The sequence below is a fragment of the Eurosta solidaginis genome, chromosome 4 (genome assembly GCF_040869045.1).
Source record: "Eurosta solidaginis isolate ZX-2024a chromosome 4, ASM4086904v1, whole genome shotgun sequence".
In the NCBI taxonomy this organism is placed as follows: Eukaryota; Metazoa; Arthropoda; class Insecta; order Diptera; family Tephritidae; genus Eurosta; species Eurosta solidaginis.
Window position 1 is genome coordinate 257418875 of NC_090322.1, and position 72089 is coordinate 257490963.

Here is a 72089-nt window from a genome sequence, read left to right on the forward strand (position 1 = left end):
TGCACGAATAATGACATCCAGCCCCGAGGTCTGGTAGAGCTTGAACGAATTAATAGCGCATACAAGTTGGCTTTACCGCGGAGATGACAGGCATTCGCCGGCAATTTAGATGGAGCTACTCACGTAGTCAGGGCATCAGGAAAATTATTGCCCAATAGCAACTTCAAGGACTTCTCGCTACATATGCCCAGTCGCCATGCGTTCCCCTCAAGTATTTCAACTGCGCAGGATTCATTCAGTTTTTTGCATGATGCAGAATCTTCACCACAAATCTGGATTGGCTGCCTTTGACTCAGACTTGTTGATCCCCGCAACATCCTCATAGAGCTCCTAGTACAAAATCAGTTTAGTCCTTCTGGCTGCAACAGCATACTTGCATCTCTGAGAGCATCAAGAGTTTCCATTCATTATGATGGCTTGCCCTTCCATTATGCTCGACTGTTAAAAGGTGCTATTGCATGTCGCGGTAAATTTTTCTTTCTGAGCGTCGATCATAGTTTTAGACAAGCCGAACTCAGAGCAGGTGCTTTCAGGGTTTCTAAAAGCTATTTTAACAGAACTGACTTCATTTACCGAGTACTGATTATATGGGTGATCAGAGAATTTGTTCACGTCAAAAAAATTTCGAATACGATGTCAGATCATAGGTCAAAGACCTCCTCCTAAGCCTAAGCAAAAGTCGGGTAAGCCCCCCCCCCTACTACATAAACAGAGCTGCTGATTCATCCATAATGCAAGTAAGAATTCCAGGATTTGCGGTATTTCAAATGGCAGTGCCTAGATCTAGATCCTAGTATTAGAATGATTTGCAAAACCCTGCATCTGTAGCATGTACCTATGTATGTGCGCCTACACTCAAAAAAAATTTATCACTATCAGTTTAATACCGGTTGTGTTAAAATGACATTTTTAGCTCTATCATTTTTTTTAGTATCAATGTAAAGATGAATTATATAAAAATGATAGTGAAAAGTATTAAATCTATATCTTGGTCATTGAATTGCTGTTGAAAAATATTAATTTTACACCTCAAAAACGTCAAATTGAGACCAGTGTAATATCTTCAGTATTAATATAGCAGCATAAATCATCAAATTGATCCCCAAAGATATTAGATTACAACTTAGCTTATTATTTTGATAACTACTTAATTCGATTTTATCCTCAACAATGTCAAATTGATATTCACCTAATTATTTTAATAAGCAATAGTAGCAGATTGAAACTGTAAGCGCATCACAGACTGTTCGAAAAGTCGAACTTCGCTGTGTACGTGACTCGATAGTTGTTCGGGGGTAATTATTTGTCGTTTGTTGCCGTGAATAGTGTTGTCGTGATCGGTTGGTGCAAAAATTAAAAATTAAAAATTGCCTGCAGGAATTGCAACAAAACAGAAAAGGTGAGTAATATTAAGTTTTGTTGCAAATAAATGATATACAAGTGCATAGATATGTATGTATGTATATATCTTTGTAGTGAACTAAATTCATATGCATGTACGCTGCAACAATTGTTAAGCAATTTATATTCAGGCATAAGAAAATAATTTATGACTTGTTTTTCGTGTAAACTAGTGTAAATGGTGTTTGTGATAATTTCATTTTTGTTAAAAATTAGTATCAACACAATACTGACTCACATATGTAGATATTTTTTCAGATTGAAGAAGATTTTAAAGAACTTTACCCTGAAAAACAATTCATATTAACGTCGAAATGGTCTGAAGCATTACCAAAGCTTACTGCTTACTTTGAGCACAACGTTAAGGACAAATACTGCAGGAATCTATTGACATCTGCAAAAGGCTAGATCGACATAAGTAAGTCCCATAATCTCCTATTTATAATGAAATACTCGTCTAAATTAATCTTTACTTTAGATTCAAGAGACTCTATTTATTTTATGCTACTTCACACTATTTTAAAACCAACACACCGGTATATAGTAAAAGACGGAGATTTGAAAGTGCATCGTAAAGCAACCATACAAAACTCCGTGAATAGTTCCATTTAACATATAGCAACGATAAATGATGGTGTTGTAACCAAATATAATTGCGTACTAAAAATTCCACTGAGTCGAAATCGCCAATACAGCCATTTATAATTGTAGTGGGTCTAGATCTTTTGAATTTAACAGATTTTTACGTGAGAATTGGATATCACAAATTTAAGTTTAACTCGTCTGTAGTTTCATTGGACATTGGCTTTAAAAATATTTTCCTTGAAATACCCAGATGAATCCCATCAAGTATGGAGTTTTTTACAAAATTTTTTTACGATATTTCTACTTCTTATGATGTAAAAAAACCATGTGTAACTAATCTTATTCGTAATTTAAGCCATTGTATGTATGTAAATGCAGTAACATTGTTCAGTTTATTTGGGCAAAAATGTTTTGTTTTAAATGCCATAAAGGTTTTGTTAACTTGAGAGATTTATACTCACATTTCAATTTACATCATGGGTTAAATGAAGTAGATATTTACAAATGTACTCACAATAATTGTAATCAAGAATATACAAGTTTAAAAAGATTTAAAGTACACATACAAAGGCATATGAATTTAAAAGTATTCAAAAATACTAAAATCGTAAGCAATACTGAGCTATTGAAAACTAATATTGACACCAGTGTAACACGTAACTATTCCAATAATAATTTTGAAAGAAAAATATACTCCTGTAATGAGTCAGTAATCTGTTTCCAGACCACAACTAATAGTAGTGAAGATGGTAATGATATCACTATATATAAAGATGAAGTATTTTCAAAGTTTGAAAGTCTCATCACACAAGCTTGTCAAGATATTTTAATTAAATGTTAAGCAAAAGATAATTTTTGTAGAAAAGATGTCTTGTTTATACAAGAAAATGTAAAAGGAATTTGCTTTATAAGAATAAAAAAAATTTTAAACTGAAAAAAGAATTTTCTCTTTGGGAAATGGTGAAACTTATGGAAGTATCAAAATGGTACCAAAACTGGTATCAGTTTTATAAAAAGTAATTATCATATTAGAGCGCAAAATCTATCAATTTAATAAAAAAATAATTTCAAAGTGATACGTAAAAGGTATCAATTGGATAAAAAAAATTATCAAATAGATACTATGTTATGGCAGAAATAATAGGAGAGAGTATCAAGTTGATCACACATACAAAATATCAAACTGATACTTGTTAGTATCAAATCATAAAGTTCAAAAATATCAAATTGCCAATTTCGAAAATATCAATTGTATAACACGGTTGATGAAGAATAATTGATACTCGAAAGTTGCATATTGATGACTATTTAGCATCGCCCTGATACCAACTTTTTTTTTGAGTGTAATAACGACTTTGGAGATGCTAATACGCAAGCTGAAAAAAAGCCAACACTATAAACACGACATGCATTGAGGGCTTCAAAAAACACGATATGTGACAACTGAAAAATAGCAAAAATAGAAAAAATTATGCAAAATTGAGCCTCCCACATTCGTCGCTAATCAACTATGCTGTGATAATATTAATGTACATGAGTACATTGCCTGCGGGATTTATATGACTTTTTTGTTTGCCTTCATTTTGGTAGGCCAATTTGTTGTTGTTGTTACTTTACTACCTGTGTCTATTAACTTGACGTAGACTTATACAGATGGTGTAGTCTGTGCCTCTGGTATTGAATTATCAAGATTAACCTAAATCATGTGTGAATATACTTAAGAAGATTGTTGCTGAAGCACAAAAACAAATGACACGATGTGATAAGTAAAATACCAGAAATACGACACTTCATTTAAGTCAAAGCGATTTCGTTGTATGGTAAAAACTTTAATTAATTAAATAAATGGGTCTTTGACAAAAGTGAATGTTTTCATGCAAGATATTTAAGCAAGTCTTGCCTAGTCAGTTGTGGCCTCAATCGAATTGTATGGGTGTCCGATACTCCAGAAAACCACTCTTCGATAAGTTTTACTTATAAATACACCTTAGATTTGACTTTAAGTTGCTTTAAGGTGTTTATCCTGCTTCTAGAGATGCCTGTCCAAACTTTCAACCCTTCCTGGAAAGTTTGCTGCAGTGTATAAGCTCGGTCATCCAAATCGTCTGCAGATTGGATGTGTGTCTTGTTAATTCCTACATAGCCTATCACTGACAAAGTTATTCGTTTGGGTTTTTTGGCGATGGATTTATCTTTCCAAGTCTCTATCAAAAAGCCTATATTAATGGATGATACGATTGCTACTGAAAGATTCCGCTGGTTTGTTGTTATTGTAAAATCAAGGACCTCTTCCCATCTTGTAATGTTTCCTAAACTCGATCAAGTTCGGAACATTGCCATTGTTGCATATACAGAGGCTGTTGAATAATTTAGATACAAAACCAGACGGCCGCGAACAGTCAATGACTCGCTGAATATTTATTCGATGAGTAGGTGCACCTAATGTGAGGGTGCAGCCGATTAATGTTGTTGTTGCATTAACCATAAAGACACTCCCCGATGGTTTTTGGGTAGTGTTATCGATGTTGATGGTCCTTTGCTGGATATAGATCAGTAACAAGCACTATTAAGCTACACGCCCCACCATCTCGGTAACGATTAATATGACCACATTAAACCTTCTTCTGTATGATTTATATTTGTAACAGGATTACCCTCACGTAGGTGAGGTTGAAAATTGGTTTGCGAAAGCTCTGAGGCTATAAAGCTTTTTATCACAGCTTGAATCCCGATTAATCTTTGAACGATTCGTAAGTCTACCCTGTAACCATTACATAGTTATAAACGTAATTAGCTGAAAAATAAGCGTTATAATTAATCCCAGCAAGCAAACCTGGTAACCCTAGGTAACCCTAGTTCCCCATGATTGAAATACTTTGCTGATATAGGCAGATGTATATGTCTTCCTTTTTAAGAAGAATGCTATGGTTGTATCAGGCTATTTCAAAATGATAAAAATTAATTTGTGCAACCTTCATCACCATGAGAGCTGACCCCGATGCTGACGATGCCACCATCCCTTTTTTTCAAGTACCGAGTAAAGTATCGATATTTTACTTCGATACTTTTACCCGATAATTTACCAAGTTCCGATAGTCTACATGTTTCAGATCAACAAAGTTCAGTCCATTATCACCATAACTCGAGCATAAATAAACTAAGATCATCGACGAAGCGGCAAAAGCTCCGCATTTATCTTAAGCGAACTTTTTAATAATGGTAGAAGAGGAGACGATTTCTGCATATGGTGGTGAAAGAAAAGAAAGAATCACTATCTCCAACAAAATTATGAAAAGTTGCTAACTTCATAAAATTACAAAACATTTTAACTTGTAACGCAATAGAGCTTTTTCGTTCTACTCAGACGTTTCTGTGGATGAAGTTAGCAACTTTTACAGCCTCGTCGACGATATATTGGTATTGAAAATAATCGAAATCAAATACAATATAAATTTATTAACATTTTGTAAGATGGGCGTGGCGCCGCCCACATTAAACAGAAGAAAATCAGCCCAATTCTAAACGAAAATTCCGTGCGAGTTTTTTCCCTTCTCCCTTTCGTCCTATTCTGAACAATGTTCGAAAAAGAGGAAACCGGTTATGGGAGAAAAGTAGGTATTATGAATGTGAGGGAGAGGGAGATTTCTTTGCCATATCATAGGAGTTTTTTCACTAGTTAAATTAAAGGGAATGCATCGAAATAGTTAAAGGAAATTCGTTCTTTTAAGAAAGAACACTTATTTGTACAAATTTGTGCTAAAATATGTATTTAAATTCTACCACAATATTCTCACTGTTAATACAACAACAACAACCACACTATTCTTTATTTTAAGTCGAAAAGTATATCATAAGAAACGGAAGAGCTCTTTGTATATTTGATGCAGCCATCCAGAAATTGCGCAAGGATTTTTTAAGAAGGCTTAAGTAGATTTTGGCATATGGCGAAAGGCGAACTCAACTCGACGTGGCCGCCAGAAAATTGCTTTGCAGAATGAAAGCAGGCAACTCCGACGGATTTGTGTTATCCCGCCGTCTTCTTCTTATGCTCCTCTGTTGATGTTGCTGTGGCACCAATTCATTACTCATTTCAGTAAATACCACATGAAATGCAATAATGTGCATTGTTTATACCTTATTTCTTAATTTCAAACAAATTCGCAACAATAATTAAACTTTTCAATTTTTTAAACAAAATAAGAAATGCGCAACGAAATTTCAATTGACAAAACAGCTGACTTCGAAAATTCGAAATTCCTGTTCCCCAATTTTTCTTCTCCCTAGGAGAAAAGAATTGGAGGAATTTTTCCGCTGGAATAAAAAAATCCGCGAGAACAAAATTCCGTGAGAATATTTAGAATTGGTCTGAATTTAAAAGTTTTGCAAGCTATAAATCAAAAGCCGTTGACATCACATTGCAATTGGCGCATCGGTATGACATATAGATCCGATCAATAGCGGATAAGGACCACGCCTACATAAAAAAAAGGCGATTACAGTTTCAATCTTAACAAACTTTTCAATATATATATGGTTCGTAATAATACTACCAGTAGTGATATCTCAGTGCAAGGTACAAAAGTTTAAGAGAATGAAAATCGTTCTGATACCCTTCTATTTAGTTAATCTCCTCACAATAGTTTAATGCCATAAAACATGCTTGACGCGATTTACCTCCGAGGATATTTAGACCGAGCCTATTTTCCAATTTGCGTCGAGCGATTTTTAATTTTCCTTACAAATTAAGGGGATGAGACCTACGTACTTTATACCGATTCCGAACGGCATCTGCAAGGCAGATGAATTTTTACAGGGACGCTTTTTTCTAACTGCAAACACTTTTTTTTAACTAAATGCCATAAGTCGATCAAAAATCTTTTAAATCATTTAATCTTCGTGACGTTTCTTTTAATAAGTATCCTTCAAATATATGCAAAAGTACACAAATGCGTATATAATGTTCGGTTTCGTCTAAACTTATACTTCCTTACTTGTTTTTTACTAAATTCAAAACATACAATCTCATTAAAAAAAGGCTTCTTCACTTTGTTGGTAAAAAGTCTGAAGTACTCACTTGGATCGAGTTTACTCGATACCTTTTACAGAGTATGAGTACTAGCATCGATACTTTGATCCACGTATTTTATATGAGTATTGGTATCATACTTTTTCTAAAAGTTCTATGACTACTCATATCTTTAACGAATAGAGCTCAACAATGTGTTGAAATTTAAAAAATTCATAAACCCTGAACAATCGGTTTTATGGGATATACATTATACATATGACCGATTTTAACGAATTTTTGAGGCAACAATATAGGCCTTATGTATAAACATCCTGTGGGATTTCAATCTTCTAACTGTTGAAATGAGGAATAATTGACAAAAACCCACTTTTTCGAAAAAACAGTTGTATGGGTGATATATGATGTGGTGGTCGGATCCGGTCGGTTTGGACAAACGATTAGTCGGTCACCCAAATACACCCGCTCACCAAAGTTCATCAAGATCACTAGTTTGCGTTCAAACAGACAGACAGTCGGACAGATAGACAGACGGACATGGCTAAATAAACTCAGCTCGTCATCCTGATAATTTCGGTGTACTTATGGTTTTTACAATTTTGATATTCGTGCCAAACTCATGAAATGTATAAAAATGCCAAGCTTTTACTACAATATCCTTGGTTTTCCATTCCAAGTTGATATTATTCCTCCCACAAAACTGAGTGCGCATAGTTATTATATTTGACAAACCTTTATATTTTTCTGTAGGTATTGTGAATAGGAAAATACTGCTGTTGGATATGCAATTACTAAACTTTTCTTTATCATTATCTATCCCAAGTCTCCTCTAATCTTGCTTAGCCTTTGCGCTGATTTTTTTTTGTTGTGCTGTGTGGTTTTTTTAGAAAAGCTTACCACTTGAGCTCATACACTTTTTAATACACTTTGCAATTTATCTGCTGTAAATTTATTTGTTTTTGTATTTGCGCCCCAAAGCATATAATTTACGAAACAGATGTGAAAGCAATAAAGCATAGGGAAATCACAATAAGTGTACTACAAACACTCAAACAACAAACAAAAAGTATGGCGGGGGCGAAGTAGAGGGAGAGGTGTTATGTGATGATGAAAAGCAGAAGAACAAAAAAAGGAAAGAAAAAAACATATAAAAGCCACGTGAGAGCAGGGAGGTTAAATGCATCTTTTGAACTAAAATTTTATTTGGTTTTATATTGTCTCATTTAGTTGCAATCTCTGCGCTAAAGTGTCCTCTTTCATTGGGCGCTTTCAGCGAACAATATTTTTATTGATACCTTGCAAACATGTTTCCGTCAGCTGAGTGTTACCAAATTTGTTCTCTTACCCTTTCGCGCCGGAGTTTTATTTCTATTCCTAGGATATTTTTTTTTTGCCTTTTATTTTCAAAATGTGAAAACAACGTTAAAAAATCATGTTCTGCAACTTAAAAAATCGCTATGTCCTTTCGATATCCTGGGATATATTATCCCAATAAGGTTTTATATATAATATTTGCAAATAAAAAATACATCAAGTTGAGAAACCATTAATTTTGAAATATTGTATATTTAGTTGAAAAATATTGAAGCTTTATATTTTATTGATGATAGGGAGTAAAGCAGTTAAAACATAGTGCATTATTACATCCGGAGCAAATGTAATTTGTTCCTGTTTCCTTTTGTAGCGAAGTGCACCGCAGCGACGTCGAGAAAGACCCTTGATTGGTAAATGATCGCCTATATTCAATAACTCAGTGCATGTACATTTAGCTGGTCTTCCGCCAGTTCGACGTGTTTTTATTTTTTGTGTTTTGTTCCATCCGAAATCAATGACTCAGCTAACGGTACCATGAACTGTATCAACGATGTTTTTTTGTGATTTAGGTCGTTGTGAACAATCCAAGCATTTACAGTGGAAAGCATCAGAACTTTGAAAAATACTTTCTTCCACCACCTCTGAGATATTCGATTTAGATCGTATACATCTGATTTTTGATCGGCCAGGTCTACGCCGCCCATTATACGGTTATAGTCGACAATAGCTAAGGGACAATCATCTTTCTTTTTACCATCCTTTTGTTTCCTGTTTACGGTGGATATTATTGGTTTGTGGCAGTTCGAAACTACTAGTACTTGCTTGGAATCCATCAAACGTGCAGCCAATATTCCATCACGGCTTATTTGGAACTGACTTTGACCACGTACAAGTCGCGACTCGAACTCCGGAGTTTCTTTTCGATTACGCATATATGTTCCAACGACGAATAGATTTCATTAATGAAATTGATGTGAAAAATCGGTCGAATGCAATAGCTACTTCCTTATCACGGATAGTGCCAGCTAATTTTGTAATAACCCTTTCCCCAAGTGAGCCAGGAAGATTTGGAGTGATCTCTTTACCGGTGTATACATTCAAATCGTACGTATATCCGGTCTTTGCATCGCATCGTAACCAAATTTTTACACCACGCTTTATTGGTTTCATAGTCATCTATTGTTTTAGACTAGACCGACCTTTGAATTTTGCCATACATTCGTCGATGGATTGAAATGAACTGTCACTTCTGTTACGCATGAAGCTGTTTTTCATGTATGCAATGACTTCAGCAATGTAGTAATCTTTTGCAGCATTGTTTGGTTTGTCGCAATCATTCAAATATAATTTCGAAGAAAGAAATGTGAAGCGATCACGAGAAATACTATTTCTTATCATTTCATTTTCCATGGAGGCATGTTTGCTCCAATAATCATGTAAAGACGGCACATGATTATAGTGCATTACTATAATTACACCTAGGAATACCAATATTTCATATTCATCCGTTAGGGCCCTATTAGCGTTTTTCTCTCTATTCAGTTTTCTTATTCGCTGGTTTGTACACTACGCGATAAAAATGCACAAACTTTTTGGAAAAAACTTTCTGAATACATTGAATTCGGTAGAACCTCGGGGTAAAGTTACCAGAACTTGCGAATCTCAAATTTCGGTTCAAAGTTTACCTCTTCTGTTATTTTGGTACAGGTAGCAACGGCAACTGCTTCATTTGCGTCTTTTTCACATAGTTCTTATTCCTCTTGAGACACTGCACCTAAGTTATCTTCCGGCTGTTCTTCGTCGTCCGATTCAGAATAGGGAGCATCGCTGCCATCTTCTTCTTCTGCTTCTGTCACATTTTCATAGTCAGACGAAGGCATATAGCTGCTCTCAGAAGGGCTAAAATTTTCATCGTCGGAGCTTTTGCGCAATATGTCTGCCACCTCTTTTTCTGTGTACTTCCTTTTCGACATCTATTAAAAACAATATTGGGATAAATAAATCCCACATTAAACACATATTGGGACAATATATCCCACGAATTGAAGGTTTGTATAAAACTAACCATTCTGAATATTTTTTAAATATTTTAGACAAAATTCCAGCAAAAATTGGCAAAATATACACACTATTTTGTTTTACACAACGTGGCTAACGGTAGATACGTACTTTTGACAACTTTTGTCCTGCCAGATTAGCGAAATGTCCAACTATGCTGTGGCAGACTTGATCAGTACTGCCAAACGCCATATATTTATTATACAGTGAGGGATTTTTATTATAAACAAAACCCAAATCTTGTATTGGGACATTTCGGATACAAGTTTTCATTCATTCGAATGCAGCTGGGACGTATTGTCCCAGTAGGCGCGAAAGGGCTAAGCGGTAAGTTGAGCCAAGGGCAAATGAAATAATAATTCTTAATTTTAAGGAAAAGGAGGCTATACATTTTCTTTTTCACACTTCATTATCATATTACGAAAACACAATTTATCCATAACAAACATCTTGAAATGCCAAATTGAGCAAATGTAGCGAAAAAGCTGTATACTCAGTACTTTGAAGTAAAATCCCAACCGTTGAGTGGATAAAAATACCCAACGGTGCGTGCAGAAAATTATCTCTCAACGGTTGAACAACACTTGTGTTTGCTGAATGCGCCCATTTAAATGATGTAGCACGTATATTAGGGTGGCCCGAAAAACAATAGGAACTTTTTTTTTTGTCTCACGCCTTTATATAGCCGTGACTAATTTGAATCGGCGATAAAAGTGGCAGGCATGAGGAATTATATTATTCTACAAATTAGGTATGATTAGTAATCAATCGACAAGTAATTTTGAAGTTTTTATTGCAATTTTTATCGACATAATTATCGAATATTTCTAATTTCAGGGTTGCTAGTTCTACCCACCATGCCCACGCTTTTCTTCGGCCCTGAACGCTACTACACATAAAGTATCGTTCCGAATGCGGATGTCCGGGTTTTGCCTGAATGGGGTAGAGACTTTTTCTAATCTGGACCAAAGCTTATGTATTATAAGCTTTTACCCGAACGCGTAGGAAATCCGTTATAGCAGGCGATGTCTATGAATTATTCATTTTTACATATGTAGCAAAGTGGGTGATATACGGTCAATGCATTTAAAGTCAATTGATCTTATGACCGGTCAAAATAGTCATAACGCCAATTGGCCTTATGGCCACTTTAAAGGCCATAAAATCAGTTGATATTATGACCATTTAAAATGGTCAATTGGGCTTATGTCCACTTTAAATGTTCATAATACTTTATTTGACTTGATGGCCATTTCGGATGGAAATTCCGGTTTAACCATAAGATCATTTCAGGAAAAAGTCCATCCAGTTTTTTCTGATATGAAACCGATCTTCGGAGCCAAATTCTTAGATCTGAAAATTTTAACACTTAAATGATTCGCTCAACTTTTACGTGCCTGCACAAATTTAACTCTTCATTCGACTGAACAAAAAATTACTGAAAATCATAAAAAGTAACTGTAAATTCAACACCCCTTAAAATGTTAATACGTGCAATTAAATGAGTTGCTTGCATAGCACCAATATCGTTGACATTGTAACCATTTGAATTTTGACGTTTTCAACATTCCATTTGGTCATAAATTGAATTGGGGTTGTTGCTATTTGAAGTGGTAGTAAGGTCAATTGATGTTATGGCCGTTGACCTTACGTGCCCCTTCCATTTTCAATTCATTCATTTTCCGTCTAATTCCATTGTTGCGATTTATATAAAAAACAATAAAATTTGTGTTATGACAGACATCTGACAACACCACTAACACATTTTTCTCAAACCTGCTATACTAAGAATAAAACAGAAAAGAACTGTTAATTTTCGACCAAAATAAAAAATTTGCAAAAATAACTGTTTTATTTTGAGTGAAATAAAAACCTACAAAAATAAAGAAAATAACTTTTAATTTCCCAGCGAAATAAGAAATTAAAAATAAGTAGGTACTGCAACCAGGCTCGGTGTCTCGGGGCAGCTTGAGCGCCGACCATATGGCCATAGTAGTATAGCGTCATCAAACACAAGACGAACAGACTACCTGATTCCCTATCTGCGCTTCGAGGGAGATCTGAAGGCCCCAATAGAGGTGGACCGTTGGCGCAAGGGTGCGCAAATGGCGCACGAGGCGATACATGTGTACACAGATGGTTCTAAAGTAGTGGAAGGAGTAGGGTCTGCGGTATACTGTGCTGATCTGGAAATAAACAGATCCTACAGGCTGCCGAACTACTGTAGCGTTTTCCAAGCGGAAATATTTGCCGGAACCAAAGCAGTAGAAACACTGGAAGAAAATAGCTTAAGCTGCAACCGTGTTGACTTTTATATTGACAGTCAAGCAGCAATTAAGGTAATAATCTCGCATACCACAGCACCTAAATGAGTGTTAGAGTGTAAGCAGTCCCTGGAGAGAATCAGGACAGGGAGAAGCATACATCTATATTGGGTCCAATGGCATATGGGAATAGATGGGAATGAAAAAGCGGATGAACTAGCTAAAAAGGGCGCATCCCTTGAAGCTTTCTCCGTAGACGTCCCAATTAGACTGGGCGAAATTAAGCGAAGGCGAGAGGTGCACATGATCGACCAAGCAGGAAAGGATTGGGTTCAAGCGCGGGGCTGTAAAGTGTCGAAGATTATGTGCAGGTCTTACAACCTTAGACTAACAAAGTTGCTTCTATCATTAAAAATAGAGGACTGTAGACTCATGACGGGTATTTTGACTGGACACCGCCATCTGGCGTCACATGCCTTTAAATTAGGCTTGGTCAGTGATAGCAGATGTAGGAAGTGCGGGCTGGAGGAGGAAATGATCGAGCGCGTTCTGTGCTCTTGCCCTGCGCTTGCTAGGCTAAGACTCCAGCTATTAGGAGTGATACAGCTGTCAGATCTAGAAGCAGCAAGTGGCTTAAGTTCTAGGAAGCTTCTAGTATTTGCCAAGAGGACGGAGTTATTTTATAACATAGGTGGTGGTTTTGGTCATTAAAACAAACTTCTGGTAACACTACGGACTTATTCAGGCTATGTGAGGTCCTCATGTACCGGCCAGTTCAACCTAACCTAACCTTCCGAGAAATATAAATAACTAAAAAAATAATTGCTATTTTCCGAGCGAAATAAAAACTCGAACGATATGAGAAAATCCAAAAATAATTGCTATTTTATAAGAGAAGTAAAAAACTAAAAAAATAATTGTTTTTCTTTCGAGGCTTAAAAAAACTCAAAAACTAACTAGTAATTTGCACAGCGAAATAAAATTAAAAAAAAATTTAACTTATACGATTGCAGGGATAAAAATATCGTAGACCTTGATTTAACGTCTGAAACGCTAAGACCACCCTAATGTATACAAGTGTATATTTGTGTATGTGTGTATTATACATCAGCAGACTATTGAAGATGGTGCCCAATATCGTGTTTATATTGTTTGTGTATATTTACTTTTGACTTTTGTTTCTTCCTATTTCCTTTTGTAATTTGTTTTAACCTTTGTTGTCACTTGAGTTGACTTTTTACTGCATGGGCAGCAAGTACACACATACATACCCAGACAAATATAAATGCATTTATGCACTAGAATGTCATACGGAATAGTTGATGTTACACTGGACTGTAGTTGTTGTTGTAAAGACATTGGCACGCTTACGTGTGGCCATTATGACCACCAAACTGACACCTGATACCACTTTAGTGAACTACAAAAAACAATAACAAAACCGACACAACCTCAAGTCACAACTTAGCTTGGGAAATGGTAGCGTGTGTCAGAAGGCATATTATTTGGAATGGCATAAAAAAGTGAAAGTGCAAACAGATGTGTAATTGTAAGTGCAAGTGGTTGTTGTCATCGTCGGACGTCCAAGTGCATCTCGGTTAAGTACAAGTTTAATTTTAATGTTACCCTTTGTTGTATCCAAGGCATTTGTAATAATTTACACAGACACACTCATAGAAACCTACATTCGATAAACACATTCAGTACGCGTACTATCTATGATGCCTGCACTGATTTTCTGGGAGGAAATCCTTGTCCTTACTCTATACATGGAAAGTGGTTCAGAACTGGTACACAACTAAAGAATTTTCGAGAGGGCCTTCTGATCAGGCCACTGCTAAGTTTTTTTCTACATGGAATGCAGTTCGGGTGGATCTATTTTCAAAAGGAACAAGAAAACAAACTGATAAATTTTCGATAATATACCTATAGCGTTTTGATCACAAATGCTAAAACCCCGAAAACAAATAGACAGCTTTTCGTTAACAAATGGATGATTTACTTATAAACATCCAACCTTAACCAGATGGACCGGCTGCATGTTAAATTGCAGGAAGATTACATCACAATGGGGATTGTATGAGGCCACGAAATCAGTGGGCAGGGGCACGCCGCAGGGAGGGGTGCTATCACCTCTGCTGCGGACGCTGGTCATCAACCAACTGCTCAGGCGATTTGATGAGGGACCCGTAAAACTTACGGCTTACGCGGATGACGTTGCAATTGTCATAAGTGGAAAGTGCCTTCCAACGATTAGCTCTTTGATGGATCGGTCGCTTCGGGATATTTATACCTGGGCATCAAATGTCGGGTTGAAAGTCAACGCGGATAAGACGGATATGGTCTTGTTTACAAAGAGGTACAAGGTCCCAAACTGGATCAGGCCTAAGTTAGGAGGGTGGCCCTACAGGAGGAACCTTGCATAAAGTATCTAGGAATCATCCTAAACAGTAAACTGTCATGGAAACTCAACGTGGAGGAGAGGGTGAAGAAGGCTTCAACGGCACTTTATGCATGTAAAATAATACTGGGATGTACGTGGGGCTTATCGCCCTCTCTTTCTCATTGGGTTTTTACAGCGATTGTAAGCCCTATCCTATACTATGGAGTTCTTGTTTGGTGGAAAGCCACACAAAAAAGCAACCTACCTCAAAAAATTAGAGGGGTTATGCAGACTATCGATGCTTAGCATTACGGGAGCCCTGAAAACAACCTCGACAGCTGGACTATACGCCATTCTGCACATTCCACCTGTAGACCTGGTAGCAAAGAACATAGCGTTAACAACTGCAACCAGGCTCGGTGTTTGGGGCAGCTTGAGCGCCGACCATACGCCTATTGTAGTATAGCGTCATCAATCACAAGACGAACAGAACACCTATCTGCGCTTCGAGTGCGATCTTAAGGCCACAATAGAGGTGGACAGTTGGCGCAAGGGTGCTCAAATGGCGGACGAGGTGATACATGTGTACACAGATGGTTCCAAAGTAGTGGAAGGAGTAGGGTCTGCGGTATACTGTGCTGATCCGGAATGGGAATAGATGGGAATGAAAAAGCGGATGAACTAGCTAAAAAGGCGCATCCCTTGAAGCTTGCTCCGTAGACGTCACAATTAGACTGGGCGAAATTAAGCGAAGGCGAGAGGTGCACATGATTGACCAAGCAGTAAAGGAGTGGGTTCAAGCGCGGGGCTGTAAAGTGTTGAAGATTATATGCAGGTCTTACAACCTTAGTCTAAAAAAGTTCCTTCTATCATTAAAAATAGAGGACTGTAGACTTCTGACGGGTATTTTGACTGGACACTGCCTTCTGGCGTCAGATGCCTTAATTTAGGCTTTGTCAGTGATAGCAGATGTAGGAAGTGCGGGCTGGAGGAAGAAACGGTCGAACACGTTCTGTGCTCGTGCCCTGCGCTTGCCAGGCTAAAACTCCAGCTATTAGGAGTGATACAGCTGTCAGATATAGAAGCAGCAAGTGGCTTAAGTCCTAGGAAGCTTCTAGTTTTTGCCAAGAGGACGGAGATATTTTATAACATAGGTACAGGTTTTTGATAGGGTTTTGCAGTTTGGTCATTAAAACAAATTTCTGGTAACACTACAGACTTATTCAGTCTATGTGAGGTCCTCATGGACCGGCCAGTTCAACCTAACCTTTACTTATGAAAAATCGACAGCTTTTCGAAAAAAAACTGATATATTTTCGATAATAACCCGATATCTTTTCGATTACAACCCGAAAAGTTTTTGAAAACAAATTGATAATACGATGTTGGCAAAATGATAACAACTCGATGACAATTTGTTAAATTTCGATAACAAAAGTGATACATTTTTGATTAGATACCGAACACTTTTCGATAACTAACTGCAACTTTTGCAAACAAATGGACTACTTCTCGATAGCGACCGCACATATTTTTAAACAAATCGAGAAGAAACCGATAATACTTTTCGATAGAAACCCGATAACTTTTTGATAAAAATTCGATAGTTTTTGATAACATAGCGATGCATTTTAATAGATAACCAATGCCTCTTTGATAAAAAATGGATAACTTTGGTTATTGATAACATAAAATCTAACAATTCAATAAGAAATCGATAACTTGTCCCTACGTCGTCGGCAATACATTTATAGTAAACCTTCCTTTCCTTTCCTTTCCTTTCCTTCCCTTTTCTTTCCTTTCCTTTCCTTTCCTTTTCTTTCCTTTCCTTTCATTTCTCTCGTTTCCTTTCCTTTCCCTCCCCTTCGTTTCCATTCCTTTCCTTTCTTTTCCATTCCTTTCCTTTCCTTTCCTTTCCTTTCCTTTCCTTTCTTCCTTTCCTTTCCTTTCCTTTCCTTTCCTTTCCTTTCCTTTCCTTTCCTTTCCTTTCCTTTCCTTTCCTTTCCTATCCTTTCCTTTCCTTTTCTTTCCTTTCCTTTCCTTTCATTTCCTTTCCTTTCCTTTCCTATCCTTTCCTTTCCTTTACTTTAATTTCCTATACTTTCCTTTCCTTTCCTTCCCTTACCTTTCCTTTCGTCTCCTTTCCTTTCCTTTCCTTTCTTTTCTCTATTTCCTTTCTTTTCATTTACCTTCATTCCTTGCCTTGTCTTGACTTGTGTTGCCTGTAAGCATTCTCCCATATAGCAATACCTCCTCCATAGACTACCCCTATGCTTACCCTATGACAGTGCACAGTATATTGCAGTAGATGAAGCGATTATTCACATGTGTTCTGGCCAGGAAGGAAAGACAAGTGCCAAATACAATCTATCTCCCTCTCGCTCCACATATGTCTTGCTCCGACGGATATCACTCGTTGGATTTCCGTACATTGATCGTGTACTTCCATTAGACAGTGGCCAATTAATATACAACCAATAGACTCAAGGTAAGATTATTTGGATACATTTTTTGGTTCTCAACGATTAGTGCAAAAAGCTTGCCTAGACACCTCACATGTGTGCTTCAGTGCCTTCTTGACATTAGCTTCACAGGTGAAGACCGACAAACAGCGGTGTTTGCAAGCAGTAAGATGAAGAGCCATGTCTCTCTTCAGTAGTCTTCCTTGCTATCCCGTCTACTGCACAGTTTTTAAGAAATTCACGAACCTCGGGCTTATATCACTGCTGTATTTCTACCTTCAAAGAAGTATTGCGGCCCTGCAGAGCAATGCTGAGTGCTTCATTCAACGAGGCCTTCTTTATATGATTTAGTTCCGCTGAAACACGCCACCTTATACCTAATATGTTTAGTAGTTTATAAAATCCTATCTAACAACCTTCTTAATAATTCAATTATATAGCACAAGCTGCTTAAATAGTTCATATATTTTTCTTAGAACAATTATTTTTATCACTATCAACATAAACGCGTCATCTCCTGTGACACACACATATTCAGTCTTTTCGCTTCAATAAATGCCTTGTGTGTGTGCCATTGCTACGAGTAATGCAGCTCAACGCACATTATTTTAATGGCTTACGGGTAAAAGTGCGCACAAAATATGTAAAATATGCTTGGCAAAGTAATTTGCTAAATTTCCTTCATTTTATTTTCCGCTCGGTATAATTCGTATGCGTAAACATGCGCCTCTATGACAATTTACATATGAATTAGAGATGTTGCGAATATTTGCATTCGAATACGTATGGGCTAAGTTATAAAATTTTCTAACGTATTCACCTTTTCAACACATACGGAATACTTAACCTATCTGCGGACTAGTAGTAAGATGGTAGATGCTTTTTTAATATTTTCGATGCTTTCTCCGCTTAAAAAAATCAAGAGGATTTTTAATGTTATATCTGAAGATTCACACATTCATTTTCTTAAAACTCGCATTCGATTTCCAGAATATAAAAATAATGACATTCGTAATATACCTCATATCTCATATGAAAGTTGCACATTGAACAGCCGCCATGTCGTATACGTAGCATTAACGCATCACAAAAACTCGGATATTCCCTTTTGTGTGTTTGTTTTTGCAGCACATGTCTGCTTCTTTTGCGTACATTCTTCAAACAAAAATCAATAATAGTTTAAAAAAAAAAACTAAAAAAATACGCTTTTATAGCTAACCGAACTAAAAAATAGAAAATAATTTTCAATTAAAAAGAGTTTATATAACAGTTAAACAATCATTTATAGTTCATCACCTCAAAATAAAATTATAATAAAATTTAAGTTATTAACAGAATAATTAAATTCAGAATAAAATGCTTGGGGTGCATTTGACTACATTTCATATCTTTCCTCTGAGATAGTTGCCAATAGAATGATTGTAACATTCAATATCAAGCACCCCACGCTTTTTACTGTGAATTAAATTATTCTGTTAATGAGGTAGGTTCTGAAATTCGAGTGAAAGTGAATATGAAAATGAAACCTAAAACGAGGGAATTAAAATTTGGTGTTCTGCAAACCGAGTTTTTCATTCATTTTCTTGCTCGTTTTAAATTCACCCTTAAAATGAACTTAGCATTTGACAGCTTTCATTTGATAAAGAAAAAATAATACATTTTAGGGAAAAATAAAACTTAAAATAAAAAATGAGTGCTATAACAACGCTTTCGTTTATTATTTTAGAAAATGAGAGAAATGGAGAAGAAGCTCTTCATAGAAAGATACTCCGTGACCACTCAAATCCATTAGATGTGCCGGAATCTGCGTAAGTTTGTAGGGCATGCGGTGTATTCTGCTTTTTACATAGTGATTCTCATTATAGTTTCGTGTCCAGCTATCGTGTTAGCAAAAAAGCATTCATTATGCTCTTAAATATTGCTGCGCCACATATAAAGCACACTTCGCTTCCAACGACACTGCAAATGGCTGCAACATTGCGATTTTTAGCCGAAGGTGGCTTCCAAAAAGCTGTGGGTAAGGATAGCTACATCGCTATGGGGCGAAGCACGGTATCAAAGGTGTTAAAAGAAGTGCTGCGTATTTTTGAAAAATACTTGTGTCCCCGGTGGATTAAGTTGCGAATGACAGAAAGCGAACTGACTCAATCGAAGCAACATTTTCAGCAACACTTTGGGATTCCTGGAGTAATTGGCTGCATAGACGGGACTCACATACAAATAACTAAACCTAATAAAGATCACAGCATATTTTATAACCGTAAGGGTTATTTTAGCATGAATGCAATGATTGTGAGTATACAAATATAATATCTAAAAATATAAAATAATTTAAATAAGTAAATTATTACAGATATGTGATTACAATATGGTTATTAGAAGTGTTGATGGTCGTCACCCTGGGTCAAGTCACGATGCTTTGATATGGAGTGTAAGTAAAGCAAATGACTCCTTCCAACGCCGTTATGAGAATGGAGAACGTGGTTCTTGGCTTTTGGGTGATGCCGGATATCCACTTCAGCCATTTCTGCTAACACCGTTCAGAAATCCACTAGCTAACAGAGCAGAGCATACGTTTAACCAAAAACATTGTTCAGGACGCAATATAGTTGAAAGAACTATAGGGGTGTTAAAAAGCCGATTTAGATGTTTAGCTCGTACTCTTCAATACCAACCGGAAAAGGTTGTACAAATAATTAATGTTTGTTATGCTTTACACAACATTTGTATACACTACAAAGTCCAGGAAATCGTAGATGTTGACATAGAAAATCAGGAAGATGCTCTTGCCGAAGAAATATTTAACGATTCTATACTTTATGACGAAGCTGCATTAATTAGAGAAAACATAGCCAGTCACCTTCATAGAAATTCGTGAAAGTAGAAAACACAAAGCAAATACTTTAATTATTATATTAAAATCACATTTCAGGTACACAAAATCAATCACATTTCAGGTGTCAGTTAATAAATTAAAATTTGATACTTCATTATAAATTACAAACTAAGAATCTAATTATTGTTTCCGCTTTTGTTATATTTTAAATGTATTTTGAGTTCAGTCAGTTCATTTTCCTTTTGTTTTAGCTCATTTTCCGTTTGCCGCTGTCTTTCCATTTCAAGATGGTGTCTCTTTCTTTCGGCATTGCCTTCACGTATAGCAGTCGTCGTTGCCTTTATTGCTTCACAGAGAGTTTCAACTGCTCCGCTCACATACACAGTTGCCTCAATACATCCTTTTAAACCATCTACAATGTTTTTCATATCTTTTGTTTGCTCGTCAATGTTGGCCTTAAGGCAATCAGTTGCAGAAGGCTCAGACCTTCGCGAGCGAGATAATGCAGCAGCTCTACTTGTAGATGGCTGGCCATCATCACTTGATGAATCTGAAGGTGTCTCGCTTTCTGCAGCCCCGTAGTCTTTTGTGTTTGGAACACCTTTCACAGAAGTAATCAAGTTACATAAACGGGCAATTGCATCTCCTGTTGGGGTTAGTACATATTTGTTGTATGGTCCACCTCCAGTTGCCCTAGCTTCTTTGCTGTTATGAACGAGTTTCCAAACCTGCCAATTGTACAAATTTAAATAAGTATAAGAAAATACACAAATTATACAGAAAAAATTTAATTTTGCACCTTTTTCCAGCCAGAAATATCCTTATGAGGTGGGCCATGCTCGTTCAATTCCACTACCACCTCCGCCCATAGTGCATCCACTTTCAAATTGTCATCTTTAATGAAACCCTTTGCAATATGTGGGTGCTTCTCCATAAATTGCAGTAAAACTGTTTCTTGGCGTATATTTTTATGCTTACCCCTAAAGTATTCAACGTTAATTTATTAAATTGGCGTGTGTTTATTGCGATTTAGTTAACTTACATATTTTCTCTTGCCAAATTCACCAATTCAAATTGAATCGAATGCTAACCGAATGTTATCTTGTGAATTCGTTTTCTAGAACATGCCAAATAACAGGGCGTTTATTTTGAAAAAAATGTGAAAATAAAACAGTGGAAGTGAAACACAGAACACCTTTAGTCGAATTCAAAATGATTTTGCTTGATATTCACTCGAAAGTGAATTACAGAACCTGCCTGAATAACTTAAATTTTACAATAATTTTTTTTTGAGGTGATTAACTATAAATGATTGTTTGACCTCCTACTACTGTTATATAAACTCTTTTTAATTGAAAATTATTTTCTATTTTTTAGTTCGGTTAGCTATAAAAGCATGTTTTTTTAGTTTTTTAAACTATTATTTATTTTTAATTTTTTAGTTTAAGTAATTTTAAAAGTTTTAGTCGAGAGTGATGAAACCTCGAAAAGCCAGCGGTCCATGGATAAATCCAACCCCACGGCACCGAAAAGGGCCAAGACGCAGGGAGGCTGGACGCGGTCTTTCGCCGAAATTGCCAAGGGTCGGCAGATCATTGGCATTATAGACGAGAGCAGCGAAGATGGCAGGATCCCGAAACAACAGTGGAAGTAAATCGAGACAGCGCTCGCTAGACAACCCTGGTCCACCGCCGTCTTACACCGATGCAGGGTGCTTCCAAGGCAATGTCAAGCTAATTGCCTGTGACGACGCCAGGGTGGTAAACCTCAAAAGGGCCGCCGTCACGCTGATAGGGGTGGTATATCCGTGCGCGCGCCTCAAGGTAGTGTATGCGCGTGATATCCCCTCACGACCAAGGGCTAGAGTCTGGGTTCCAGTGACGCCAACGGACCCAGCTGACATCCTGGAGCTGCTCCAGGAGTAAAACCCGCCACAGATTTGGAAGTCAACCCGGGTAAAACCGAGCTTGTCCTGTTCATGAGGAGGTACAAAGTACCAAATCTTACACCGCCAAGAATTGGGGGTACGTTCTTAGCGTTTAGCGATCAAGTCAAGTATTTGGGAGTCATTCTGGATAGGAAGCTATTATGGAGTGACCATATAGTGGAGCGATCCAAGAAGGCAACAGCGGAGTTGTTCACCTGCAAGAGGGCAATTAGCACCTCCTGGGGATTCTCCCCTAAGGTGACCGGAGTTTGGAGCTCTGCATTACCGGGGCTCTCGGCTCCACTCCAGATTCCGTTACATACGTACATGGATACATAGATACATAGATAGGTACAGGCTAAGCTAATAAAAGCGTGTAAAAAAGGGCTCCAGTATGCTCTTTCGTAGATGTGCCATGCATCCACTTCTATCATTAATAAAGGAGTGCGTTTTTCGCATTATGTGCAAGGTTTCAAATCTATGGCCATTTGGGGTGGTCATAAGTTCAATTGACCTTATGTCCATTAACCTTATGTCACCCCACCATCACATTATTGCATTGTCATCGAGCCTTGATACGTGCGCAAAGTTTCAATACAACTAATGGCCATTCGAGGTGGTAATAAGGCCAATTGACCTTATGGCCAATGACATTATGTCACCACACCATCACACTGATGCATTGTCATCGAGCCTTGATACGTGTGCAAAGTTTCAATCAAACTTATGGCCATTCAAAGTGGTAACAAGGCCAATTGACCTTATGTCCGTTGACCTTATGTCACCACACCATCACACTGATGCATTGTCATCGAGCCTTGATACGTGCGCAAAGTTTCAATCAAACTAATGGACATTCGAGGTGGTAATAAGGCCAATTGACCTTATGGCCGTTGACCTTATGTCACCACACCATCACACTGATGCATTGTCATCGAGCCTTGATACGTGTGCAAAGTTTCAATCAAACTTATGGCCATTCAAAGTGGTAATAAGGCCAATTGACCTTATGGCCGTTGACCTTATGTCACCACACCATCACACTAATGCATTGTCATCGAGCCCTGATACGTGTGCAAAGTTTCAATCAAACTTATGGCCATTCAAAGTGGTAACAAGACCAATTGACCTTATGGCCGTTGACCTTATGTCACCGCACCATCACATTAATGCATTGTCATCGGTGCTTGATACATATGCAAAGTTTCAAATTAATCAGACTTCTAGAAGACGGGAAAATTAAGCTCAAAAATTCCGTTACATACAGGCCAAGCTAATAAAAGCGTGTTAATAAAATAAAATGGATTTCTACGTTGCTATATATATGTACATATATGCGCGTGTGTGTGTGTACATAAGTAAGGAAATGTTTATGTAGGCATAGTGCATATGTGCTGAGTTTATGTCTGCGTCTGTTTACTAAACCGTTATGTGCTTTGTTGTTGATGTGTACAGAAAATGTCATTGTAAATAAAATAAACAAATGCCAAATGGAGTGCATACTTAGATAATCGTGTAAAAGTTTTATTATTGTGAAATTTAATTTGCTGCCGCTTAAATGAGTGAACGCATTAAAGTTGTTTTTGTTATTGATCTATATGCTTCCACTAGCAACTTCCGCTTGACATTTTGTAAAGGCGCTTTTATTGTCACAATTTTAAGTTTGCAAATGACCTTCAACTATTTGGAGCATATAAACATTTTGCTTTTATGTGAGCTACTTAATTTCACTTACCTCTATTGCAGCTGTAAAATGTTGATACGTAGATATGCACATACATATGCTCGCGATTTCACTCGACTAAAATCATAAATTTTAATATTAGCTTAATATGCGCACTTATTTTCAGGGATCGATTTTAATAATTATTTATGTTTTCGTGTTGAATAAGTCCTGTTCTAAAAATTGTCCTAGTTAAAAATATTTGAAGGCCCAGTGGTTCCCCATAAAAAACTAAACGATCCAAATAGAAAAATAGGTCCCCTAAAAGCAACTGAATTCACCAGCACAACCAAAAGTAACCAGAGAAAATAAGGCGTGAGGCAAAGTACTCGCGAAGCTCGCTGTGTAAATATAGAGGCTTCATATCGGTTGAAAACTATACCAACAAGTTATTGTTTAATTATCGACTTTTTCTATTATCGTCGAGTTATCGGTTTTATCAGTTGGTTATCGCTGAGTCAACGGCTTCCTATTGGTTTCTGATCGGCTTATTATCGAGACGGCTTACAGATGTGTCATCGATTTTATATTGAAGTTTAATCTGAATTTGTTTCATAACAAACCGATGAGTCATCTATAACAAATCGATAACACAATAATAACGAATTGGTAACATTCCTATAAAAAATCGATAACTTCTCGATAACAGTTTGTTAACAAATCGGTACCTTCTCGATTAAAAAAATTGAGTTCTTTTATGTAACAATCGATAGCTGTTTGATAACAAATTGGTAACTTTTTGATACAAATTCTTTAAAAATCGAGTTCTTTTATATAAAAAACCGATAACTTTTTGATAACATTTTGATATTTTTTTATTGTGAAGCGAAAACATTGCGATAATAAATCGATTAGTCTTTTATAAAAGAAATAAAAATTAATCGATAACAAATCAATAATACACCGATAACAAATTGGTACCGGTGCGAAAAAAACCAATAAGTTCTCGATAAAAAATTGATAACTTTTTAATAACAAATCGATAACATTTTAATAACAAATGGATAACTGTTCGATAGTAAATCTATAACTTTCGACAACTCATCCATAACCTTTTCTAAACGACAGCGAATTTATAACAATTCGGTAATCGGTACGAGAGCTCTGGCAGCAGTAACAGGACTTTTGGGAGGAGCTGTGGATTGCCACTGTATATCATGCATGACATGTACAACACAGTCATTCGACCAATATTAACGTATGGAGCTCTTGTCTAGTGAAAAGCTTTAGACAAGAAGATCAACCAACATACGGTTGGGAAGGTACAAAGGCTAACATGCTTGAAATGTTAGAAGCAGTGAGCAGCGCACCTCAAGAAGGGTTACACGTAACTTGATGTCTCTACAATAGTTTGTGCAGGTATTGGTCGCAAAAGCAACCGCAGGTAAATCAATCATATCGAGTTTCGGAAAACTATGCCATAGAGACAGAAACCAGCCAGCTCAATGTCTCATTTTGTATGGGTCCCTGCGCAGAACGATATTGAAGAATATGAGTTTTCAGATAAGATGACCACAAAAAGATCCAAAATGGGCATACCCAAGGCGGATAACTTGGTACGACTAGCGCTATCTCCTGAGAGAAATATTGAGGCATGAAAGATTAGGGCAACGTATTTGCAGTGTATCAACTGGGCTGACTGCGCAGTCTCAAAGTCCTTACGACCATGTTTGGACTTTGAAGGAGCTAGCATCCTTCTTAAGCTAAACACATCTGCAGAGAGAACACTTACGGGTGTCGCTGAGGTTGTTGCGCTATTGGACGGTGGCGCATGCCAAAAGCTTCCTTTGAAGACAAGAAGCTGGCAGGACGAGGATGAAGAGGAGCCGATTCATAACTTCCTCTGACGATGTCCAGGACTACAAACAAGACGACTAAGATTTCTAGGCGCATATTTTTTCGATGGCGGATTTTTCACTTTTACTTAAGTCCATCAGAGAATGCAAGTGGTTTGTTGAGCACCACTAGGATTTGATCTGGCTGGACGAATGCGCCCTCCGGTATTCACTGAGAACACTCACAATCGACAAAAATATCTCGCGTGGAAATGTGTGAAACGTCCACATACGCCCTCTTAACCTAATTTTACCTGCTCAGTTTTTTATCAATAAAACTCGCAATAGTGTGGGTCCCTGCTTATTTCATTTGCCATTTTGTTGCATTTTTTCAACAATTTCTAAATCTTAATGTGATATTTAGTTTAACTTGGCCCACATTTTTTTATGCGCTTCCGCTAACATTGCATCTCTTTTATTACTGTGCGGTAATTGGCTCTTTATTTGCATATTTTTACCTCCCCATTTGAAACTTCTTTGTTGCACCCCGCGTTGTAGTAAAGTGTGGTGCATTTCCTGCAGTGCATGGGAATCATAAATAGATCTGCGTTAACTCATCTTATATTCTCGTTTAACAGTGAATGTATTTTTATATTAAAAATGAAAATGTAGTGGTATTAAAGAGCTGCAGTAGCCTTGAGGACGAAAGGAGAACCTTGCGTGACATTTTTTTATTCACAAAATTGTGGTAACATTGTTTCGTGTAAAACATTTTTTACGCATGATTTAATTTTTTAGGCAACAAAAGGTAAGACCGCGGACGCTGATGGATTGATTGCGGAGCGAATACGTCGGCGAAGAGCTGGTAAGGCGCATGCATCAGCTTTTTTGCAAAATATGGTCGGACGAGTGCATGCCAGACGATTGGAGTCTCAGTGTTCTTTGCCCAGCCCATAAGAAAGGTGATCCTGCAAGCTGCACCAACTATCGCGGAATCAACCTTCTTAATGTCGCATAAAAGTTCGTGTCAAGTTTATTGTGCGAAAGACTGAAACCACCGTGAATCGGCTGATTGGATTTTATCAGTCGGGCTTCAGACTTGATAAATCTACCATCGACCAAATTTTCATAATGTACCAAATCTTGGGAAAAACCTGCGTAAAAAGAATTAACACACATCACTTGTTCGTCGATTTTAACGCCGCCTTTGACTGAATTTGCCCTCTTCGTGAAACTTGTACGTCTAAATGACGTTGAGCAACACCATCAGCTCAGTCAGAATTGGGAAGGACCACTCCGAGCCGTTCCAAACTAAACGAGGTCGTAGGCGGGGTGAACCGCTATCGAGCTATTTCTTTAATTTAATGCTGGAGAAAATTATACTAGCTGCAGAACTTAACCGCTCTGGAACAATATTCTATAAAAGCGTGCAATTACTGGTGGATTTGATGGTGAATAACGAAGTGCCTGCCGTCATCGAGCAAAAGGCCTTGGCAACCACGCGACAGTTGGAAGATATAATTTGGAAAAAGTAAAAGACTTCGTTTATTTGGGAACCTGCATTATCACAAACAATAATATCAGCTCTGAAATTCAGCGAAAAATTACTCTTGCCAATAAATGATACTTTGGACAAGGTATGCAATTGAAAACTAAAGCCCTATGTCGGCGAACTAAAATCATACTTTCTCAAGTCACTTATAGTACACGTCCTGCTATATGGCGAAGAAGCATGGACCATGACAACATCAGATGAGGTCCAGCGAATTAAAGCACAGCGTCAACACTGTTTAGGCCATGTTATGCGAATGAAAGATGACGCTCCGGCTAAGAAAGTGTTTTTATTGGAACCGGTCTATGGAAGCAGAGGAAGAGGGCGGCCCCACTACGCTGGAAGGAACAGGTGGGAAACGATCAATTGGCGCCAGTTAACCCAGCAAAGAAGCGACTGTAGCACCTTGTTGGATGGCCAGAGGTGTTTGTTCAATTGCAAAATGAAACCATCTGAGCGCAACCTAAAATCATTCTAATAAAATATGAAGGACTCGAAATTTAAATCACAACATGCACGATAACTGTTCAAATATAAATGTATGTCTACGTATGTGTATGCATACCATCAATTTAAATTTGTTAATTGTCTCTCTAAATTTACGTGCTTTGTATTCTAATGTGACATGGACTATCTGTTTATCAAAAATTTTAATTATTTATATACAGAACTGTTTAAATGAAGTGATTCATTGAATAAATAAAATATTTATGTGTGTACACGAAAAAAATAAATAGAAACAATTTAGAAAATAATTATGTGTGTAAATATTTAAACTAAATACAATTTAAAATGCAACTCGTCTCATTGTTATAATTATTCGTGCTTAAATATGTATATATAGCAATAAATACAAACATATACACATGCACATGCATCTTCCTTAGGGTGGGTAAAAAAAACAAAATAATTTTTTTCCATTTTGTCACAGTGAAAACATTGTTTAGGACATCTAAAAAGAAGCCTTTAAAAATTTTAAATATTCCTATTATTCTATATACTAACAAACATATTAAGATGGGCAAAAAGCTGAATTTTTTCCTTTTGATATATTTACACAATTTTTGATGACATCCATTGAGATAGCCTGTAAAAATGTAAGCTCGTTAATATAATATTTAGGGGTACCTCAAGACGATTTTAGTTTTAGTAGTTATTATAGGTTATAACTCAAATTATATGAGGTTCCCCACACGTTTTATATGGAAAAACTGAAGTCGAGCTGAGGTACTTTTTAAACGGTTTTATTTAGCTTGACTTGACAGTAGTGGGTTGGATGGCTGGCACGAATTTTGTAATTGAAATTTAAGTAACTTCCCGATAAGCTACAAGCTTGAAACTTGGAATATAGTTCAGAACCCGATGACAATGCAATAATAGGAAAAAAATCACCGCTAGGTGGCGCAAGCATCGAGATATGCACAAAAATCATATTTGTGGTCCGATTTGGCTCATATTTGGAACACATAATACATACAAGAATAGAAAGCGACCTATGAAAAAAATCTCCGCTAGGTGGCGCAAGGATCGAGATATTCACAAAAATCGTGTTTGTGGTCCGATTTGGCTCATATTTGGAACACATAATACATACAAGAATAGAAAGCGACCTATCAAAAAAATCGCCGCTAGGTGGCAGAGAGATCGAGATATTGTGGTCCGATTTGGCCCATATTTGGAACACATAATACATACAAGAATAGAAAGCGACCTATGAAAAAAATCGCCGCTAGGTGGCAGAAAGACGGAGATATTCAAAAAATCGTATTGTGGTCCGATTTGGCCCATATTTGGAACACGTAATACATACGTGAATAGAAAGCGACCTATGAAAAAAATTACCGCTAGGTGGCACAAAGATCGAGATATTCAAAACAATCGTATTTGTGGTCCGATTTGGCTCATATTTGGAACACGTAATACATACGTGAATAGAAAGCGACCTATGAAAAAAATCGCCGCTAGGTGGCAAAAAGATCGAGATATTCAAAAAATCGTATTTGTGGTCCGATTTGGCTCATATTTGGAACACATAATGCATACGTGAATAGAAAGCGACCTATGATGACCGATTTGGCTCATATTTCGAACAAATATTACATACATTCCGGTAGAAGTGACATCAAAATATTTTGGAGTTGGAGGGGGACAAGCGTACGTAGCGCAGAGTCGAGTAAAGTCTTTGGAAAGATTATGTATTGAGGACTTATATTGTACCAAATTGTCAGGAAAGAGTGCTTGAAATAATGAGCCACTAAATGAAGTAAAAAGAATTAGAAATAATAGGCCATTAAATAAAGATTAAAAAATTGAAAATAAAACAATTGTGGCATTACCACAATACAAGATATTTGTATTTATGTACATGCCAGAATAAGTCCAGCTTCTAATGCACAAGTACATGAATCTAACTTTCGACCACACACGAATGACTCAGTCATAGCGGCATAGATAAGTTATATTGAACCCAGTGGGGAGCCGTATCCGTTTACAGTTGTTTAACCTATAAGCGTCACACTCACTAACTCACGTAGCGATCAGCATGCCTGATCGACAGCGTCGGTTTGTCGGTGCGACTGACCAAACGTTATTACATAGTTAGCTAATAAGAATATTCTGCTGACTAGGTATATAGAAATAGAATTTATTTATTGATATTAGGGAAAGATAATAATATTTGCACTTGGCAGTGGTTAGGTTAGGTTAGGTAGAACTGACCGGGCAATAAATGTCTCACATAGAGTGAATGTGTCCTTAGTGTTACCATAATTTGTTTGATGACCAAACGAAAGAACCCCAAGCAGGTGCCGTGACCTATGTCCTCTTGACAAATACTAACAGTTTTCTAGGACCCAGCTTAACTGATGCATCGAGATCTGTTACCTCTGGCGCCCCTAATAGCTGGAGCCTTGACTTGGCGAGCGAAGGACACAAACAAAGAATGTGTTCAACCATTTCTTCCTGCAGTTCACACTTCCTGCGCTTGATTTTACGACGAGACCTAAATAACATGTGACGCCAGAAGGCAGTGTCTAGTCAGTATGCCCATTGTGAGCCTTAAGTCTTCTCTATTCAGCGATATGAGCCAATTTTTGTGTCTAATATCTTAAGCTTTGCACAAGATCTTAGAAATTTTGCAGTCCCGCGATTTTGTCCACGCCTTTTTGCTTAATGGATCATATGCAACGCCTGTCTCCTTTTGAGTTCTCCCAAAGTCTCCCAGAGTCTATCGTCGACTCAGCGCGAGCTGCACCCTCCTTTGTCAACTCATTGGCCTTTTCGTTACCTTCTATCCCTTTATGACCGGTACCCCACTAAAGATGTATGGCCCGGCTTAAGCAAAGTTTTTCCAACGCTTCTTTGCATTCAAGAACATTTCTTGATGAAGTACTGTGTGAGATTATTGCCTTAATCGCAGCCTGGCATAAATATGGCAATGGCTACTGGGGCATATTTTTGAATTTCACTTTTTCATCAGCTTTCACCTACATCACCGAATAACATTTTCATGATATCAAATGAAAAAAATTTTGTTTTGGTTTGGCCCACCCTAATATATGTGTTAATATGTAGAATAATAGGAATGTGTTCATGCATATTCTAGAAGTGGTACTTGAAATTCACACTAATTTACCCATAGATAAATTTCGTTTGTTGGTCACAACGTGGAGTAAATTCGAACATTCCTTTTAGCCCACCAAATTTTAATACTCAGTTGAGCAGAGCTCATAGAGTATATTAACTTTGATTGGATAACGGTTGGTTGTACAGGTATAAAGGAATCGAGATAGATATAGACTTCCATATATCAAAATCATCAGGATCGAAAAAAAATTTGATTGAGCCATGTCCGTCCGTCCGTCTGTCCGTTAACACGATAACTTGAATAAATTTTGAGGTATCTTGATGAAATTTGGTATGTAGGTTCCTGAGCACTCATCTCAGATCGATATTTAAAATGAACAATATCGGACTATAACCACGCCCACTTTTTCGATATCGAAAATTTCGAAAAACCGAAAAAGTGCGATAATTCATTGGGAATGACGAATAAAGCGATGAAACTTGGTAGGTGAGTTGAACCTATGATGCAGAAGAAAAATAGTAAAATTTTGGACAATGGGCGTGGCACCGCCCACTTTTAAAAGAAGGTAATTTAAAAGTTTTACAAGCTGTAATTTGGCAGTCGTTGAAGATATCATGATGAAATTTGGCTGGAACGTTACTCCTATTACTATATGTATGCTTAATAAAAATTAGCAAAATCGGAAAACGCTCACCTTTAAAAAAAAATTTTTTTTAAAGTCAAATTTTAACAAAAAATTTAATATCTTTACAGTATATAAGTAAATTATGTCAACATTCAACTCCAGTAATGATATGGTGAAACAAAATGCAAAATTAAAAGAAAATTCCAAAATGGGCGTGGCTCCGCCCTTTTTCATTTAATTTGTCTAGGATACTTTTAATGCCATAAGTCGAACAAAAATTTACCAATCCTTGTGAAATTTGATAGGCGCTTAGATTCTGCGACGATAACTTATTTCTGGGAAAAAGGGCGAAATCGGTTGAAGCCACGCCCAGTTTTTATACACAGTCGACCGCCTGTCCTTCCGCTCGGCCGTTAACACGATAACTTGAGCAATAATCGATATATCTTTACTAAACTCAGTTCACGTACTTATCTGAACTCACTTTGTATTGGTATAAAAAATGGCCGAAATCGGACTATGACCACGCCCACTTTTTCGATATCGAAAATTACGAAAAACGAAAAAATGACATAATTCTATACCAAATACGAAAAAAGGGATGAAACATGGTATTTGGATTAGTTTATTGACGCAAGATATAACTTTAGAAAAAAGCTTTGTAAAATGGGTGTGACACCTACCATATTAAGTAGAATGAAATGAAAAAGTTCTTCAGGGCGAAATAAAAAACCCTTGAAATCTTGGCAGGAATACTGTTCGTGGTATTATATATATAAATAAATTAGCGGTATCCAACAGATGATGTTCTGGGTCACCCTGGTCCACATTTTGATCGATACTGGAAAACGCCTTCACATATACAACTACCACCACTCTCTTTTAAAAGCCTCATTAATACCTTTAATTTGATACCCATATCGTACAAGCACATTCTAGAGTCACCCCTGGGCCACCTTTATGGCGATATCTCGAAAAGGTGTCCACCATTAAAACCAAACCCCATGCCCTTTCAAAATACTCATTAACACCTTTCATTTTATACCCATATCGTACAAACATATGCTAGAGTCACCCCTGGTCCACCTTTATGGTGATATTTCGAAAAGGCGTCCACCTATAGAACTAAGACCAACGCCCTTTTAACATACTCATTAACACCTTTCGATTGATACCCATATTGTACAAATGCATTCTAGAGTCACCCCTGGTCCACCTTTATGGCGATATCTCGAAAAGGCGACCACCTAAACAACTACCACCACTCCCTTTTAAAACCCTCAATTATACCTTTAATTTGATACCCATATCGTACAAACACTTTCTAGAGTCACCCCTGGTCCACCTTTATGGCGATATCTCGAAAAGGCTTCCACCTATAGAACTAAGACCCACGCCCTTTTAAAATACTCATTAACACCTTTCGGTTGATACCCATATTGTACAAACGCATTCTAGAGTCACCCCTGGTCCACCTTTATGGCGATATCTCGAAAAGGCGTCCACCTATAGAACTAAGACCCACGCCCTTTTAAAATACTCATTAATACCTTTCGGTTGATACCCATATTGTACAAACGCATTCTAGAGTCACCCCTGGTCCACCTTTATGGCGATATCTCGAAAAGGCGACCACCTAAACAACTACCACCACTCCCTTTTAAAACCCTCAATTATACCTTTAATTTGATACCCATATTGTACAAACGCATTCTAGAGTCACCCCTGGTCCACCTTTATGGCGATATCTCGAAAAGGCGTCCACCTATAGAACTAAGACCCACGCCCTTTTAAAATACTCATTAACACCTTTCGGTTGATACCCATATTGTACAAACGCATTCTAGAGTCACCCCTGATCCACCTTTATGGCGATATCTCGAAAAGGCGACCACCTGTAGAACTAAACCTCACGCTCATTTGAAATACTCATTAACACCTTTCATTTGATACCCATATTGTACAAACGCATTCTAGAGTCACCCTTGGTCCACCTTTATGGCGATATCTCGAAAAGGCGTCCACCTATAGAACTAAGACCCACGTCCTTTTAAAATACTCATTAATACCTTTCGGTTGATACCCATATTGTACAAACGCATTCTAGAGTCACCCCTGGTCCACCTTTATGGCGATATCTCGAAAAGGCGTCCACCTATAGAACTAAGACCCACGGCCTTTTAAAATACTCATTAACACATTTCGATTGATACCCATATTGTACAAACACATTCTAGAGTCACCCCTGGTCCACCTATATGGCGATATCTCGAAAAGGCGTCCACCTATAGAACTAAGACCCACGCTCTTTTAAAATACTCATTAAAACCTTTCGATTGATACCCATATTGTACAAACACATTCTAGAGTCACCCCTGGTCCACCTTTATGGCGATATCTCGAAAAGGCGTCCACCTATAGAACTAAGGCCCACTCCCTTTTAAAATGTTCATTAACCCCTTTCATTTGATACCCATATCGTACAAACAAATTCTAGAGTCACCCCTGTTTCACCTTTATGGCGATATCTCGAAACGGCGTCCACCTATGGAAATAAGGATCACTCCCTTTTAAAATACTCATTAACACCTTTCATTTGATACCCGTATCGTACAAACAAATTCTAGAGTCAACCCTGATCCACCTTTATGGCGATATCCCTAAATGGCGTCCACCTATAGAACTATGGCTCACTCCCTCATAAAATACTCTTTAATACCTTTCATTTGATACACATGTCATACAAACACATTCAAGGGTTACCCTCGGTTCATTTTCCTACATGCTTATTTTCCCTTATGTTGCCACCATAGCTCTCAACTGAGTATGTAATGTTCGGTTACACCCGAACTTAACCTTCCTTACTTGTTTATATTACTATTAGTCTTGGAAGCACTGCGACTTCTGTGTAGATCTATTTTGCATGACCTTTTAGCCTAATTTTGTATTAGCAGGCTTTTAATGTATCTAAGTACATCTTCAGACTTTTTACGTCATATCGCATAGGGTTTAAGAGTTACACCACCTAGATGGGAGAGTCTCTGCCTTGCAAGAGCGACGCATTCGGAGAGAATGGGAACGGGCGTTTCATCCTCCAATTCACCCACAAAACATACTTACTCAAGGATTGTACCGACACACCAAGTAAAAATAGGTTGGCCACATTTAAAGTCCAGAGTTCAAGTACCGGCTAAAGCAACAACAAAAATTTAAAGGAAACTTATCAAGGTCGCCCTTCGCAGTTGTTTGGCAAACACTTCGAATGCATTTCTACCATAAAAAGCTCATCAGTGAAAATTCATCTGCTTTGTAGATGCTGTTCAGAGTCGGCATTAAACATGTAGGTTCCGCCCAGCCAATTTGTGAATTGGAAAAGAAGCTCAACCTTACTCTTCTTGGATGTTAATCGCGTCGAGTATTAATCTTTTTACTTTACAATTATATGTTTTTACGAACTCATTCGGTTTGGGTTCCATTTGTTTCTCGACTTGTATTCGATTGCTGCATATGGTTTCTTTATGATCCTAAAATTCGTTTCAGTTTCAGTTTAATGTCGATTATGAATTATGGTTTGCGTTTTTGTCGTTTCGACTTTGATAGCTTATAAGGTTTATGTTTTAACGCGATTGTCGCACCATTTTTTCATTTAGGACCAAAATTTATCGAAAAAAGGAGCAAATCTCAAATAAAGGGTTTTTTTTAGGTTTATAAACAATGTAATCAACAGTAACATGCCTGAAACCCGTAAAGAAATACGTCCAGCACAATCATAATAAAAAACAGCTTTACTTATTGTATTACTGACTTCTCCTTTAGTAGAACTGACGAGCTCTGAGCAACTTACTTTTTACAAATCCAAGCAAATTATAATTGAGCTACTTCAGGAATGGCCTAATACTTCATTTTAGCCGAAGACAGCTCTTACCTTATTTGCCTTAATAAATACATTTAAATATATATATATTGGGATACACCAATTTTAATTAATATTTAATTACTCTCTAAAAAAACTTATTAAAACATAATGAACCTTGTGCCTCACGCATACAATAAAATGCATTGGCGATATAAAAACTACCTTAATTAGATTTTGTTTTAACATACTCTTTGTTTAGTTACCTATTGACAACAGTCTTGCAATAAACAGAAAAATTTAACTATGTCGCATTATATCCCGTTGCAGTCTGATGGCAAACCGATTTCATTGCCTTTACAACTTCTTGGTTACAAACACAATTTTCTATGGCCACTTAAGCAAAATGTCAAATTGTGGTATCGAATTTTCCATGAAATTGCACTTTGTATGAGCATATGTTGCTACCTCTTAACGATTTTGGGTAAGTGAAAAATTAGAGCAAAATGCGGCGAATGCCAAATTGATAATAAACCATTTATAAAACACTTCCACACAGGTGAATTAACATTCATGATCGAAAATATCGATAATATAGCAAAGGTCGCCGATTGCCTATCAACTTCATTTATGGGCATACAATATATTATACGAATATTTTTACACATCATTCATCGTCCTGAGACACGCAATTTATTAACAAATTTTTATAAATATATTTACTTCACAGAGTAAGTGTGATGCAGCGGCATATGCAACATTTTTTTTTACTTTCTTCTTAATCCACTTAAAAATTCGTTTAGCGCTGAAAATGCAAAATTAAATAAGAAAATTAAACTGCAGATACGTTACGCCGATATATTCACAAAAATTTACTACACAGCAGGAATTGCGTTTATCACTTTGTACGCGCTTGATGTGATGCGCGTCGGTTTGACATCACCTGATAAACCATTTATCTATCGCATGTCATTTCGTTGGTATGATGCCCAAGTGCCATTGCCATTTCTCATCACAGCATTATATAGTACTTGGTTAACATATTCAACTGTCGCTATATGGGCAGCTGAGGATTATATGCTTTGTGTCGTACTTTGTCATTGTAGTTATCGTTATAAGGAACTACGCATGAATTTGGAGCATCTTTTGGATGCGTCACGTAAGGATGTAAATTTGACGGGAGAAGCATACACGAATATGGATTTACATAAAGCTTTTCGTCGACGTCTCTATGATGTATTTCGTCGACAACAACAATTTAATCGGTAAGCCCAGTGCGTGGGTGTGTTATGAGGTATGTGTGTGTATTGAGGATAGTAAGACATTGCAATTTTGCATACTTGCGTCATATGGTAAAATTTGCCTTCCAGCAGACGCCAGTACGGATACGCAATATCCTAGTCTTGTTGCTTTTTTCTAAACGTATTACCCATATACAGTTACTCGCAGGCAAGGAACGATAGTTTTTTCATATCGACGTGCCATTCGAAAAGTAAGAAGAAAATCTCAAATTCAAATATGTAGACATATGTAGATATATTTGCTTAAGGTATGTATCTGGAAGTGCAGAATGTAAGTGTTAGGGTAAGAGAAAGGAGGAAGCAATGTGCATCGTTGAGTTGTTATGAGCGCAATGCGATACCAAATCAGTTAATGGAAACGACATAAATTAGAAGAACCGAAAAGAAAATAAAAAAGTGGAAGCAGCAGGAAAAGTAAATGAAAAGCAGATAATAGAAGAGGGAAGGAGAACCTGAAGTATAATTGTGATGACGGTTATTCGAAAACGTAATAGAGCAAAAACAGAAACCGAGCCGAGAGTAGACAAGATCAGGACCAAAACCTAAACTGCATCAGGAACTGGAATTGGAACTAAAACCTTATTAGAAACCAAAACAGAACCCAGACCGAACTGTGACGGATCGATGACCGAAACTAAAACCAAAAAAATAGTTGGAACCAGAGGCAAAGCCATAAAAGAAACCAAAACAGAAACCAGATTGAAACCAGACAGGATTTAGGCCAGAAACCAGAACCGAATCATGAAGTCTAACCGAAGCCAAATCCGCAATAGAAACCAAAGGAAGAAGCAGGCCGACACAGGAACCAGGACTGAAACCAGAACCGAATCTGAAAGTGAACCGGAACCAAAATCATAGTAGGAACCAAACCAGAAAGAGACAGGAAACAGCACCGTAAACCTGAGCTACATCAAGAACAGAAACCGTGGTCAGACACAACAGCCAAAAATTTAACAGAAGCAAAACAGGAACGAAAGCGGAACCCAAACCAAAAGACATATAGAAAGCGGATCCGAAACTATTGTCCATACCGGATTTGAAGACTGAACCCACTTCAGGATATGAGTACCAGTAAATATTTTTCGTGCTGCCAAAAGCATAATGAACGCGTATTTTTCTGACAAGGTCCAACCAGCTCGCCGACTTGGATCTTGAGTTCTTCGCATAATACGCTCCTTTGCGCTGTAATTGGCATGGTTTCTAGGATAGCCATTAATATAAAGAGGGCAGTTCACACTTTGATTCCCATCGCCCGATCATTATTTGTCTAAAAGTTGATCTTGAGCAGCTTGGCAGTGGCTCGTCGTTTTCCAACACTTGGTCAAGTTTAGCCAAGGTATTACTATTATCATTTTGTCATAGACGAATGGAGGAAGATATACTCCGTCATAATGAGTTCAACTAAAATGGAATGCAGGCTGATTAAACGATCCACTAGGCATTTCGACGTCGAGCCGCAGTTCACAGATGACCCGAATTTTTAGAAATCGGTTCACCAATCATTGAGACATCGGTTTCCTCGCTATTATGTAAATATCCTAAAAATTGGTGAAAAGTTAAAGTAGGAATGGTAGTGGAAGATTGGGTAGGAGAGCCAGTGGAAGTGGTACTTGGGGAAGTTGTAAGAGTCGGGATAAAATTGAGAGTGGGAGTAAGAGTGTGGTTGAAAGTGACAAAGGGATTGAAAGTGGGAGTGCTAATGAGGATGTGAATAAGAGAGAGAAAAAAAGAGTAGAAAGTGGGATTGAAAGAAGAAAAGAGGAGGGCAAGGGAAGGGAAAAAGGTAGTGGCAGATCGTGACTCGAAAAGAAATGAAGGGAGCAGGAGGGTTAAAAGAGATAGGACAATGTGAAACATTTTTAAATACATCAAAGCCAAATTAGGGGGGAACGGAGTCTGGCGGGCTTTTTGGTTAACTATTACTTTACAATTTTGTTCTTTGATCCCATTTGACCTGTGAGCAACTGTAACACACACAAGCACATTTGCACATTGGCATATTATTATCATAGGTTTTTTGTTAGTTATCTCTCTAACCCATGCTATTTATAACTGCAGTTTTACCGCCATGGCCAAGGCTCATTTCTCATACCAAATTTTCTCGATAATGTTCTTTGGCGTTTTGCTGCTCTGTCTCGTTGCGTTTCAATTTCAGCGCGTAAGTGGAAAAATTTGCAAGATAATTTTAATGTTATTATCATTTATCACAATTTAGGCTGGCATATTTTTTCTGCAATTATAATTTTTTTTTTTGCTTATAAGAGCTGCATAAATATTTTGCTTGTCTTTTTTTTGTCTAGGCTGATTGGGCAAAATATATTACTTGGCTTATTTCGCAAATTATACAATTTCTATTAATTGGCTATTTTGGTCAAATGCTAACAGATGAGGTATTTTGTATGACATAGAAATATTTGCATGAACTTTTTTAATACCTTTTACATTATTTATGCCTATTTTGTCGTTTTTTGCTTTCGTTTCCGTTTCACTATTTTTGCTTGTTTCAATTAATCAGACTACAGAGTTGAAAAATAGCTTCTTCTTCTGCCAATGGGAGGATTTGCTACCGCTTGGTGATCAACATAGCAACAAATTATTACTGCGTGATATCAAATTTGCATTAATGAATTCACAAAATCCCATCGTCTTTAATGGCATGAAATTATTTCCGCTTACTTTAGCTGCAGTTGGTTCGGTAAGTATTTTAGATAGTCTCGCTTAGAGAGAATTAAATTTAATTAATTTGCGTGATTTTTGTTTTTTTTTTCAATGGATTTTTTGCAAACATCAGGCCTTGCGTGCTGGCGCCTCTTACTATATGTTTCTGAATACAATGAGTAATGTCTAGAACGGGTTGGAGAGTTAAGTTGAGATAAAGCGAATATTTATGATAAACGAATTTAAATACCTGATGCTCTAGCTTTAAGTTTATTCTTTGAAAGTGTCAATTAATTTATCTATGTGTAGTAATTGGTATAAATCTTTCAAGTAAAGTTGTTATTGTTGTTAAAAGAATCGTATCAATGTTAGGTCATAGATTTTAAGTCCGGGGCAAAATTCTGTAAGAACGAAAACTCCGACTTTGTAAGTGATGTCCAGATTGTACTTAGTTTATGAAGGGAAAACTTCTCAGCTCTCCTAAATGGAGACAGCCATGTACAGCACAGGGATGATAAAACCGATCCACAGTCGATGATGATAGAATTGATGTCCCCCTCCCGAAGTCAGAACAACAGTAACAAGATTAAAAAACAAAATGGCCACGGGACGCTGGAAAAGCGTTCTCTGGTGTTATGATTCATTGAGTGTTGCGGCACGATTTCAAAGTTACAAGTGACTTTCGTAAAACAGATCAAATCAAAGCAGATTAAAATCTAGTGGGATCAGATTGATGAAAAGATTCCTATTACAGCGATAGATCTAAATCGCATCGCATTTCATAATAACTAGCTTACAGTTTAAAACTATATCACACCTGTATAACAACATATCAACAGTCAAGATCGTAAGACTGTGAAGCAGTTTGCAACGATTTAGGTCGCGTCAACCCATGCAACATTATCTAGTTGTACGTGATATGATATGATGGGATATGATACGATATCGCCACAAACAGATCAAATCACCAAATCATATCAGATCATATAAAACCGAATTAGACGAAAATGTTTTTCCTATGATATCACAACTCAGAAAGTAAATTAAACTATGTAAATAATATTATCTAGAACATCAGATAAAGTCAGGATGTACCATTTTACAGTCATAAATGCATATTATAATTAAAATTTTATCACAACGGATGGTATAACTCACATCATGTTAGATTTAATACATATGATATGATGTCATGTGGATTGATATTATTTGCAGTTTTAAATTAAGGGGTAAGTTATGTATAACGCAACGAGTGGTTTCTTCTTGCGTGAACAAAAATTCAATATCATATGAGATCATTCATTCACAACAACAACATTCATTCACTTCAGTGAGCGACAGTAAACTTGAATGCCTTTATGCAATTTTTGGTATTATATAGTGCTGACTGTGAATGTGAGTGACTGCGATGCAAAGTGTCACGCCGTCATATACAATATGGCCCTTATTTCCAAAACATCCCAAATAATCTAAAAAACGATAAGATCAGAGTGGCGCATCAAATGATATGACATCACAGAATGTAAATTAATGCCCTACATAAGAAATAACACCATCTCGAAACAAACAAGTAAAATAACATCAACATTGTATAAGATCAGATTAAATCTTACCGCAATATATTGTTCTACATTAATTGCCTCGCTTACTTAAACCTAAGTCACATCAAATGATATGCATCACATTATATTACATTAAATCCATACGACATCAGTTCAGTTATATTATTTACAATCTTTAGTTAGTTTATAAAGCAAACCAAATCAGCTAAAAGATCAAATCGTTGCATAATATGATGCCACATCAGAAAATGTAAATCATGTGATATTCATAATATTTAAGATCAGATAAAACATAACGAAAAAGATTATTTTTTATGAAATGCATGGCTTATTTACATTTAAACAGAACAGATAGCTTACCATGTAATATTCTTTGAAGATTCTCGTTATTTTGAGTTTACGCACCGATTTGTGACTTATTTTGGTACTTCAAAACTTTGTTAAAATAATATTACTAGAGTAAAGCTGTTTCCAAACATCATTTCCTTAAACATGTGAAGCTCCTTGAAATCAATCGGGCGTAGTAAATTGAAGCTAATGGAGTTATCTCTTTGACAGCTACATTTTCACTTTTAAATTCACAAATCCAAAGCATTTAATTGTCGAATGAACTTCTAACAAATATCAAGCATATGGCATATGAATTTTCGTCTAATATGAGTATGTGATCATTTCCGTTTGAGCTCAAATTATTTAGCTGCATATGAAAGATATCCATTTTTGTGGTTGCACTAAAATATTTAAAGCAATTTCGACATTGCTTAATATATTAATTGACACTTGGAAGCATATGCATTCGTAAATTTTGTGTGTCATAAACTGTTTAGAATTTAAGTAAAGTATTCGTAGATGAAAACTCAACTTTTAAAATTTCAAAAAATAAAAACCAAAAAATTCTATACGCTGTACTCGCTTAACAAAAGGCATTCAAACAGTGAGGCGTTTGCTTGAGCTTCACATGTGAGATGAAGATATACACATAAACTTTACGCACACAGACGCAAACATGCATAAAAACCCATCAAAAAATGAAATGGGTTTAAGTTATAAAGAATGTAGTAACGTTCATTTTAGCACCTCTAAAATGAACGCACCCTAAGCTCGCAGTTGGGAGATAAGAATGAAATTTAGCAGGTTGCCACTGGGGACGTCCTTATAAGGGTGCCACCTATTTGACATTTTTTTCAAATATAATTAAAAGTGATAATAATATGAGCTCAAACGAGAGTCTATTTATGTCGTATTTTAATAAAAATATTTGTAACTAGAAATATTACCTAGGGTTGCCATATGGACTTATTGTCTTATATAATTTGTAGTAAAGCTTTGTTAGTTTGCTTGTTTGTCTTGAATAGGTTCCGAAACTATTTTTTTTAAAAAGCTTCAAAGCCTTGCTCCATACCGCTGGGTGCCTATGGTCTTGAGAACAAAACATGAATCAGGGCAGCTCTGAAATCCGTATGTACAAACGGGGTTTAATATGGAAAAACTTTTGTTGCGGTATCTTAATCCGTTTCCAAGATATAAACTAAAATGGGGACAGAGGTACCACTGGATGAACTTTAGAGATATGAGTATCAAACCAAAGGTACTGAAGGGGATGGTTTTTATTGCAATATCTTAATTTTTATATCCAGCTGTACTTGTACACAGGGTATTATAAATTTGATTGGATAACGGTTGATTGCACAGGTGCAAGATAGATGTTGACTTCCATATATCAAAATCATCAGAATCAAATAAAAATTTGATTAAGCCATGCCAGTCCGTCCGTACGTTAGCACGATAACTTGAGCACTTCAGTAGCAGTTCAGTATACGGGCATATCTGGACCCAGAATAGAGTGGTATTGAAAATGAGCGAAATCGGACGATAAGCACGCCCACTTTTTCGATATCGAAAATTTGGAAAAATGGAAAAACGGAGATAATTCAAAAAAGAATATCGCAAATGGAATTTTGTAGATGGATTGGTTTTATGACGCAAAACATAGATTCCAAACAATTTTGGAATATGGGCGTGGCACCACCCATATTTATAAGAAGTATATTTTGAAGTTTAGCAAGCCGTAAATCAAAGGTCGATAAAGATATTACGAACGAAATTTGGCATAAACATTTTTTTCAAAGCTACAATTGTTTGTTCTGAGAAGGAGCGAAATCGCTCAAAAACCATTCCTACTTTTTTATAATAGCTCTGAAAATATGTCTGTAAAATTCGAAAAGCCATATTTCGCTAACGAAAAAAGCTGTATAAATGAGATTTTTTTCACGAATATTAAGCTATCAAAACAAAGTTCACTTACATAAATAGAGTAAATTGCATTTGCAGGGAAATTCCCATATCTGAAGGAAAACTGCATTTTCACCCCCTCAAGTTCATTCAAGGTAGCCTCGGTATCCTTTTTGTTTCTTTTGAACAAAAAATTCTTTGCTCTTCCGCTACTATGAAAAATAATGAACTTTGTGTATAGATAATATGCTAATATGTAATATACTATACTGCTAATGCTTTTTTGTTGTTTAGACGTTTTTATAAGATTTTTTATCAAATTTGACAATTAGTTAAAACTAGAACTTTTGTCGTTGTTGTAGCAGTAGTACCATCAAATAGTTATGACTATTCACAAATTGTCATCAGCCCGAGGAAACCAACATTTTCACAAGGGTGGACCAGTCAGAAAATGGTGCTAAGCACGTTTGTTTTAGTATTGATACATGGGAAAATTTTATATGGTTGCCGCCTGTGTCCAATTTATAGAAAAAAATTACATAATATGCAAAAATAGTGTAGCGAATATTAGCAGTTCTATGCATCACTATGCTGCTACTAAATAAATGCACAACAACAATAAAGCAAGCAGCCACACTTATGCACATAAACACAACAAAGCAAGCAGCTACACATTTGTACATGTAAACATCAAAGCTGACAGCGAAGAGAATATTTCACATACATATATGTAGCCGGCAGCTAAGAGCAGAAGTTGTTGCTCACACATACACCGCATATAGCTAGAAGGAAAACATAATCAACGTATACATGTATATAGCTAAATAACCAAGCATGAGATACAACTGTTTTAGAAGGCATGTTCGTGAAACATCCGGAACTTAGAAGAAATGGGCGAACGAGGTAACCGAGAGTATAAAAGCAGCGCTTGCTGAGGAATGAAGGATCAATTTGATTGTAATATGCTTTAGTGAAGTACGCGGTAATTGTACTACACCCAAAGTAGTATAATTAAAGAACATTTTGCTATACTGAATATAGGAGTTATATATTCGACAGTTCAGCCATTCGAACGTTAGCAGAAAAGCAAAATAGTCAGGAATTTCCCAAAATTCGTTACAATAAGTACAAAAAAAAAAAAAAAGTTTTACATAATTATGTAAGACAAATATTTCTGACAAGGATTTCCACCTAACCATATTTGTATACAGGCAAAATAAGGTCACATCATCGTAATCATTAAGTGGAGCTTAACCATCTAAGCGATTTTTTATGTTTAATAAGAACGCGTTCTTACAGGGTGCTTTAAATCTCTAAGGCGTTACCAGCTTCTTGTTCAATTTCTGACAAGCTACGGAGGAAAAATCGAGTGTAGTATAAGAAAAGTTAGTTCCAAACGGTCGTTAATTGAGATCGGCCTTATATAATGTATAAATCTTTTGGTGGTTACTTAGCGTTAACTTAACCACAAAATGTGGTTGAATAAATTTTATAAAATGCATATCCTATTCGGGGTGGCAATTCTGTTTTGTGTTAAGATAGTGACATTGCAATTGACTTGGGAAATTTTATATATAATATAATTGCTTTGGACTATGATGAAACAAAAGAAAATCAAGATTTTGTAAAAACTAAAATTTCGTTGTTGTTTTGTTACAAAAGTTAAAAAAATGCAATTTTTAGAAAAATATTGAATCTTTGCAAATAATCAATAGCGATGGTTGAAATATGTAGACGACAAAAATATTTGAGCTTTTCACTGAGTAAGATGGACTGCAGCGACAGCTAATGACTGTCCTTGAGCTTTTATTTTTTTTAATGGACGTTGTGACAGCGCACTGCCCTCAAGTGCTCCAATGAAACCAGGCTAATCCTGTTCATGCCGAGTCGTTGTAAGGCAGTGGTTTGTTAACCGTCAAGACCTAAAACTGCTCAGCTACAGAGGAAACCTCATCAGCTAAGTAAAATAAATAACGTATTAGTAATTAATATACATACATATAATGAATAGAAATAGCAGAAATTGAGTTGAATTATTGATGGACTTTGGCAAAGCTAACCTAATTAGAAATTGGAGGCGTTTAAAATGGAAGGCATGCCTGTCGGTATCATAGGACCCCTTGGGAGGAAAATCTTATTGTTTTAGAAATTTCGCGATAACTTCATTGCTTCAATGAAATTCGTTAAAAGTTTTCTGATGTTAAGCCTTGTCCCATTACATAAGCGCGGAGGATCCAAATTAAAAAGCAAAACTATTTATCATTTTTTAAGAATGAATTGATAAGCTGTCTCAAAAAACGCAAGCGAATAATGCACAGCTTGGAACTATTTCATGACTGTGTCAATGGATTGATAAGTTGTTTCGCTCCCTGGTCGTTTGTCCTGGATTTTGGCATTTACGATATTAACATCTTAATTTTAAGGTGCCGAAAGTGCCCTTTCTCGAAGATGCAATATTTGAAAATACTTACATTATCTGCTTAAGCTTCAGGTGATGTCATATGTTCGCAAAAAATTGAAGGACAAGAAATGAGATCTAGTCTCAAGAAGATGCTTAGCGAAAGCTTCTGCTGACGTGTTTCCGCCCAAATACGCTCTCATATTTTAGGTAGTTAATTTTTCTTTGTAATACCATAGATATGACGATTTTAAGCACGCAGTCGCTTCATCTTCGGGTGTTCCTTTACGAAAAACTGGAAAAATTTGTCGGAAATGAGCAATTAGTAAGAGAAAAAGCACCACTCATGGGATGATCATTGCGCACCAAGTCCTTAAGAGTTCGGTATAAAGCTTCCAGTGATTGTTTATGAGGATGCTGCACTCATCCCACACCATAAGCTTACATGTCTTTAGTACCTCACTTTGGTCTGAGCCTTTACTTATAGAGCATATCGGTGTATCAGATGATGGCAGAGATAATGCTAATTTAAATGAGGAGTGAGCTTTACGTCCACCACACAAGAGAGTAGCCGCGATTCCCGAATAGCCAATTGCCACAGCGATTTATATTTGCACTTGCATACATCAGCTGCTGTTTGTTTACTTATTTATAGTGATGTTCGATGAAGTGACGATTCCACAATAGGAAGTGTACACTTTCAATTTATCATGGGCCAGCTTTTTCACATGCTGAACTTCCACTTCAAGTTTATTTGTTTGAATTTTATATATAAGTATATGCAGCCAGAAGATATTTATAGATAGAGGTAAACAAAAGTTTGTAACAGCGACAGATTACTTAATGTCCAACACGAATGCCAAACCCAACTCTGCAGGCAAAGTGACGCTGTTAAAACAACCCATTCGTAGAGAAGGTTCTCTGCTTCCTTTTCCCCCGATTTCATATTTTACTGGAGGTGTTAGGACTTAACCTCCTCCTTACCAGTTTTCATTTTTCTACCAATACTACATCCAAAGATACGCATTATGAAATATTCCATTTTTATGGGAGGTGCCACGCCCCTTTTTATATCGAAATTATTTTTAGGATATGATCATCAAGGTTTCTAGTGGGTGTGTATATTAGCTGCTCAAAATTGCCTAATGGAGGGTATACTGGCACAGCTAGTAAATTCTTTCCAAACGTTTACCTAAGAGACCTCCAACTTGGCAGTCCCCTCTCCTAAAAAGATAACAAACAAGTGAGGGTAACATTTAGGTATTTGTATCGGTTAACAACTTCAATAACTTCCCTCCGCAAAATTCATTTCAAGGAGCAAGGAGTTCCACCAACTTACCTGAATGTCATGATTTCTGACTTGACAGTTAGTGTCCGTTTGCTATGGTAGGCAGTAAGGGAGTTAACCATTTGATGTAGTCTTCCGAAGATTCAGAAACCAAGACCAGATTATCAGTGCACACTTTTTGTTAATCTTGATTTAGGAAAATTAGTATAATGAAACAAAACCGGACTTTGACGACAGACTTGCAGAACTCCTGCAATTACAGGAAAAGATTTCGACAGTTTGCCATCAATTAAATCAGTTCAGAGACTATAAGAGGCTAGTTTGTAAAAAGAATGTTGTTGTTGATGTATTAACAATAAAGGCAATCCTCTAAGGTTTATGGAAGTGTTATTGATATTGATGGCCCTTTGTCAGATATATATCCGCTACGTTCCGGTAAAAAGCAACGTTGAGGTACTAGCCCGAACATCTCGGGAGCGTTAAATATGACTAAATTGAATCTTTTAGGCCATCCCTCCCCAAACCCTTAGTTCCATGAGAAACTTGAGGTCGCCAGAGCCTTGTCTGCTAAATATGTGTATGAAAAATTTTGTTTGCAACAAGATTCCCCTCGCGTAGGTGGAACTATAAACTTTGTACTGCACTTTTCAAGCCCTTGAATCCCTTTGTAAAAAAAAGACAAGCAGCATTTTACGAGCAATCGCATCAGAGGCAGACGAGTAGTTGAAAAAAAGAAAACGTTCTTGTTTTGAGTGCAGAATTTAGATGGGCAATGCTTGAAAGCACAGACATATTATCAATCGTGGAATATCTCCAGCGATTACCGGCTTGGGACTCTTCCAAGATATTGTTACAATCGATCAAAACATTTAAGTGATCCAGTACAAGTCCAGAATAGATTTCGCAGATCGTATCTAAAAGGGACCGACCTCTATTATTTGCGATAATATAACGGTCACTTTTGTTGAAAAGGATAACCAAGATACATGAGCTGAAAGAGAATGGAAAGATTGTGGAGCAAACTTGTAATGTACATAACATACGTCTTTCTTTTTTTTCCAATTCTAACCATCAACAACCAACTAGAGTTCTCTACAATGAAAAGGAGCATCAAGAAAGGAGTTCGTACGCTGAGGTATGGCTCACTGTACGCACGATATCGATATTATTATGGAAAAGGAGACCTTTAAAATGTCAATAGAAATCGCAAATTTGCGAAGGTATAATGGCGTCGATAGTACAAGTACGCACTTTAAGTATAATATCAGTCGGAATGCGATTCCCGAAGTATTTTGATACTATATATCTTAGGTTCCCTGAAGCATCTGCCCTTTTATGCTCAGCTGCCCAACCGTTGTGAAGACGAAGTGTTAATAATCGGTTGTGTCTTATTTGAATCTGTGGAAAAAATATTCAAGGTCGATGTTTGCCATAACAGTAGGACAATATCCTCGTTAAAGTATTTAAATAAGCTGAGCAGAGGCCACCCAACCTAATATTACCTACCCATATTTTGATAAAAAAAAATTAGTATGTGATCATACACATGCACATATGTACATTAATACATATGTACATGTAATCCAATATCTGGAGATTCTTTGCTTTCTCTGCAGATGCCTGCAAAATGTCAACTTAATGATTACTAATTGCTTTTGTTTATCTTAGTATTTCTAGCGTAATGAATATTGATGACGATTTCCAATGCAAATTTGTCAAACATTGGACACAACCATATATATATTCATTTCAGAATATATTGCCTAGCTATATGTATTTGTCCATATTTTTATCAAATTTAAGTGATGAATCGGAATATTGTATGTACTACCCTGCAGTTAAAAGCCAAAGTAGTCTGCAGAAACTTTTGTTCGTTGACTAGAATTATGTGGGGTTATTCATACTAAGTCGGACTCGAGAAAATGAGTGAGCACCTCCTGCCGGCTCTGCATACTTCAGTTAACAAGGCCAGATATCGTACGGATCAACGAGCATGTAAGTACAATCATGATATGTCATACTTCACCGTTACTTCTGCAGATTAAAGAAGCCATTAAAAAGGTCAAGCCTTCTAAGTCAAAAGACCAAGTAAGAAAAGCTATGCCCATGCTAAAGCAGAGCATAGGGGCATCAGCTAACTAAAGCATGTTTTCTACTTTTCGTTTTTGCCTTTTTTATTTCAGAATAATGGAGGATGGCAAGGATAGTCCCACCACCAAAGCATGTATAGCCAATTAACGATGGTGAGTTGTATCTACCTATATCATTCCTGTAGCCAATAGCAAAGTCTTTGGAAAACGCCATTTATACGCAAGTCACTACCACCGCGCTAAACGCCATTAGTACCCAGATAAATTGCGGACTGATGCACCCAAAACCCCATTAGAGCACGATGTTCGTAGCAATTGACGGGTCAAAAGCTTTTGACACAGTCAACCATCCCACACTACTCCATGGTATAGATAATTCTCCCTTGTCTAAAAGATGGACCGCAATTTCTCTGAGCGGTCGGCAAGCGCCTCAAAACCTCAAAGCCGAAGAGAAATAAACCGGGGATGACGCAAGTTGGTGTCCCATTCTTGCTTCTATTCAGTGTGTATAATAGACTGGGTCGATTTATTAACCGTTATCGCGCCATCGAAATCAGGGAAAAAGGTCCACTACGCATATCCAAAAAAATAATTTTCGAGCCTGCGAAAAAAAAAATGGCGAAAAGGTAAATTTTTCGACCAAAACACTTCCCAAAAAATATTTTTTTTTCAAAAAAACTGTTGTAAAAACGTTGGCGATAACATTTTTTTGAAAAAAAAAAAAACATTTTGAGCCCAAATCCTATCGAAAAGTCAATGGCGCGATATCGGTTAACTTTCGTCCATACAAATTGACCCAGGTTAGTGTACATATCAAAGCACCTTTCCCTACTGGAATGAGCTACCAACACTACCGACGACCGCAAAATAATGGCAAAAGGCCTTGGATCCTTTACTAATGCAATAAGTTCCAACACAAATATTTATCAACCCAGCCTTTCTATTTTTTTCAACTCGCGCGATCTGAAACTGTCGCACCAACTAAGTCCACACCCCCACTCTGTTTAAGACGTGGAAAGAAAAGATGGTGCAATTATTGGATGCTCCCGTCGAGGTATATTTCTCGACAGCACTTTTACCTTTAAGGAACGTGTCTGCGAAATTGTATCTAAAGTACAAATCCGCAAGAAAATCTCCAAGTTGCTTTATGGCAGTACAACCTGCAAAGCATTTGGTCGTCCGCTCAAGTATTATGCGTCGCCGATTTGATAACTTGACTTAAAAACACACACTGAAAAAGGCTGCAGGAGTGCCAAAAACTGCACTCAGAACTACCACAGAATGTCTTCTTATCCCTCCTGAACACCACCTGCACAGTGAGGCAAAAGGGCTCAAGTTAAAGAAGCATTATGAAATTCCGAATTGACAGCTTTAGCTGAATTGTCACAAACCTGCATATTCCAACAAATAAGTGCTTGATATAACCCTACCACCCAGAGGAATAAGAAATATCTCCGCAATCACTGCAAAGAGATAGGACATCTCCGAACTCAGCCGGTTGATCCAAATAAACCTAAGGCGGGCCTAAGCCTAAACCACACTAAGTCGGTAAACACCTTCGCTGTGTCGCGCCCGCTGGACGCTGTTATCAATATAAATTATCCCGCCATTACAGAAGAGGAAAGAGAGTGCCCCAACATCGTTCTGGGTACTGTAGCAGGTTAAACTCCTTCTTGTGCGCTCTGCGTACGATGCACGGTGGGGTATTTAATAAATTTAGCTGGCTAAAAGTAGATTTTTCTAAATATACCAATTTTTTTTAAATATACTCCCTGGCGTTCCTAGATGTCCACTGAATAGTATACATACCCCAAAACCCATCTGCAATGTCAACGGAGCTAACCGTGCACATCTAAAGTTATATAACAATTGTGTGCAGATCGATGTATTTTTGGATTAAAAAGCAATATACCTTTCTAACCTAAATACTTGTTTAGCCGTAATCAAATATAGCTAGATTTTGTGTTTTTATTTCTTATGTTAGATTTTTTATACCGCATGTTTTAACTGACCTATTCTACTTGTAATGCTACTATTCTTCAATATTAAATTTTTTAAAAACCTTTCAAACAAAAAGATATATATTTTTTTCATTGCATATTTTGTCTCCAACAGTACACAAAATTCTAATTCATGGCATATTATTATTATTATTAAAAGGTCTGGAAGCACTGCGACCTTTGTGCAGATCTATTGTGCAAGACCTTTCAGCCTAATTTTGTATCTGGAGTCTCTTGATGTATCTAAATTACTCTTCAGGCTTTTTACTTCATATCACATAGGGATTAAGAGTCCCACCACCTAGATGGGATAGTCTCTGCCTAGCTAGAGTGACGCATTTGTAGAGAATATGAACCGCCGTTTCATCATCCAGCTCACAGAAAGACAAATTTGGGTATCAGATAGATCTAATTTACTTAGGTGATATCGTAGACCGCAGTGTCCCGTGTAGTACCCAGTAAGAGTTCTTAGGTCCTCCCTGCTTAGGTTAATGAGTTTGGCTGGTACTTTCGTTGCCGGAAGTATAAACAGTTTGGCCTGCCTTTGCCCTGGGCAATCAACCCAGTGACGTCTGAATTGTTTAGTTTCCCAGTTACTTATTGTTTCCCTGGTGTGTGCTTTTGTTGCTTTTGTGAGTCCACAAAACGGCTCTGGACCATAGAATGCTGATGTAGCACCCTACTTTGCTAGGTAATCTGCATGTTCATTACCTTCATGTCCCTTATGTCCGGGAACCCATCCCAACAAAACATTGTTTTTGGCTCCCAGGGCATAAAGGATTTCAGTGCATTCGTCCACTAGCTTAGATGTAACTGTGTAGGATTGCAAGGCACGCAGTGCCGCCTGGGTGTCCGACATAATGTAGATGCTCTTCGATGTTGAGCCTCCCCGCAGACATTCTCTACCACATACCCCTATTGCATGAATTTCTGTCAGAAATATGGTGGGGTAACATCCCATTGGTATCGATTTTTTGAAGTTTGGCCCATAGATGCCAGCTCCCGTTCTTCCGTAATCGAATTTCGATCCATCCGTGTACCAGACCACTGAGTCAGGGTCGTTATAAGGATTCCCTATTTCCCAGTGGGTCCTGTCGATAATGGACACTTCAAAGTTCCGTGAGATTCTGAGCTTAGGGGACATTACGTCACGCAGTTGTAATGAGGGATTTCCTATGAATTTTCTTATTACTTTCATATGCCCTATCATATTTCCTTCCTTCAACTCAGAAATATTTGGAAGTCTTAGTGCACCTAGTGTTGCCTTTTTCTCTATCAGAATAGGGAAGAGAGGTATTTCTATCAAAACACTAAGTGCGTCAGCAGGGGCGGTTCTCATCGCACCCGTTATGCCAACGCAAACTAATCGATGAAGTTTGCTTAGTTTAGCCGTTGCCTTTCTTTGCGTGGCCTTCTGCCACCAAACTAGAGAAGCATAGGAGACTATTGGCCTTACGACAGTTTTAAATATCCAATATACCATTTTTGGACAAATCCACCATGTTTTGCCGTAGAGACGAGAACAGGCGAAGAAAGCCCTTATTGCCTTGTTTAGGATAGCATCCAAATGAGCATTCCACGTGAGGGTTCTATCCAGTGTGACCCCTAGATATTTAGCCTCCATTGAGAATTGTATTTTTATACCACCCAGGGATGGTTCTGGGATGGATACTTCCTTCCCTGGGTGAAAGGCACTATACCAGTTTTGTTAGGATTTATAGACAATCCTTTGGTATCGCACCACGTATCTATGATGCAAAGGGCTTGTTGCATGCGATCTGATATTGTATCTTCGTGCATCTCTGTGATGCAAATAACTAGGTCATCTGCATATCCTTGTGTGTCAAATCCCTTGGTTTTCATAAACTGAAGGAGGTCATCAATGACCAGGGCTCACAGGAGAGGGAGAGCACATCTCCTTGTGGGCAGCTTCTTGTGGCCGCAATAAATTCAGTTGTTCCTCCCAGTTCCAAATGGATTTTTCTACTCTTTAACATAGACAGCACCCATCGTATTATTATAGGGCTTATGTCTTTGTCAATCATAGCTTGTTCGATAGCTTGATGTGTTGTGTTATCGAAAGCCCCTGATATATCAATAAAAGCGCAGATGGCTATATTTTTTGATTTTATAGCCTTTTCGATTTTTACCCTGAGACTATGAATAGCCGTCTCCGTGGATTCCCTGACTGTTAGGCGATCTGATTCCTTCACAGAGGGAGTTTATTTAGATTGACCTCCCTGATATGCTGATCTAAGATTTTCTCCATACCTTATAGGCGAAACGAGCTCAGGCTTATTGGTCGATACGACGAGGGCAGTTGCTCGGGTATATCTTATGAAATTTTTTCAACCTAAACGAGTTGGCAACCTTGTGGAAACATCCTCAGTGGCAACAGATAGGTGAAAAGTATTAAAATTTAATACTATATCGATGTACCAAATTTGATTTAAATCGGTTAAGCCGTTTCCGAGATGGTAGCGGATATAAAAAGAAATATATAAAAGGTGAGCTGGCAACACTATTTAAAAATGTTAATAGAAATGCGGAGTAAAATACCTTTCGTTTGATACCCATATTGACATATCTCATGTAATGCCAAAAAATTACCCCGTGTACATCCCAAACTGGGAGACCCGATGCATAGTAATTCTGCGCGGAACACCGTGAATTTATTGTCAAATATTTCCATTCATAACAATGAAGTGAGACAACCACTTTTTGAACAGAAATAACTGCTGTTTTAATTTTGGCCAGCTAAATAGATAAAATACCCCACCGTCCGATGTGTATTTTCATGTAATTTGTTAAACCCGTCTATGTATGGTATATGAACTAGTAGGATGCTGATGCATGTATCGACTAGTATATCAAATGGAACTCAGCTGATGCCTATATCGGCTTATATTCCAACTGGTATGTTGCTCGTGCATAAACTAACTAGTAAGTCAATTGGTATGATATTGGTTTATATGATAACTCATATGCGCTCTGGTATAATGCTAGTGAAGAGGCTGCCTGAGGTGTTACTTGATATAACCCTGATGGATATACTGAGTAGTAGAGTTTTTGTGTATACAATGACTAGCTTGTCAATAGGTGCTGATGCAGAGACTGGCAATTGATATTTCGTTGGACATCGCCGTGTTAAAAATACCAGTTGCTGATATGAAAAAAAATGTATTTATGGAAACTAGTATTCTTCTAGAGTAGGTTAGGTTAGGTTTGGTGGTAACTATCCTGATAGGGGAAGCTCACTTGAACAACATGAAGGTCCGTTGTGATACCATATACAATAAAATAACGGTGACGTATGTAGATATAGCTACTTAGAGAATTGTTGGGTAGCAACGACAAAGTTCCGAATGATACCGATCTAAACTTTGGATAAATCATCGGGAGATCTAAATGAGTCGTGACCGAAGTATTAGCAAAAGCTGGGCAATCAAGCATAAAGTGATTTGATTATTCCACCTCATCATCCTCCATACAGCTGCAGCAGGATGGAGTTTCCAGTGTATTGAGAGGCACAGCATGGATACCCATGGGATCGTTAGTGAACCAAATTCAAACAGAGCCGCCTCAACTACAAAACCAACCAGAGTTCTTCGGATTGCCCCGGTAAGACGATTTAAGAGCCCCTCGATGTCTAGGAAGCCACCCAGAGAAAACTTTTTGTGTTTCAGGGACCCCTCTATTTGCTTTACAATCGAATGGAGAGCCATTTCCGTCGATCTGCCCTTACTATAGGCATGCTGTGAAGCCGACAGTGACCCCCGAGGAATTCTTTCCCGTAGGTAGAGGTCTATCAAACGCTCAAATGTCTTAAGAAGAAACGCCGAGGGACTGATTGGCCTGAAATACTTAGGTGATACATGAGAGCTTCTGCCGGCTTTCGGAATAAAGATGACCCCAACAGTGTGCCAAGACTTCGGGATATAGCTAAGCCTGAGGCAGTTATTGTAGATGATAACCAATCAGAGGCAGAAAATCCGCAAAGGCTTTTGAAGTTGCGCAGAAATGATGCCATCCGTGCCCGGAGACTTATAGGGAACAAACTTATAGCCCAAGTTATTTGACTTTCCCATAGTGGAATGGCAGGCATTTCTGCATGGCTAACGACCGCCGACAATGCAGACGAAGATCCCTGCGCAACTAGGACATCGGGAAAATGATTGTCCAATAGAAGTTTTCGGAATTCCTCGCTACTCATCGACAAGTCCCCACCATTATTTCTCAGATACCCCAGAGGGGCGGGATTCCTAGAGATTCTTTCAGTGTAAAATTAGCTAGTTTGAGGGCAGCGTATATACAAAACGCACATACATATGTATGTAAATATAAATTTTTTACATTCTCAGTTTTATAAAGCGAAAAATTTCCCTTGCCACAATGATTGCAATATTAAAAAAAAAAACTAGAAGAGATTACAAAATCCCATATTAAATTTGCAAGTTCGGAAATTTTCTAGCTAGAGCTCATCTTAAATTCTGTTTGCTGTCAGGCGATAAATATGAAAATTTGCATTTTAGCGTTTAAGAGTATATTCATTTTATTGCTGCAGTTCTGCATTATTACTAAAGTCCACAATGACTGTGTGCAATATAAAGCAAAACCATTTTTTTTCTGGGTGGTCTAAGAGAGACAATTTTTTCTACAGTATAAAATAAAAAAATTCTTTACTTACATAATTGGTGCTTAACCGTTTAAACGGTTATGGCCGCTAGCCTGCGCCAATTTATCAGACAAAGAGAATTTAAGTCGTTTTCCACCTGGTCCTTCCATCGGAATGGGGGCCGCCCTCTTCCTCTGCTTCTATAGGCAGGTTCCAACGAAAACACCTTCTAAGCCGGATCATCATCTTTTAGTCGCATAAGATGGCCTAGTCAGCGTAGCCGTTGGCGGGCTATGTTGATGTCTGCGTAAAGCTTGTACAGCTCACCATTAAATCTTCTTCGCTACCTGACGTGTCCAACGCATAGATGTTCGTAAATCTTTCGAAGAACATTTCTCTCGAACACTCCCAGAGTGGCTTCATTTGATGTTGTCATGGTCCATGCTTCTACACTATTTAGCAAGATGGGTATGATAAGTGACTTGTATAGCATTATTTTGGTTTACCGAGAAAGGACTTTTCTTTTAAATGCCTACCTAGTCTAAAGTAGCATTTATTGGCAAGAGTTAGTCTTCGCTGGATTTCAGAGCTGTTGTTGTTGTTTTTTGTGTTTATGCTGATTCCCAAATAAACGAAGTCGTTTACTATTTCGAAATTATTGCTGCCAACAGTGTCGTGTCATTTTGCGCGAAAAACGAATTCCGACCTAGGCAACTCGTTTTCAACGTAGACGTAATGTGTGTCAATTCTTTTTTCGCGGTTTTTTTTTCAAAATTTGTCGCATCGGGAAAATCTGGTCGTTGACAGGTCTGGAGCCGCAGTGATAAGGTTCAATAAGCCGATTCCCGATGCGCTTCAATATTTCGCATAACGCACTGGACAAGATCTTCAATGCGATATTAAGTAAGAAGGCTGATTCCGCGATAGTTGGCGCAGTTTGCAGGATCTCCCTTCATGTGGACTGTGAAAAGAACACTTAGATTCCAATCGTCTGACAAGCACTCATCCGACCATATTAGGCAAAGCAGCTGATGCATGCGCCTTACCAACTCCTCATCGCCATATTTGAATAGCTCCGCAGGCAATTGTTTTTTAAAATGGTTATTGGTATTCTGACTTCGTGTGTGGGGACTTTAATTCCATCATTATCGATTGCGGGATCGGCCTCATCATCCCTGTGCTGTCTCCATTAAGACTGTTTGTCGGCGAATTTTTTGGAAAATTTGCGGGCGTTTTTCTTTGTAGCAATCAAGTCTCGCGCACGTACGCCTTTTTTAAGAAAGACATATATAACTATTCAAGTCTTTATATATGTATTTAGATTAAAAAATACAATAGTGACGTATTAAATTTTCAATCAAAAACTCTATGAGATAGTACAGAAATTTGTGCATTTGTTATTGGAAGCTTTGCAATAGCAAATATATGCTAGGGACTGTGAACAACTTTTTAATTCAAAATTTTTTCTTCGCAAAATTTGTTTTAAATTGACAGTTGCTGCTTTTCTATGTTGAGAAAATATACTACAGTTTTTGATGTTGCATATTTGCAATAACGTAGCAAATGTTTATGAATCGTGTAAATATACAGCACCAGAATGCCAGTGCAATGGTGCTAAACCATCTACACAAAATTCTGAACTCCCTTTATATAGCTATGTCACCAACATTTGGCATTTATTCAAAATACATTTTCAAAAGTTTTTATAAAAATATATGCTAAGCCCATTTATTGCATTACTTCACAATAGCAGGCACTTAAGTATAATATATATATATATAAAATTCACAGTAGTGCAAGTAGTTTTCCCTCAGAAGCTCTCAATAGAGAAAGTTTTCAATACAAACGCGCACATTCACAACCACAATTCTATACAATGTAAAAAACCCAAAAACTCAATATTATTTTCCAACTATGTAACAATCTATTCAAGCGTATTTTGGTAGATTTTTGTTACATTCCATTCCAATAGCTTAAGGAGCAGCAAAATAAGTTTATTTGATTTTGTAGTGAAAAAGTACTTAGGTATGTAGTGCATGCAGACGCAAAATTTGTGAGGGGGCGGTTGCAATTTCACCGCCTTTCAAATTTAACTGAGCAACACGTGCTAAGGGTTATCCTAGCAAATACTAGTTTTGCTTACTTCTGTGTAGGAATTATATTTATTTTGCAAGTAAGTGTTGAAATATCTTTACAAACATACAAATATTGGCAAAAAGTGTGAATATTTCAGTAAATCTTCAGGGGGACGCTAAGTGCTGAAATGTGTTTAAATATTAGCTGATATATTTAGTTGTTGTGTAAAAACTTTGGCTTTTGAAAGAGGAAATTCAACAAGCTTTAGCTGCAATATATGATTTTGCTGTATGTAATGTGAGAGTTGAAGGAAGTTCCCAAAAAATTTGTGTAGTAAAGAAGAATTAATGCTGCATTTTAACATTGCTATTGGAAGGCTTTAAGAGGATTCACTTGTGATTATCTTTGCTCACGGAATGGGGGAATCCAAAACGCAAGCGTAAGTGTAGTCACTACACTGTAGCATATGGGCGCAATGCATTGCAATGCAAAGCAAAGCAAGGCAAGGCAACGAAAGGTTTCTTTATTGGTTTTTTGTAGATAACAATATTTATCGGTTTGTTATCGAAAATTTAACGATATGTTACCAACAAGTTATCGAATTATTATCATAAGTTATAGGTATGCCCTGTGTTCAAGCCCCGGGCAAAGCAACATAAAAATTTTAGAAATAAGGTTTTTCAATTAGAAGAAAATTTTTCTGCCCCTCGGCGCAGTGTTTGGCAAGCGCTCCGGATGTATTTCTGCCATGAAAATCTCTCTGTTAAAACTCATCTGCCTTGCAGATGCCGTTCGGAAGCGGCATAAAACATGTAGGCCCCGTCCGGTTAATTTGCAGGGAAAATCAAGAGGAGCACGACGCAAATTGGAAGAGAAGCTCGGCCTTAGATTTCTTCGGAGGTTATCGCGCCTTACATTTATTTTAGTTTATAGGTATATCATATGGATAAAAATATGATATCGAAAATGTATCGATTTGTTTGCGAAAATTTGTCGATTTTCTAAAGCGGAATATCTTTTTAGTGTCCGTGGATTTTATATTTGTTATCGAAAAGTTATCTATTTGGTATGGAATATTTGTCGATTTGTTATCGAAAATTCATAAATTTGTTATCAAAAAGTAATCAATTTGTAACGGAAAAGCTATCGATGTATTATCGAAAATATTACCATCATTTTTTTTTAATTGGACGTTGGGGCAGCGCACTGTCCTCAAGTAGCACAATGACACTAGGCTAATCCTGTTCATAATTTTTTTAATTAATTATATTACTTATTTATACATTTTTTTTGTATCGAAATTTATCGATTTTTTTATTGAAAGTACTTATTTCAATTTGTTAAAATTTTTTTTTTCGATTTGTTATCGAAAGTTATTGATTTTTTTTCAAAAAATTTCGAAAAATTTTGTAAGCGAAAATTTATCGTTTGATTGTTCAAATATTTATCCATTATTTATCCAAAAATTATTGATATGTTATCAAAGAGTCATTGTTATTTTATCAAAAAGTTCTCGATTTTTTATCGGCATGTTATTTCCTAGCTAACGATTCATCGGTTTATTATGAATTTGAAATGAATCATCGATAGCAAACCCATAAGAAACCAATAAGAAGCCGATGGCTCGGTGATAGCAAGCTGATAACACCACGATAGTTATTTGTTATCGATTACAGGAAAATAATAAACAATAATAAACAATAACTTTCCGGTATCGATAAGGAGCCGACGATAACCTTCTTAAAAAGCACGAATTTGTTTGTTTGGGGTGAAGTTGCCTATTTAACTTTAACCTCTGGACGAGTTCTTGTTAATTTAAAGTCTTTAGTTTGCTCGACGCACAGCAGTAAGGTTACAAATCGAACTTCACCAATATTTATTATTTACACCTTTTTGTGTCTAGAGGATCCACCAGACTGCGATCTACCCAAGGTAAGGTTTCTTCACTCCGCTCTATCCATTCGCTTTCATTTTCTTAACCTTCTAACTTATATCCTCCCTATCCTTTTTTGTTTTTGCTATGAGCAAGATAGCTGATCTCTTCTGGAGTAGTGGTATCACCCACTTCTTCAACGCTTTGTATGAACTATGTTTTGCACAACAACCGCATGAAGCTACCCTCAAGTTTTCATCATGATAGAAATTTGGCCAGTTATCAAATATGAACAGTGACATTTACTGGGAGGTCGTAGTGTCAGTTATTTCAACTAACACCTCATATAAAGAGTATGCTTCTAGAATTAATTGAACAACGTTGCGAAGCATTTTATTACATACCAAAACTTTGTATCCCTGGAATATACTATAAGTTTTCTAAAGCCTATCTAAAATATGTATATTGGAACGACTTTCCGTCATTCCGGTTAAATTTTTTTTCAGTGTTATTTTTTGTCCATCTAAATGTTTGGGTTGAGTTCTAATATTTGTTTGGTGTAAAATCTAAAAACTTACACATGATTTTAAAAAATGTTCAGTTACGCACTTGAATCCACGACGTATGCTTCTTTCTCCCAAAATGATGGGAACGTTAAACATATATGCGTTGAGTGCTGAGACCTTGTTTTACATTTAAATTAAAGGGAGCCCTCGCTTATCAAAAGCTGTACCTATGCAGATTGATATATAGTTCGATCAAAAATAACACAGATCACAAATAAGAGATTCTGATTTTGGATAAGAGCTTTATAAACCCAACTTAGATAAATCAAGCAAAGGTACGAATGAGCAATGTAAGTATCTAATTTAGAGCGTATATAAAATTCAGAGGGACACTTCTCCATCAATTGCCAACTTTTCGGTTGTATTCTTTGGATCGGATACTAAGTGTTTCACACTTCGAACGGCAGCTGCACGCTAGTAGAATTTTTCACTGCGAAGCCTTTCATGACAAAAACACGTTCGGAGAGTTTGCGAACTCACTGCCGAGATGCGGCTTTGCTTACAAAAAGTTATGTTTAATTGAATTACCATTTGTTTTTTTTTTAATACTAGATGTTGCATTGTCCATAACTCAAACTCAGGACCTTGCATGGTATTTAGAGTACGCTCCTATCACACCACGACGCCCAAGTTTCACACCTACACTGAAGTGAAGTATCAAACACAGATAAGTAGCAAACAAACCACCAAGGGAGCATGACTGTAGTTTCATGGTGCGCATATGTACGGAAATAAGTAAGCTAAAATTATGTAATACCCATAAACGAGTTACGGCCATGCTCACATTTGCCATCCCATTATTAAACCATTCAAGAGTGATTCTGAACACACCGCGTCAATTTGATCCTCAAGCCTCACAAAAGCGAACATTTCACTTGCACTTTACCTGCAGCCACACATATCAGGGGCGGATCCAGCACGATTTGGGAGGGGGCGGGGGCGATTTAAGTCAACTTTTTAAGTAAGATAAAGTGACCTTAAAATTTTTCATACAAACACACATACATATCTACACTCATTTACAAAAGTCATCATCACTTAGATTTTTCCAGTTTTTACTAAGTTTTGCTTCGGCCTTCATTATTTTCGATATTTTTATAAAAATATGTATTATTATATAACACCAACAGTCCAAATATACACTTAAGACTTTTTAGAAAATTCGGGAAAACTCTGCGAATTTTCATGCAAATTTTTAGCTTCAGTAAGAATTTTTAGAATTTATCTCTCCTAAAAATTCTAAAAATTCTTACCGAAAAGCTGAAAATTTGCATGAAAATTCGCGGAATTTTCCTGAATTTTCTAAAAAGTTTTAAGTTTCTATTTCGATTCTTGGTGTTATATAAAAATATATATTTTTATAAAAATATCGAAAATAATTCGATCCATTTATACAAAACTGGTGCTTTTTGTTTAGGTTTGGTCTGATGGCTACTTTTCCTCCAGTCTGGTTCCTTGTACGGAAGCGAAAGCAAAAGTTATAAACAAATAGATTTGTTTGCACCACTAAAATGTATACTTAAACCAAGACCGATTAACAAAATTATATCACATTGCAATGCATATTCATGCGGATTTTTGGCCGAAGTGTCAGCCGATATCAAAACTAGGAAATAAAAGATTTATTTTTCTGTTTATATCTTTTTTCACAGTAGGGCAATAGGATTACTGAACACACGTTCTCAGATTTTTTAGCACAAAGAAATAATTATCACAGCATTTTAAGACGGAGCCAGACATTGCTAAATTGACAAATAAACGATTGAATAAACAGGCCCGAACCGTGATAAAAAATAAATAAAAACAAATATATACTTGGCGCGATTTATCTCAGAAAATATTTAGGCTGAGCTTCTCTTCAAGATTGCATCTTGCCCCTTTTTAGTTTTTCCTACAAATATACGGGACGGGGCTTTAATTTTTTATGCCGACTCCGAACGGCACTTTGAAGGCAGATGAATTTTCACTGAGAAGTATTTTAATGGCAGAAACTTTTCGGAGTGTTTGCCAAACGACTGTGGAGGGGCGACCCCGCTTAGAAATGCGTTTATGTAATTGAATGAATTTTTTCTTAAATTTTGATGTTGCGGGTCTTGAACCCAGCATTCTCGGTGTGGTACGCGGAGTACGCTACCACTACACCACGGCGCCGCCAGAGTCTTCAACCAGCAAAAGCAATAAGTTAAGCTTAAATTCCGGTTAAATTATTATAAGATGAAAATAACAAGTGTTCACTTTGGTTTGGAAAAACCCTCATTTTATATTGACCTTGATGAGAAAGTTTATGTTTCATGAAAAATTTACGCTTATTGTGAATCCTAAACAACCTGTTGGAAAGGATATATTATTATTCCGTTTTTTCAGGTCGTGTATTAAAAGCTCTTATACAGGTTTTAAACATTATAAATGTGTCACTTAGGCTAATTACGACTATTTTTATTAGTTATCTTAGCAGAAAAATACTAAAAGTTTATCCACATTTAAGCAACTCCCTACATTGTTCATAAAGTACGAGCCCTCGACTTTCAAAGAATTTCTGCTGCATTAACCGAATTTCGGACCGGAGGAAGATAGGTTCCATCAACTACTAAGAGCTGACCAAAGAACTATAGGTTGACTTAATTTTACATATTTTGTTATCTTTATGTAGAATTATGTATAGTATATGTCAGAGCGTGCCACAATTCCCAAAATAATGGAGATTTCCTGGCGTGAATTATTACTGCTGCCAAATAGCAATATATTAACGCGATGTAGGGACTGAAATTCGCGAAGGCCTAAATAATTATTTTTTTTTTGTGAGTAAAAATATTTGTGTGTAAAAATATTGGTCCTCCTTTTGTTTCTTCAAAAGGAATTTTTGTCCAGAAAAAATATGTGGTGTGGCAACCGTGATCATGAAATAGTGACCAAGGCTGCCAAATTTCAGCGAAAAGTACGCAATTCTTTCTTCAAATACCAGAATGGTACATTTTTTCAGCCGATTTTACCCACAGCGAAACAAATGGAAATTGGAAATGATATATATGTACCTAAACTGTTCATTTCATAAAATATTTCAACCGAAGTATTATAAATTGCAGATCTTGGGAGGGGCAGGGGGGCGATTAGGATGATCTCATAGATTATGCACACATAAAAGCTAAAAAATTTAAAATTTTATATGTAATTAAAACAAACTTTTATAATTTTCATAAGTTCCAGATCAGAGCGGGGGGAGGGCGATCACACATGTAAACATCAAAGCAAGCTGCCACACATACATGCAAACCGCTAAGCTAAATGTTTCACATATATATGTGACAAGGTATATGAAAAGGTGGCTTATGTCTCAAAAAATAAATTGCGAGAAACAGCTGTTAACAGCTGTTTTATTTTTTATTTTTTGAGTCATAAGCCACCTTTTCAAAGACCGGGTCACATATATGTGATCGGCAGCTAAGAGCAGAGGTTCCTACTCACGCATATAACTATAAGAGAAACGTAAATGTCAGATACATAAAGGATACATAAATAAGCAGGTGTTCGCGAAAAGCGTAGACCCTAGGAGAAGAAGGCGAACGAGGCAACAGAGGTATAAAAGGAGCACAAGCTGAGGAAGAGTCAATCAATTTGACTTTAACACGCTTTAGTGAAGTACGCGATAATTATAATTGTGCAGTATTACACCCAAAGTAGTATAAATAAAAAACGTTTTGTTTACAGAAGCTGCAATATAATCAAGAATTTCGCAAAATTCCTTACAATGTCAATGACAAGCTGCCATATAGTATGGCTAGCTCCATTGTATTTTATCACTATTCACACGTTATCGAATCACTGAAAGCACTATAATAGCTTTGATATTAGTGGAAATTGATTTATTGCTACGCACGTATGAAAAAAATATTTTAAAAATAACTACGAACTACAAATGCAATGTTCCGATAAATCACTGTTTATCTTCATTATTGTCATATTTGCAATAATCAAAAGATATGCTCTATTTTCTTTATATAGCACTATAAAGGGAATAACACACATCTAGATCAACGAGTTCCTGTGCTATGTCTGTGAAAGCTTTTCCAAGTATCATATGCGCTTTGGCACATTCCTTTAGTATCTTATAGCTCAATGTTTACTCTATCCCATTTGACATGTACATATGTGTGTGTGGCCACCACAGATTCAACTAAGATGTTAATACATTTAATGCTTATAGATCTAGCTTTTCTATGTGAACTTAAACTTAAGTAAAAAGTAAATATCGCACGCCACACTGCAGATGAAGAAACAGCAAAAAACTTGAGGCCAACAACTAGCTTCAGCAATGCAAGTTTGCTTAGGAGTTATAAGTAAGTAAATATACATACATATATGTAAGAGTACATTCAATTTATTTTATTTGCAGCAAAAACTTAAGCAATACAAAAACACTTACACACATGGGAACAACAACAACCGAGAACGCAGCATAAAATAAATCATAAAGAGAAAATAGATTTAAATGAAAATAACTTAAAATGCTGGGTAATCCCCAAGCTTAATGCTTCGAAATATAATGAACTGGATGGATTAAAATGGGAGTATGTGTGAGCAGCAGAGAGTAAGCTAGATTTTAAAAGTTACAAATAATATGGATCTTAAGTAATTTTTAAACTGGATTAAGCAAAACAAAAGTACAGAAGTATGAGTCTCCAAACCGTTCATAATGATTTCCTATGCAGCGAATTGAATTGAAATTTCCTAATTTTTTTGGATAATTTTTCTTAAATCATCTCTTATCTCTTAACTCTAAAACGCATACATTTGATTCGTAATTCTTAATTTTTTTGTTATTTTTAATTGACACAATATATATTTTACATATTTGCATTTCTGCTGTATTACTTTACTCCTCCCCAATCTACTTTGCTAATGATGGTTCGCTCATTGGAAGAAATTAATGAAGCGAAATTTAATGAGGCTATGAAAAATTATGCAGCTTTATGTCGCTAACAGACGAGACGACATTCAAATGTACAAGGAAACGCACATACAGAGATAAATATTTTTAAAGTAATGAAATAAATGCTCGGGTGGATGAGTAAAGCAAAGGGGATAGAGTCTAGATAGTGGTAAGAAATTGGCAGAGTAAGTTGTGAAGTTAAATGTACAGTAAAAATAAGGGTGAGTTGTGGAGGTGGGGAACGCAACGGAGGTGCGACGAAATTCTATTATGGATCTTTTTAGAGGGAATGAGGAAAGTTTGTAGTGAAAATGGGTTACTTCGATTCGTTTATAAATAACTACTCCACGAGAAATATTTGTGCTTGTTTCCGAAAAAAAAAAAATAATAATAATTGATACCGCACATGTGCTAGAAGTAAAATGTCTTAAAACATTATGAACTAGTATAAAACAAGCTTAACGACAAATAAAAATATGTAATGATATATGAGCCCCTCAATATACACAATGATTGAGTCAGTTTTGAAAAGAAGTATCCACTTGTGGTAATTTTAGTAATAGCTTCAGCAAGCTATATATAATACACTTGCCAATAAAAAGGGGTTTGAGTACCAAGTACTGATGAAGTTTGATGTGTAGTTATTGTAGGTATGCGTCTAGAAATCTAACTAATGCTTGTAAATTGACTAGAACAAAGCAAACTGCGGTAATTTTACCAGAAGACCTTCATCGGCTTTTAATAGGTAACAACCCATACCGATCTGTTATTGTTTCATTATCATCTTCTTATTTGTTTATTATCCGCTTGTTCAACAGGTTATAGATAGGTCATGGTTTTGTACAGAATCAATCTGATGAGTCTTTGTTAGGAAATCGATAACAAATTGACAATTTTTTAATAACTTTTCGATTAATTAGCAATAGTTTTTAATAACAAATAGATTACTTTTCGATAATAAGCAAATAATAGAAAGTTATGTTAAGTCGAAGAGTTAGACAATCCTGTTTATCGACAGCAAATCCATAACAATTCGATAACTAATCAATAATTTGTCTATGCCTCGTCCATAACACATCTATAACAAACTCTTCCTTTCTTTTACCTTAAGGTTTCAGATTCGGTTGGAGTTATCGTTCAGTGTTGTAACTGCTTCCAATTTCCGTTTAGGCCGTTGGTTTCGGCTCCAGTATCTGGTTCGACTCTATATTCTGTTTCGGTTTAGATTACGTTCCGGTTTCAGTACCGTATTCGGTAGCAGAGCTCACAGAGTATATTAAGTTTGATTGGATAACGGTTGGTTGTACATATATAAAGGAATCGAGATAGATATAGACTTCCATATATCAAAATAATCAGGATCGAAACAAAATTTGATTGAGCCATGTCCGTCCGTCCGTCCGTTAACACGATAACTTGAGTAAATTTTGAGGTATCTTGATGAAATTTGGTATGTAGATTCCTGGGCACTCATCTCAGATCGCTATTTAAAATGAACGATATCGGACTATAACCACGCCCACTTTTTCGATATCGAAAATTTCGAAAAACCGAAAAAATGCGATAATTCATTGCCAAAGGCGGTTAAAGCGATGAAACTTGGCAGATGGGTTGACGTTACGACGCAGAATAGAAAATTAGTAAGTTTTTGGACAATGGGCGTGGCACCGCCCACTTTTACAAGAAGGTAATTTAAAAGTTTTGCAAGCTGTAATTTGGCAGTCGTTGAAGATATCATGATGAAATTTAGCAGGAACGCTACTACTATTACTATATATGTGCTAAATAAAAATTAGCAAAATTGGATGAAGAACACGCCCACTTTTTAAAAAAAAATTTTTTAAATTCAAATTTTAACAAAAAATTTAATATCTTTACTGTATATAAGTAAATTAAGTCAAAATTCAACTCCTGTAATGATATGATGCAACAAAATACAAAAATAAAAGAAAATTTCAAAATGGGCGTGGCTCCGCCCATTTTCATTTAGTTTGTCTAGAATACTTTTAATGCCATAAGTCGAACAAATATTTACCAATCCTTCTCAAATTTGGTAATGACATAGATCCTATGACGGTAACTGCTCTCTGTGAAAATGGGCGAAATCGGTGGAAGCCACGCTCAGTTTTTATACACAGTCCACCGTCTGTCCTTCCGCTCGGCTGTTAACACAATAACTTGAGCAAAAACCGATATATCTTTACTAAAATTAGCCCACCTACTTATCTGAACTCACTTTATCTTGGTATAAAAAATGGCCGAAATCCGACCATAACCACGCCCACTTTATCGATATCGAAAATTACGAAAAATGAAAAAAATGCCATAATTCTATACCAAATACGAAAAAAGGGATGAAACATGGTAACTGGATTGGTTTATTGACGTAAAATATAACTTTGGAAAAAACTTTGTAAAATGGGTGTGACACCTACCATATTAAGTAGAAGAAAATGAAAAAGTTCTACAAGGCAAAATCAACAGCCCTTGGAATCTTGGCAGGAATACTGTTAGTGGTATTGCATATATAAATAAATTAGCCGTACCCGACAGATGATTTTCTGGATCACCTGGTTCACATTTTGGTCGATATCGCGAGAACACCTTCACATATACATCTAAGGCCACTCGCTTTTAAAACCCCCATTAATACCTTTAATTTGATATCCATATCGTACAAACACATTCTAGAGTCACTCCTGGCCCACCCTAATAGGGATATCTCGAAAAGGCATCCACCTATAGACCTAATGCCCACTCCCTCTTAAAATGCTCAGTAACACTTTTCGTTTGATACCCATATCGTACAAACATTCTAGAGTCAACCCTGGCCCACCCTAATGGCGATATCTCGAAAAGGCGTCCACCTATAGACCTAATGCCCACTCCCTCTTAAAATGCTCAGTAACACCTTTCATTTGATACCCATATCGTACAAACAAATTCTAGAGTCAGCCCTGGTCCACCTTTATGGCGATATCCCTAAATGGCGTCCATCCATAGAACTATGGCCTACTCTCTCTTAAAATACTCTTTAATACCTTCCATTTGATACAAATGTCATACAACCACATTCCAGGGTTACCCTAGGTTCATTTTCCTACATGGTGATTTTCCTTATTTTGTCTCCATAGCTCTCAACTGAGTATGTAATGTTCGGTTACACCCGAACTTAGCCTTCCTTACTTGTTGATTCTGATGTTGGTTTGGGCTTAGTATTCGGTTTCGATTTCTTCAGGGTTCATGTCGGTTCGGTTACAGTTTCGGTTCCAAATCGGTATTGATTTCTCGTTCGATTCCGGTTCCCGTTGTAGACTTGTTACTGGATTCTGTTGCGGTTGCGGTTTCCGTTCTGGAGCTGTTGCCAGATTTTTTTCTGCTACCGTATCTGGGTTCGGCTTCAAATACGAAAGTTAGCTAAACCTGTGTTTGTGACGGGGTGGTGATAGCTTGTAAATATATTTCGTCTATAGAAGGCAAGTGTTATTGGCTTTTCCTTGCTTTTTGTATGCTTAAACAGCGTTTGCATCGGGTTAATCGGGGAAAGCAAAAGAAAAAGGAGTTGAACAGAGTCAATTGAAGTCTAAAGCAATAAACGGCAGCGGAACATAACCGAATAGATATGATGTTGCCATGTAATCGCGTGAAGAATCTATCCGTCGCTGGCAACACTATTGTGGCAGCACTATTGCAGGAAGGTGGACCAGGAAGCCGAAGGGGCGACTTCTATCTGTCATAATTTTTACTAGACATGGATAAATTAAAAGTCAAGTCGAATCAACCCAAGTCAAGTCAAGTGAAGTCATTTCAAATTAATTCAAGTCAAGTAAAGTCAAGGAAAATTAAAACAAGTTGGGTTTTGCATAGGCACTGTCAATAACCTAAAACGAAAAACGCAATTCAAAAAAATTTGTTTGCATTCAAAATTTGTGATGGACGAAAAAAACTTTTTTTGAAAAGGAAGCTTACTCTTTTTTCTTTCTTATGACATATTTTATTACGCAACAGAGGAATCAAAAACATGGTGTACTTGGGAAATTTGACCCCATGTACATGTTTCTGTCTCGTATACACCTAAGCACTATTAGACATCTCAGGAGTACCTGGTACGAGTTTTTGAAATATCTGGATTGGAGTATCAACTAACAACATTTTTAGCTTAGAGGACAGTTAGATCATCAAAGATTGAAAACTTTCAAATTTAGGTTGATGTCTGCAAACATCTTGACGCGTCCTGAAAGTAGAGAATTTCTACGTTATTAATGAGGTCCGTTCTAGTTTCTAAGTTTCAAGATATGTAGCTTAGAAAGGAGAAATAAGAAATAAAATTGCAAAAGTCCACCAGTTCTAGTTTGGTTTGGCAATATCTCGACCAGTGCTAATCCTACAGGCATGCTTTTCATAACTTTAGTTGTCAGCGGGTTTTCAACCACGGGATTTTCAATTACCTAACTCTGTGGTCTGGTATAAGAGTAGAGAACATTCAAAGTAAAATATTATACCATTTCTGGAATGTTTCCGTGCCAAGTATTCCACTTCCTTTAAAATTTTCTTTTTGGTTGATTCGTTTGATTCGTTAAGAATTTCTTTCATAGTGCTAATAGGAATTTCCCTGAAAAGCTGCAATGATTTCTTGTAAAACTCGGAAGATAGTTTGAACTTTCAGAATTTTGAAATTAAAACTCATAGCATACGTTTCTTTAAGTGTACTTTAATCTTCATGCTAAAGGTCAATACTGTTCACAGGAATTATGTTTATGTGTACAATTTGCATTAATCAGCAAAGTCATTTGAAATTCTCTCAGTTAACGCTGGGGTGCACTACAGAAACGAACCAACTAGGATACGCGTTTATAATTCAGCTAATAAGCAAATAATTTAATAAGAAAAACTGAGGAGTGCAGTGCGAATGCATGCGCACTCCCACTGCCTTTATAACAAAACAAGAAAATAAAAATCACTGTTTATTTTTTACAACTTAATCACTTTGTTTTCTTTTTTCACTTCATTCTATTCGCTTTGATTCTTGAACTTTGACCGCGCTTTTTTCACATCACCCCTTGTTTATGTTCTGTTAAACTTGAAACTAATTGTGCAGTTGTCTGCTGGTTATTATCTACTTTGATTTGTTGGTCTTTTGATTTTCCTGTTAGCGTCTTTAGCAAGTAAAAGTGTAGTTAATCAAATGTCTTCTTTTTTTATATGTTTGTGTTTGTATAAATGAGTGCGTATAAGGACGCGCATGCATATATTCTTACTTATAGAATGGGAGACTCTTAATGCCACGATATAATATTGTTAAGATTTTACTGAAATTCCTCTTATTTGAAACCTTCTACTAACGTTCAAATCACTAAGCTGTTGAATAAATAACTCCACTATTCAATAATGCAAAATGGTCTTTATTCAAGTACTTCACAAATAACACTACTACTTCTCCACAGATAGCGTACTTAAATCAAACTGATTGGTCGTGCCTCAACTGTTGTTGCTTTTATAGTGTTTGATTTCCTCGTTGACATATTTCTAGGCGCTTCTATTTCTAGGATTTACTAGTTAGTTATCACCTATAAAATTACCAGCTATAAATACGTTTATAGCTCCTCATATGCGCGTGTATATGTGAGTGATATTTGCACAAATTATTGCCTACTTTTGGGAGTATCTCAGATATATGCCTGTGTTTGTGCGTTGCTCTCCGCTGCTTATATGGATATATGTATAGACATAACGATTGATTTATTGATGTACATACAAGTCATTGCTTAGCATTGGCTTAGAGATGATAGTATCCCTTAGCGCTGCTAATATTCGTCACAATATTTAATATATTTTGTTGTTTTTTTGCATGCATAAAAGTCCGTTGAAGATTATCTTTAGTGCGAGATAGGGAGGAGGGGGGACAGTTTGTGTTAGTGTTGAGCAAATAAGAAGTTTAAGAGAGCAACCCAGTGTTGATAGCTCAGTTTAAATTCAACGTTTTATTTTATAATTTTACTGATAAAAATGTGCAAAAATGAAAATAAATAAAAAGAATGCAGAAAAGAATATTTTTACTAATCACAAGTTCAGCAGTGGATCAGTTTTGGTTTGGAAGTTTATTTTACAAGCAAAGTAGTTCATATTTCGAAACAAAGATGATCCTTTTTAAAATTTACACCACTAAGAAAGTGATCTCGCCAATCAGTCGGGCGCAAAGATTAAGTGAGATATGTTCACTGGGTCACCAAAATTCAGCTAATTCCAGAGAGTACTATATACTACGGTCTGCTTTTGAAAGCGGACGGAAAATATCTAGAAGGGCACATTAGAAACTACAGCTGAAAGGCTCGGAAAACTACCTCTCACCTGCAAACCCAAGCCGAGCCTGGAATTGATGGGAAACCTGAAAACATATAAACAAAATACAATGAATGATAGAACAACAAAATCAAAAAAAAAAAAATTTAAAAGGGTCATAGACTAGAACAATAAGCTATAACTTAGCAAAAAATAGATTTGAATCAATGATATTTCACTTATCATGTTTTATTGTAAGATTTTTAAACGGCCGGTGTTACGTGTTATGTAGAAATGTAATTTATCTGAAATGAAATGTACAATTGAAGCTCACGCTGAGTATATAATATTCGGTTACACCCGAACTTAGAGACCTTTACTGCTTTAATATATCTAACCGATACCGTAAATTTTTACTAGACATATTTTCTGCTATAAGGAAAATATCTGTACACAATTTCATTACGATATGTTAATTTTTCTTCGAGTTATGGCTCCCGAAACATACAAAATTGCTTAGTTATAAAAGGGGCGGTGCCACACCCATTTTCAACAATTTTAGTGTTTTCCAATTTAAAGTTATAATTCAATTTGGAAAGTAAAATTCTATTGATGCTAATCTCTTTTTCGCTAAGATATAGCTTATTATTTTTGTATATGACCCTTTTAAAAATCTTTTATATAAAAGGGGCGTGGTCTTTAACCGATCTCGTCCATTTTTTCTAGAAATATTTCCTGCTATAGAAAAATTTGTGTCCCCAATTTCATTACGATATGTTAATTTTTCTTCGAGTAATGGCTCCCGAAACATTGAAAATTGCTTAGCCATAAAAGGGGCAGTGCCACGCCCATTT

At 36.7% G+C, this 72089-nt stretch overlaps 2 protein-coding genes across 3 annotated transcripts; both read left to right on the top strand.

Moving 5' to 3' along the window:
- Nucleotides 1-14090: 14090 nt before the first annotated feature.
- On the top strand, nt 14091-39576 carry LOC137249459 (odorant receptor 74a-like). 2 transcript variants are annotated; one of them, XM_067780974.1, is made up of 8 exons: nt 14091-14197; nt 35701-35854; nt 35930-36101; nt 36174-36635; nt 38730-38829; nt 38972-39061; nt 39187-39366; nt 39463-39576. In XM_067780974.1, the coding sequence occupies exons 2-8, from the start codon at nt 35821-35823 to the stop codon at nt 39517-39519; spliced, it is 1095 nt and encodes a 364-aa protein (XP_067637075.1). In that variant the 5' UTR covers nt 14091-14197; nt 35701-35820; the 3' UTR covers nt 39520-39576. The 2 variants fall into 2 exon arrangements, with proteins under 2 accessions (XP_067637075.1, XP_067637074.1); XM_067780973.1 differs by lacking the exon at nt 14091-14197 and having other exon boundaries at nt 35677-35854.
- On the top strand, nt 14128-20371 carry LOC137248822 (putative nuclease HARBI1). Its single transcript, XM_067779719.1, has 4 exons — nt 14128-14245; nt 19220-19301; nt 19359-19785; nt 19847-20371. The coding sequence occupies exons 1-4, from the start codon at nt 14188-14190 to the stop codon at nt 20369-20371; spliced, it is 1092 nt and encodes a 363-aa protein (XP_067635820.1). The 5' UTR covers nt 14128-14187.
- Nucleotides 39577-72089: the final 32513 nt, after the last annotated feature.

Bases quoted from the DNA above. Each gene is read 5' to 3' on its own strand.
- LOC137248822 (XM_067779719.1), top strand. From the start codon at position 14,188: ATGTGTAATTGTAAGTGCAAGTGGTTGTTGTCATCGTCGGACGTCCAA. The intron at 14,246-19,219 runs GTTAAGTACAAG...TTATTATTTTAG, and splicing joins GGACGTCCAAGTGCATCTCG to AAAATGAGAGAAATGGAGAA. The intron at 19,786-19,846 runs GTGAGTATACAA...AAATTATTACAG, and splicing joins TTAGCATGAATGCAATGATT to ATATGTGATTACAATATGGT.
- LOC137249459 (XM_067780973.1), top strand. From the start codon at position 35,677: ATGTCGCATTATATCCCGTTGCAGTCTGATGGCAAACCGATTTCATTG. The intron at 38,830-38,971 runs GTAAGTGGAAAA...TTTTTTGTCTAG, and splicing joins TTGCGTTTCAATTTCAGCGC to GCTGATTGGGCAAAATATAT. The intron at 39,062-39,186 runs GTATTTTGTATG...TCAATTAATCAG, and splicing joins GTCAAATGCTAACAGATGAG to ACTACAGAGTTGAAAAATAG.